Genomic DNA, 72089 nt, shown 5'->3' on the forward strand with positions numbered 1-72089 from the left:
TTCTATTCTATTCTGTAATTGTGATCAACATTTGTTAGATTAAGTTCGTGTTGGCCAGCAGAGTGTTGTTAATTTTGATTTAGATTATAGAAGTGTTCTTATTTCGATTAATTTATACAAATAAATCATTGTTCAAGATTGATTGGCGATTCCTCTTCAGCGATTAGTCTCCGTGTGGTCGTACGTCTTTATTACTCTCTTTAAATGGAGGCGCTCTTTTCCCTCACGAACTTGCTAGTTGCTTCAGATTTCAGTCTGCCACTGGCTTCCGTGCTGTGTGGTGGTGGGTGTGCACTGCATCCTCGAAGGTGCCGCTCCTCTCGTGACGAAATTTTTTACAACATCGTTTTAAGGGACTAAAACCTAATTTTTAGTCCAGTTATATTAGTTAAACATCTCGACGAAATTAGCTTTACCTACACACAACATGATGACGGAGGTGAGTTTTGTCTGGCGTGAGATATCGATTTTTTGGAGTTAGTTTTGGTGTTGGTAGTTAGGTTGCATCAGTGAAGGTTTAGTCAAGACTCGTCCTGTGTGCTTTATTAGCGGTGACTTGTTCTGTAGTCACTATGTCGGTTACAATGTGTGCGATCATATGTCGGCTACTAGCCTTCCTTCCCGATGCTTCATACCAACACGGCTTCATACCTAGGTACTAAGCATAAAGCAAAATACTAGGCTAGTCGATGGTTCTTGAAATGTCGGATTTTAGTCAAGTAATCAATGGCCTAACCGCCCTAACGCTAACGCCAGTCTCGGTACCGTACTACGTAGCTTCCAACCGGACCAACGGTCGCAGTCAATCACTTTGTAGCCATGTAGCCGTTCATCAATAGGTTAATTGCTGAAATACTATGACCTTGTCATTCATTGATTGACCATCTTTGTGGCAAGTTAAATTTGACATTTTAAAAGCGAGGACTTTGCAAAATCATTATGCCGGTCTCATCATTACGTGGAGTAATGGCGACGTCGGATTACTTTTCTTATCTGCAAATTTTTCACCTAGGTTAGGGATTTTAAATTTTATTTACTGATGCCCGTGTTGGCGGCATGCTTCCCGTTATCACAGATTCTAAATGCCTTTCAAGAATGCATTTTGCGGGTAAAAAATATTGTTTTATGACGAATCGCTTAGTAATTTGAAAAGGAGCAATCCTAGGCGTTTGACCATAGTCTTACCCTGACTGCCACCAGAGTTGCTAGAAGTTAGGAACTTTTGCGAACAGGGTAATGTTGACTAAAACGTTCCGTATGTAGTCAAATTCGAAATATAAAGGCACGTAAATTTCCTGACTTGTATACGAAAGCTATTTTGCCAGTGCAAATATTTTCTAACATTGAAATGCTGTAGTTAGTCGCAGATCGTGTCGAGTGTATCCCAGTAAATCCGTAATGACGCCTGAGAAAAGAGCCGTTGTCATCACTGCTTGTGCTTGATCACTAACTCTTTCTCTGCTTGATAAAACCAAGTAATATCAAGCGAAACATCGTTAGTGCGCGAATTTTGCTGGTGTTATTGTGATGGTGCAATAACACTTGCTACTAGTGCGGCAGTGCCTACCCATGCCCAGTGACATCATGGGTTCCGGTATTTTCAGAACGGCTTCTCTCAACCGAAGAACCCTTGAGCTGTTCGTTGCGTCACTCGATCGGGCGATTTTGCAGTTCGTCTACATTAATAGGCAATAGAACATACCTCGTCCGACTTCACTCTTTGTTAATGATGGTGATGGGCTGCCTTAGCCTGCCTACGTTATTGGTGCCTGTGTTGATAAGGGCCCTTCGTTATTAATACGGGTGCTTGAGACGATTATTTTGGTGAATGAAGTTCAGTGTTCACTTTGTGATGCACGTTTTGCACGATGTGCAGCGTACAGCATCAGTCGTGTAGCGTGGTTGTGTGTACGTGTTTCATTTGTGTTCATGTATTGTGTGGTGTAGTTTACTGTACATTTGTACAAACACCAGTCGTGCAGTGTACAAGCACCATTCATGCAGTGCACTACCAGCATCTGTTGTGATGAGTTGGAGTGGCCAGGCTGCCAGCCACTACAGAGGATCGTGGTACAGTGCGTCAACATTAGTCGTGTACCGCTTAGGACATTGTCGTCTCCGATTTGATCGCATTATCCCTTACAACAGCTCTTCGTCATGTCACGATAGGATATCAGAGCTAGACGCCAAGGCTGAATCTTTTCATTTCGGTGGTTCAAATCTTATTCACATCTTCCGGTATTATAGATTAGGCATTCAATAACTCGTCTGATTTCATTATAACGTCTCAAACTTTTTGCGCATCAATTTAAATCTCATTCGGTCTCTTATACGCGCAAATACTCTACGAAACCAAAAAAGTAAAGTTTCTTTTTGTGGTATTTCCATAACGATACATATTCGAGAACAAGGTAAGGAATTATGTCTCCATCTGCAAGACAACCTTGAGCCTCTTGCTTGAGTATTCATCACTTGAACGTCACTATATAAGCATACGCATCACGTGCGGTTACATCGCCCTCTCTCTCTCTCTGACGTCAGAGTAGATTTAAGCGTCGTAAGCATCATTACTGCACACACGTTGTGCATACAAAACACGCTCGTCGTCAAACATGACAACTTGATCTGTTGCCAGCGTCTTTCACGTTCGTACGTCCGACTTTCTGTTTACTAATTGGTTGGCGTCCTGGGGTTGAGGATCTTTAAACCAATCATGGCGCAGCGTTCGTTTGTCCACGCGGTGCCTTCTAGTTTCCGTGCGTACCACTACTGAAAATTTATCCTGATACCTACTATGTATGATACCTAAACTCCGATAAGCTCCGTGTATGTGTGAGGGTTCGGTTTCATCAGTGCCTTGCTGGCGACTATTGAGAGAGGTGGTGGCGTAACATGGTGTTAGTAAAGCTGTGATTGTTTATTGAATTACAGTTAAAGTGTTATCCACATTTTTATTCTTATGCTCTTTAAAAATCAAGGAATGATTTGTGTGCATTGTTATGGTATGTGCTTTACATTAGAGTAAATTTGTAACCTGGCTAAGTTTACAATTCTAAACAAGCGACCCTCTTTCTTGTAACTTACGAGGGTTGAGCTTTTTATTTTCCCCACACCGTTCCTATGTTCGAATGAAGAAAGGAAACGTCGTTTGGTGCACAATTGTTCTTATAGCCTGGCAGGGATAAGTACAAAGTTGTGCTTATAATTAAAAATTAAAAGCGATAGCGTGTGAAAATAGTTCAAGCCTCTCGCGTTTTGCGATTTCCATCATTCGTATTGGTTTCGATTCTTATGCTTGTGAAATGAAAACACTTGTTTAAAATACATTTTGAGATATAAAAATTGAGCAGCTATTAAATGAAACTAGTACTTATATCCGAGGTGATTTTAACAGGATTAAGACGAAGATTGCTGATTAGTGTTTGATCGCAAGATCCAGAAAAAACTGAGACAAAACACATTGCTAGGTGATTAAACGACGCAAATCATCTAGCGAGGTATGTATGAAGGCTACATGGCTGGTACTTTCCTCTGTGTAAACATTCTGCTCTTACATGCATTAAATGCATTCAATGGCAGATTGAGTATTAGCTTGGTTCAAAGACATCACACAACAAATGAGTATATAACACTTGATTTGTTGTACACTTTTCTTTCATATGTTGTGTTGCATATAGGTTATGTTGTATAATATAGGTCATGAGCTGGTCTCAGGTTAGCACGCGATTTTAGGTATGCGTTGCAGCATGCATGAGTGAGCCTCTTCCTGAACATCGAATAGCTACCAGGCCACATATTCATTGCTCATTGCGCTGACATCGTCATCAGCTTCATGGCTTGACGCCAGAGATCTGTCACTCACTCATCCATAATTATAATGTTGCAGAATTCAGTTGTTTCATGTGCTTTCAAATTGCAACGTAGCGGACGGAATTTCCCAGTCGAAATAGAATTTCGTTCAATTTAGAAGAAGCATGTCTTATTGTTTCCATTATTTTAATCAATGCCGCGGTGGACTATACAAACCTGCGTAGCATACATTAAAAAACGAGAGTTATGTCGTGGTGGTAAGTTTCAGCGACACACGTCTTACTCATAGGAACCGATACTTTTAGGTAGGAAAACCAATTGCTAAGTATTTTGAGAAACAAATGTTTTTATGATGTGGTGTATTACGGTACCTAGCCTTTATCTGACTCAGCGATAACGATTGATCCCTTGAGTAACTCGGTGATAACAACTGTTGAGTTGTCGACGTCGTACGACGTACAAGTGCGAGTTGTGACCATGTTGTCGTACACGACATTGCGTGCCCAGATTCACTCGTTCGACAGAACGCGCGCTTTTATACTATAATTTAGAGTGACTAATTCTCAAATCGCACGTTTAAATTACATGCAGTCAAGCCTATGAGTTAGGACTTGATTGTTTTCAATAATTTAGTTATAAGACTGAAATATTTCTCAAGATATGAATATATATGTTATTCAGTTGTTTTCTTAGATATGAATTGAAATCTGTCATGCAATCAAGATGCATGCATCATTGGCCGACGGTAGCTGAGCATTGATCGGTAGCTGACAGAACTTTCAGCTCAAACGTGTAGCACTGGTACAAGTAATAGCATTTTCAAATGTTGAAAGGTTCTACAGATTTCCATAGAAGGCGACGTATATATACAGTAGCTATATCTCACACTATTACAAATGGGATATTCAATGCGGTACAGTAAGTTCGTATTCCTCAATCAATAGTCTCTCGCGACTGTGGCGGGCTACGAGTTGGAGCAAGAGACCAGAGTGTCTGCTGCTCCCTTAAATAGTACGACAGCGTTCAGAATTTAAATTAAAATGTTACACAACACAATTAAGATTAAACAGAAATTAGTCTGAACCTTTGAGACTCGGCTTGAGAGTATACAGTAATCTCTAGCTATGTCGTGCTTCTCGTACTGCGTCTTCACGTCATCACCGGTTTTCACGAAATATTAATGGAAAGAATCTGAGGGCTATTGGGGAAGTTAATCGGAACTCGATGGGTTAGAGTGCGTGACAGGTTTGTTGACATTTACATTTCAATAGAAAACTACCGAACAATTCCGATATACTTTAATATGTACAATCAGTCGAACAATTTCGAACGCGGATTTCATCTATCACTGCTGAAATCTGGAACGTAAAACTTGCAATAGGTGCACTAGGAACTAATGTAATCGATTAATAGAATCTGCCTGAGGCTGTGCTAAATTCAGCCACACGATTCATCACAAATCACGAAGTTTGTGTGTAGCAGATGTGAGGCATCATCAAGGCACCTGTTGACAGATATTCGTGCACTGTCTTGCTGTATGCGGGACAAGGTTTAAATCTCCCACACGTTTTCCAACAACAATTAAGGTGACAAATTGAGGATACACCACATGACGAATGTTTTGATTAGGTATGCAGATCGAACTTCATGGAGTGCGTGCTTATTGATGCTCCAAATGCATCGCTGATGTTGCTGTTCTAGTTTCTGTTTGTGCTACACTTATTGCTTTTATTGTTTCTGAAGCTGCCGTTGTTCCTTGGCTTGTTGTTTCTACCGTTGTTTATTCTGCTGGCGTAGCAGTCTTTATCGCTGCAATTACACAGGCGACGATACTACTGAACTATCCGTCCTGTATTCCTGTTGCGAACGTTATTGTCTTCCGCGACCTTCAGCAGGTAGCTTATCAGCACGCATGCGTCTCTCTCAGCCTCATATAACACGTGTGCAAGGCTAAAAGCTTGTTAGTACGCTTCTCGTTTTCGCGAACGTGCACATCCTTTGAATGTGTCTATTCGCGGTGCACCTCACGCCCCTGACAACCTCTCAGCTCTATTGCTTGTTTTTTTTTTTTGTTTGTACATTGATACTTGAGGTCTCTGGTAAATAATTTGTTTCTACGCTCTGGAAAGTGAATGCAAATTTTCCGTTTAATATTTATATTTAATGCAATTTCCGCCGGATGGAACGGCAGTTTTTATTTTTTGCTCTACATTTTAGGCCGAACGCCGTCACCGATTCCAAAAGATATCAGTTGCATTATAATCGCCGCCCATGTCAGTCACATTCTTATTTTCATCTATCATGCTTGCCTCAATTTCCGTCTACTTCGAAAAAAAAATAAATATATTTAATTTCGCCTTTCCTCTATTGTATATTTTTCGAATATTTAATAAATGTACAAGTTTAACCAAGTTTAACCTGTTAACTCTTGATTGCAACTATTCTGCATGAGCTACATGAGTAGCACGTTTTGCGCGGCCAGCAGTACTAATTCATAATTAAATTCTTTTCTTGCGATACTTTCATTCAAGTGAATGAGTGTTTAATTTTATGCTGTCACTCATCGGCATTGAAGGTTCCGCACCAGGACCTATACTTTCAAAAAAAGTTAAGAGATCGTAAGTTCATCAGCCAATCATTGACGGCCTTTCAAGCAAAATCCACCAATCATAGACAAGAAAATAGAGCGTATAAGTACTTACGTTCACTTAGCGAGTTCTGAAAGTATGGCCCCAGGACCTTCACACCGCTGATCGCATGCGGGGTTTGTTGGCACGCAAACGTGCCGCATGCAGGTGCATTTTGCGTGACTGTGTTATATTGCTATCACCTTGACCTTGCTTGTTACGATTTTAACCTCTGAGTCTTCTTCCGGTTTGGTTAAATTGAAACTGATTATTTCATAAGAAAAATACCACACGTAAAGCAGGTACTTATAAATTACGAAACGTTTGATGCAGCCGTGAAACGGCTTAGTGGGAGAATTTGTCTGAGATTTGGACTTTGTCACTCATTTCTCGATACAAGTATCTATTATTTTCTTTCTCAGTTTGGCAATCTCTTGATATATTATAATAAAATTGACAACTGACCCCAGAGTGACTCGAACACCCAACCTTCTGATCTGGAGTCAGACGCGCTACCATTGCGCCATAGGGCCTTGTGAGTTGCGTTGTCGTTTCGATGATTATGCATGATGTCTTGGCGATACTCTAGGTACCGTCGGCACCATAACTTGAGATTTTTTTTGCTGGTAGCATGATTTTAGTACAATTTTCAGGCCAGGTTCAGAATAATATTGTATGTTACATAGTTGATAAATTTATCAATATGTGTGTTAAATGATGTTTTTTAAAATAGTTTTCATATAAAAATAGACTATAATTGTTACTCTAGGTTTAGTCTCAGGAAAATTATTATTCGGAAAATGTGGGTAAAGTATTCCTAGCTCTACCTTTCTATGGCACAAACACTACCTCTCCAAATTAGACGTGCGTTTGTAGAGCATCAAGTTGATATAAAATAGATTAGTCAGACGATTCACTGGTGACTCATTTGCTGTGATTCTGTCACTTTACATACCTACTATTTAATTATTCAGTTCAGGTTCACTTCAAAAACATACGAGCTCATGAAGCGATACTTGAGGAATAACAACGCAAATTACAATTTAGTTAGAAAGCTAAGAGCAGTCAACTCCGTCACTGGTAATTAAGTTTTAAGATGTCACCCCAGATCAGTCAACACCATAAGAATAACTTACTAGGCCTCTTCACTCACACGTGTATCCTATATAACTGACCGGTGTAGTTTGTGACGAACAGCTACGATGGGTGTGCACTGCATGTTTGTTGTGCATCAAACTTTGCTTTCAAATGGTAAGATATATTGAATAAGGTGGTTCATTTATATAATTTGCTAACATGTGTTTCAGACATATTTTCTGTAAAATGTGTTATGCAGGTCATATGTATTATGTGTATCACGTATATCGTGCGTATTAAGTCATTCGTGGCGTATCGACACATTTCTTTTAATTGGTGCATGTAGTACGACAGAAGTTTCTCTTTACTGCAGGTTTCACTAACAAAGAGTATTTCTTGTGGACAATTTTCTTGTTGTTTTTCTTTATTTGGCGAATTAGGTTATTGACAGGACTTGAAATTCAAATGTCAGGTTTCCAAGGGACATTTTATTATAATTTAATTTAATTTATTTATTTCTTGCAACACTTGAATTTGAAATTTTTGAAATGACGTTAGCTCAAACATCTTAGGGTGTTATGGAGAAGCACAAACGCAACCGACCTAATAAAACTCTTGATTTACTACAAAAACAAGAAATTCAAGAATTTATTAATGAAAAATAACCCACGCAAAAGGTCCGGGACCATTACAAGAAACTAATGTTATTTACAAATATTCCTGCCACAAAGAAGGTTGTAGACTTCTCCAGAACGTAAATTACATTGGTTTGACCAGCACGACTTTGAGTCGCCGCCTAACATGCCATGATGCCACCTCCAGACCGGAGGACCGAAGAACCACATACCCTCACTCGCGCGACGTTGGAGACCCACACCAGAATCATCATGAGATGCCCAGACGCCACGAGACTGGCCATAGCTGAGGCTCTCATCATCAAGCATGAGTCTCCAGCAGCTATTCATTTACAAACTACCGGATTTGTCAGGACGTTGAATTTGTTCTCGTAATTTAAGCTTTGATTTTCAATCTGTATTCAAAACACCCTGTGTTTGTAGTAAAGTAATTTCTCAAAATTTCAAACTCAAGTGTTGCAAAACTCTTCCCGTACTTGATAATGAATGAAGTTACATTCGAAATGTCGTAAAGTATAATAAAATGTCCCTTTAAAACCTGATATTTGAATTTTCAAATCCTATCGCAAGCCAAATTCTCCGAAAAGAGAAACACACTGAGAAAATTGTCAATTAGCAATACTCTCTGGTCTTCAATGATTTCTTTGATCATAGACGCGCGTATTGTGTTCCGCGGCCAGACTTTACTATATAGGTTCTGATCAAACGTATGCTAGGATATGACAGGATAACTTAGGCGTGATTTGCACATACGGTGCGTATATGCGGAAGTCTTAAGTTTTGATGAAAGTATGGTACGGTAGATGACCGTTGCTGATGCGGCTGGACAACTAATCGGTTTTAAATGTTGAACTAATCTATAAATTCAATAAAACAATCTAAACATTAAATTAATTACTTTCATGTGAATTTGTAGCAACATTACTTCAAAAAAATTAAGATTCTTTCTAAAATGTTCGAAATTAAAACAGGTTCAATACTTCACCCGTTGCATGTGAGTGATGGCACAGCAACTGAATTGAAAATAGGATAATTGTCGTCATTACTATGCCGAAGCACATATTTTGGAGTATCCCAAAAAGTGCCGCAAATCGTGCTATATTTCAGCAGATATTTTAAGAGCCTAACACTTTTATTAACCCTATAGTATCATAACAGACTAAGCAGGGGGTCAATTAAAAACTGGAAAAGCATCCTGAATTATTAATATTTATTAAAATAAAAGCCCATATCCTCATTTACTGAATATATATTAACCTGCAATTATTTCGCTATTCTTGACATCCACCGCTACTCTCTCTCCCTGCATACACGGTCTCAAAATATCGTTGTGCGCCCCTTTAAACCCCAGTCTCAGTTGCTCCCTCTGATCCAAGCACAATTACTGCAGATCATTCATCGCCTATTCCCGAATACCCCGTACTATTTTATTTAAAATAACGTCTATCTTAAATTTTTCCTTCGTATACGTCTCACATTAAATATCAGGTGGAAACACTCATCCTGTACATCCTCCTTCCCTTTATATATGTACGATCATTTCCACGCAGCGCCCCTTCCCTCACCCCAAGAAGTCCCCATGCACCTCTGCTATCATCATATACATGCATTCCTACCCAGCGCCCTTGCTAGTGTAAATACCAGGTGTATATACATTCAAAATTCGTTAAGTGAACGTAAGTACTTACGCTCTATTTTCATGTCTATGATTGGTGGATTTTGCTTGAAAGGCCGTCAATGATTGGCCGATGAACTTACGATCTCTAATTTTTTTTAAAAGTATAGGCCCAAGTGTATATACATTAGCAAGGGTGCTGCTAGTGTATATACACTAGCAATGTTGGTACGAATTACATTACATAGCAATGTTACATAGCAATGTTGGTACGTAAATGAAGGTTTTGATGCCGTCTTGAAGAGCAAGGAAGAGATTCCTCTAATTTGTCAAGGTTTTTGCGGGAACATCGTCTCTTCATAATTTTGCTCCGAGCTTCCTGATGGATGCTTGTACCATACTTTGGTCGGCAGGCCCCGACGCGATAATGATAGCTTCATGAGTTGAACAAAGTGGAATTTCTGTTGCGTGCGAGCTGTACGCTTACCATACTGGTCCATAGCACACAGATCTAGGGGGTAAGGGGTAATATTTGTTCAGTTGTACATTTGATTCCAGACTTTTCCTAGTGTGCTCAAACGACCACAATATTCTTGATGTGCCCGAACGCCCCCACAATATCCTTGATGTGCCCGAGCGCCCCCACAATATTCTTGATGTGCCCGAGCGCCCCCACAATATTCTTGATGTGCCCGAGCGCCCCCTCAATATTCTTGATGTGCCCGAGCGCCCCCACAATATTCTTGATGTGCCCGAGCGCCTCTAGTTTCTTGTAGCCTCGGTAGCGCAGTAGGCAGCGCGTCAGTCTCATAATCTGAAGGTCGTGAGTTCGATCCTCACCCGGGGCATTGCTTTTGTTCAAACATCTTCAGAGTCACAATTTATATGGAAACCATGTTTGTAGCATAAATTCTACATTGCCATTGCGAATCCTTTAATCTAAGCGTTGCTTTTGTACAGACATCCACAAAAACAATGAATTTTTATGTCAGGTAGGTATGTATGTTGTATAGATTCTTTCTTGTCATTCATTGTTTGCACGACCGTTTCTTTATAACGCTAAGCTGTTAAAAATTCAGGTGCTCGCTGGCAAAATTAATCTCGAAATGTCAATCGATGGACCTTGGCTCCAGCTCGATAATAATTTTCGATAAATTTACTCGAACGATGATAGTGGTATAGCTTCTCCTAAGTCAATAAAAAATAACTAGTAAAATAGGTATTCATTTGTAGCTGTGTTGGTTGCTTAGGGTTGAAGGTCGTAAAAGCATGACTGGAGTAAAAAAAACAGTACAGCATGAACAGAGTAAAATTATACGAAAAATGTCTTCAGCGTATGTCTCAATATCGTGCGTGCAGCTGCAGCGTATGTCTTAGTATCGTGCGTGCAGCTGCAGCGTATGTCTTAGTACCGTGCGTGCAGCTGCAGCGTATGTCTTAGTACCGTGCGTGCAGCTGCAGCGTATGTCTTAGTATCGTGCGTGCAGCTGCAGCGTATGTATTAGTATCGTGCGTGCAGCTGCAGCGTATGTCTTAGTATCGTGCGTGCCGCTAATGTCCTACTGTCTTGTGTTGTGCTGCTGCATAGAAAAAAAATATATTTGGAGCTGCGGGGTATCGATCCCCGTACTTCTCGCATGCTAAGCGAGCGCTCTACCATTTGAGCTACAGCCCCTTCCTTTTTAAGGTAGTACTAATTTTCTTGCAATAATAATTTAAATTTCATACTCTTACGCTCTACATTGACATTTCTCACTGCAGTAGAATTGATTTGTAGTCGCATTTCCCCAGCGCAACTCTGCTCGAGAATGGCGAGTTTGGTACTATTATTAGTCGCATTTCCCCAGCGCAACTCTGCTCGATGGCGAGTTTGGTACTATTACTAAGTTCTTTATATCACCTCATCATGCTGCAAACTCCTTTGGTGGATTAAAGCATGGTTTAAATCCAGGGATAATTTCAGTAGTCATTAGACGTTGAACAAATTATTATCGTTCAGTGTTCATGAACCTTCTGCAGTATAGTAACTCCATTCTGTATAGTAACTCCATTTTGAAGTTCTTAACACATCGCTCACGGAACACAACATCCCGCAAATTAACATATTTCAATCATTGGCGACTCTTACCATGCTTGAATGGTAGAAATGCTACAAATGAAATCATTTTTTTCAGTGATACCTACTTTTCTTATTTGTCAGATAATGCCATGGAAAATCATCAATTGTATCATGCGGGGCTGTAGCTCAAATGGTAGAGCGCTCGCTTAGCATGCGAGAAGTACGGGGATCGATACCCCGCAGCTCCAAATTTTGAAATAGTGAAAAACTGCCATCAAAAATGAACGAAATAAAAATTGCCAACAAATTGTTCATTTAGTCTGCGCAAAAAATATATATCTTGGGAGTCTAATTACTTGTAAAACGCCAGAATTGAACAATCAGTATCAAGTAGGAAAGGAAAAGAAAACAAGGATTTGGAATTTAAGTAATTTAGCCCGAAGTGCGAGCTATCGATTTTCTTGTTTCCCGCCCCGCAGCGAGCGCACCACCATCTGAGCTACAGCGCCACTAATCTCGAGAATGTTGACTCAGCCACAATTCGCCTCAAGACTTTGTGTGCCATACAGTGTCGTGCGGTATATCTTGAACAAGAAGAAGTTTATCCAACGGTACAGTACGTTCTATAAATATAGCTTCACGGAGATACCCTGTAATGCTTTGTTCGAAGAATGTAAAGGCTCGAAATTTATCATGATTGAATCATGATTGAGATCGAACGTGTGAATCTGATGGGTTTCACATTATTTTGTTCTAATGTTGAATCAGCGTTCTATATTATGTAAAAATATATAATATATTTTAACAAGATAGCTCCCAGATATTTTAAATATATTATTCATTAAAAATATCTTACCATTACGGCGGAAAGTTTAAATGACGAATTCAATACTTGTAGCTAACGTATTGCTAAATAGTACGCGAACACACAGGCCCTTGTGTATAGGTAGCGTGGCCGAGCGGTCTAAGGCGCTGGTTTAAGGCACCAGTCTCTTCGGAGGCGTGGGTTCGAATCCCACCGCTGCCATGATTTTTTAGTAGATTATTTGTATCTTAGGAGAAAATACATCTCATAATCAATTAATAAAAATACACGTAGATGAATGAGGTGGTAAGAATATTCTATAAGTGGAGGCTCGTTAATGATGGCGTTTGTAGTTGTGCCGAAACATTGCAAAGCCAAACCGCAGTTTGTATTAAATAATTTATCAATAAGACAACGATATGTTACATGCAATTATATATATGTATTAATATACATAGAAGAACTGTAACACTTGAAAGGCGGGGCTCTAGCTCAAATGTTAGAGCGCTCGATCACTAGCTTTGCTTTCGAAAATTACGGCGACTTGCCCCGACGCTTTCATGAAGTTCTGGCGCTGCAGTGGCGCTGTCCTGACGTTGCTCTGGTGCTGCCCAGACTTTACTCTGACACAATTCTGGCACTATACTCTGACGCTGCCTTGCATGGCACTGCCGTGTTGCTGCCCTGACGCTGCTGTGGTGCTGCCCTGACGCTGCTGTGGTGCTGCCCTGACGCTGCCCTGACGCTGCTGTAGTGCGGCTTTGGCACTGCTGTGGCGATGCCCTGACGTTGCTGTGGCAATGCATTTTTCTGTTTTGATGCTGCTCTGGAGCTCTGCCGCACCTATATCACTTCTCTGATGCTGTGCTAACGCTGCCCTGACGTGTTTCGTGGGTTCGAATCCCACCGCTGCCATGATTTTTTAGTAGATTATTTGTATCTTAGGAGAAAATACATCTCATAATCAATTAATAAAAATACACGAACATGAATGAGGTGGTATGAATATTCCAGAAGTGGAGGTTCGATAATGATGGCGGTTGTAGTTGTGCCGTGCCGAAACATTGCACAGCCAAACCACAGTTTGTGTTAAATTATTTATCAATAATTACAACGATATCTTACATGCAATTATATATGCGAACTAGGATAATTACATAGAAGAACTGTAACACTAAAATGCGTGGCTCGCTGTAGCTCAAATTTTAGAGCGCTCAATCACTATCTTTGCTTGCGAACATTATGGCGACCTGCCCCGACGCTTTAAAATGAAGTTCTGGCGCTCCCCAGACGTTGCTCTGGCACTATTCCGGCACTATATTCTGACACTGCATTGGCACTGCTGTGGCGATGTTGAGACGCTGCTGTGGCAATGCCTTTTTGCTGTTTTGGTGCTCCTCTGGAGCTCTGTCGTACCTTTATCACTTCTCTGATGCTGTGCTAACGCTGCCCTGACGTGTTGCAGATGACGAGGTACAAGCAACAGATGGACGTGGAAGACGACCTCAGCAGCCTGGGCTCGGCTCGCACCGAGGACCTCTCGTCTGGCCCCACCAGAGTGAGATATCACATGGTGGGTTGGCGCTCTGGATACCTCATATTGAGTTGGCCCACTGGGTACCACATGTTGGGTTGAATTTCTAAATATCACGTTTCAGATTGACACTCCTGCGTGTAGTATACAAGTGGTATGAGTGTTGTGGGTGTGTTGGTCGTGTCGGTAGCGCGCCACGCGGTTGCCGACGGATGACGCGCGCTTGTCGAGCTCGTCGCACCCTTAGCTTACTCGTTGCATAGCGCATGGCATCCGTCACTACCTCTAGCACTATCACCACTAGTATTGCAACCACAGCACGGTCATCACTTACACTGTCACCACCTGCCCAATCAATTACCATCTGCCCAATCACCACCTGCCCAATCACCACCCGCCCCATCACCCACCACCAGCCCTCACCTTACCCCCTCTGCCCAGGGCTCGCACTGGTGGCGGGCGCGGACGCCCCTGGAGAAGCTGCTGCTGGTGGGCTTCGTGCTGCTGCTGGTGACGGTTGTGATCCTGGCGGTGTCGGTGCATATGCACAACCACGCGGTGCTGCTGCAGAGCTCCTCCTTCGGGGGCAGCGGGCCCTTCATCGCCCACGTGGGCGACACGCAGAGGGTGTGCCTCACCAGCGAGTGTGCCATCGTCGCGGGGCGCCTGCTGGCCAACATGGACCCTTCGGCAGACCCTTGTGAGGACTTCTACAGGTGGGTCCTGTGAGGACTTCTACAGGTGGGTCCTGTGAGGACTTCTACAGGTGGGTCCTGTGAGGACTTCTACAGGTGAGTCCTGTGAAGACTTCTAAAGGTGGGTCGTGTGAGGACTTCTACAGGTGAATCCTGTGAGGACTTCTACAGGTGGGGCCTGTGAGGACTTCTACAGGTGGGTCCTGTGAGGACTTCTACAGGTAGGTCCAGTGAGGACTTCTACAGGTGGGTCCTGTGAGGACTTGTATAGGTGGGTCCTGTGAGGACTTCTACAGGTGGGTCCTGTGAGGACTTCTACAGGTGGGTCCTGTGAGGACTTCTACAGGTGGGTCGTGTGACGCCTTCTTGTGGGCCAGGAGTCGTTTATTTGTGACTCGTATTGTACCTGATTAAAGTGATTATCGTTATCGCAGTGCCATGAACCCCTCGCAGGTGCTCGGGGTTATTGTTGTTACTAAAGCCCCTTGATCTGCAGGTACGCGTGCGGGGGTTGGGTGTTGGCGAACCCCGCGCCCGACGGCAAGGCCTCGTGGGGCGCCCTTAGCAAACTCGCCGGCGACGCCCAGACCGTCCTGCGTGCCGCCCTCGGTACGTGGGGGTCAGGAAGGTGATTGTCACCCACGATATGTTGGTAACTGACGGGGAAACATCGCGCGATAAATCCCTAACAAAATTTAGAGTCGCCCCAGCTTCTGGTAATCTCAATCAGAAGCTGCCACGACTGTAAATTTTCATTTGGATGGGGTCTGGCTGGGAAGGGTTAAGAGCGACGCCCGCGGTATGTGAGGGTCTGGCGAGGTGATGCGTGTGTAAGTAGGACGAGTGCGTGGAATTGAACGAGTTGCGCTTGTGTGAAGAGATTCGTGCATGTATGGAAGGTGGTACGTGTGTGGGGTAAGGTTGTCTGAAGAGTGAGTGCGTGTGTAGAGGGGTGAAGAGGTGGGTGGTGGTGGTGAGACGCGGATGACGTTTGCTGCACCGAAAGCAAGTCGTTTCGCCAGCGCAATTGCTGGCACTACAACCAAATGCATGCATCCTTATACCCTTCTGTCGTATCGCACCTTCCTCACCCTTCCCTCAAATCGCAGCCTCCTCACCCTTCCCTCATATCGCAGCCCTCATAATTCCTGTTCCGCAGAGGCGGACGAGAAGCCGCGCAGTGAGGCGGAGGCGAAGGCGCGTGTTTTCTACCGCTCCTGCCTGGACAAGAACAACACAGTCCAGGACCGCGGCGCTAAACCCCTACTCCTTAAGATGAAGGTTCGTGGGCCCTAGCGTGGGACAGACACAAGTCTGTATAGCACAAGTCTGTATAGCACAAGTCTGCTGGGGCTGCGTCTAAATTTATTTGCTGTTTATATTATGCCTTGTACGATTTTAAATGCATCACCCTCTGAATAACTTCTAGTTTTGCGGCAGCACGCATTGGGTAGTCGCTCAATATACATCGCGTTTGGACCATTGAGCTACACGACTACAGCTCTTCGTGATTGGAGGTAGCGGCAGCAGCAGCAGTTAGTTGATTGTTCGCTGTCAGCCTGAACGATCTAGTTCAGAGAGCTGTCTGTACCTGAGTAGTACCGTTTTAAACTAGTCTGCCTGTAGCTTCCGTGACTTTTTGCTGACAGTTACCGTATGCAATACTTCATGCAATACGAAGTGCCTTACTGTGCTTGCCCTTTTAACTGGTAAATATTTAACTGGTAGACTATTTTAACTGGTGTCAATTAAGATTTCAATAACAATTTCAATAAACTATTTCAGGTGGGAATTTAATGATTTCAATCCATTGCTATTGAACCGGCATTCTACTAACAGATGACACTAGAGTATACCTATAGAAGGCATTAAAGGGTGGAAATGAAAGAGCACAGTCACCTGGAATTACTTTATATATTGTCTCAGCTTACATTCATCCCTGACAGTTGATGAAAATGTTCTGTTAGCTACAAGCAGCGCGGGCCGGTGGCACAAGAATTAAATGACCCTTATAAACCTGGCTAGAAAGTTCCCTATCTATATTGAAAACTGAATGGAAGACAGTGGCGTGCGTAGAAACAAAAAACAATTTCTAAGCACTAACGGACATGAAACTGATCAGGAAACGCAACGAGCGACATTATAAGGCAAATTGCGTCGCTTGCTGTTCCTCGCTTGCTTGTGGTACAATATTTCTAAGACGTATTATATAGTCTAATGGTGGCGGACGCCGGTCTGTGCTCGTCTGTGGCAAGTCTTGGGTTACTGAACTAGCAGTGTATGTTCCGCTGTTCCGCTTTGTTCCGCTTTTGTTCCGCTTCGTTGTCCGCTTTGTTCCGTTCCGCTTTTTCTCTTTCGTTAGTTGTCAACTTCTTTGTGTTGTTTCTCCATTCCTCACGCCCGAGAAGAATTAGAAGGAAGTGTCCCACGCAGGGACTTTGGGGCCTGTATGGACACAATTGACACCTCTTGTCCCTACACAGGAGCTGGGGTACAAGGAGTGGGGGGAGGACGTGGGGACGAAGTACGACATCGAGAAGGATGTCGTCAACAGCAAGATCAACATGAACTCCATGGCGCTATTCACGTGGGGCGTGGCCGAGGACGACAAGCATTCATCCAATAACATCATCCAGGTGCGCCCTCCTCCATAACATTCATCCAACAGCATCTTCCTGGTGCGTCATAAATGATAACACTCATCCAGCACCATCATCCAGGTGCTCCGTAGCACTCATCCAGCACCATCATCTAGGTGCGCCTTACACTCGTCCAACACCATCATCCAGGTGCGCCATAACACTCATCCAGCACCATCATCCTGGTGCGCCATAACACTCATCCAGCACCATCATCCTCAACAGCAAGATCAACATGAACTCCATGGCGCTCTTCACGTGGGGCGTGGCTGAGGACGACAAACATTCATCCAATAACATCATCCAGGTGCGCCATAACACTCATCCAGCACCATCATCCAGGTGCACCATAACACTCATCCAACACCCTCATCCACGTGCGCCATTATACTTCAGGTTGGTTTAGTGTCTCTTACGCTGCAAGAGCGTATGACCTCCCACACTTGAGTGTTTTAGCATTGCGTGTCGACACGGTTCAACATTTCATACCACACCTGTTAGTGTTATGACCTTCACATCACTACCTCACATTACTGTTATGACATTCACATCACTACCTTATATTACTGTCACATGATCCCTCATCACAGTCACGATTGTTACAGTTCGAGCAGGGTGGGCTGACGCTGACGTCGCGCGAGCTCTACCTCAACGCTTCCGAGAAGACGGTGGCCAAGGCCTACCTCGAGTACATCACCAAGGTGTGTATGGTGCAGCATAATGATTTGTGTGGTGCAGCATCCTGGTGCATTCGGTGCAATAGCATGGTGCTTTTGGTGCAGTTTCAAGGTCCATGTGGTGCAGCACCAAGGAGAATGTTGTACCGCACCAAGGTGGACGGGGTGCAGCAGCTAGGTGCTTGTGGTGAAGTATAATTGTGCGTATGGTGCAGAATCATTTTGCGTGTGGTGCAGCACAATGTAGCCAAGGTGTACGAACGTTGCCCTAGCCTCTACGGACTAACACATCGCCCCATCTAAAGCTTCTCACTCCCGCAGATCGGCGTGCTGCTGGGGGCTACGCCGAGCAAGGCAAAGTCGGTTGCCGAGAACATCGTCGACGTGGAGACGCGCATTGCTAACTTCACGGAGCCTCCCGAGCAGCGGCGCGACGTCAAGAAGCTCTACCGCAACATGACGCTCGACAAGCTCTCGGACGTGGCCCCCTTCGTAAGCGCACTTTCGTGTCTGTGTTCATTCTTCTTCTAACGGCTCCAGCTGTTTTGTGCATCTCATCAGCCCCCAGCTGATTGAGTTACTGCCATCAGCTCCAGCTGTTTGATTCTTCGTCTATCTGCTTCTGTTGTGTATCTGTTTAGCTTCAGTTACCCTTACAGCAGCTAAATTTTAGGAGTGGTGTGCTGAAACCTTCATTCTGTGCCCCGATCAGGGATTCTCTCTTCAGTTGAGTTGAAATATGATGCAAAAAGAATAATTTTTCTAGCCTCATTTTTTGCCTTTATTTAGAAGGAATGTCCAAATCTGGACACAGGTAAAACGTAATTTTCAAATCACACTCCTCAAACGGATCTACTGAAATGGGAACTGAACGTAAACAAAAACATGGAAGTTTTTCTTGTTTCCCTGCACCCAGCGTGTGAAGCTGTGCACAGTTTCGTATAGGATGCATTTGTTTTCATTTACATCGTTATTTTGGGACATGTGTTTAATCTGTCGGCTGCAGTAATAGGTAAAGGATGAGTTTTATTCGAATATTGGAGTGAGACTCTCCTCGTTTGATCTGTATAAGTACCTAACCCCTTATTTAATACTTACTTGAAATTTGAAAGTTTAGAAAATTTCATAGAAATACACCATATCATTTTAGAAAACTCTTTGGAGTCTAGCTCCATCATCAGTTCGAAATCAGCTTTTATCTAACGGAAATTTTTACCATTTTCTTCGAAAAATGATTTTTTTTTATCATTTTTCATTAAATTTTTAACATTTTTTCATTTAAATTTTATTTATAAATTTGAGTTTAAACTTCTGCTTTTTTTTATTTTGACTGTTCAATCAACTGATTGTACCTGCACTCTAAAATTTGCGAAGTGATAATGCAGCTGGAGTTCGAAACTTTTTCTATATAGATATGAAAAACCATTCAGAATTTTTTTTTTCGCTTCTAATTTTTTTTTGTGAATTAGCGACTCAAGTAATCTTGAGATACTTGTTTAATCTTTAGACGCACTCCTTGCATGATCTTTGTAAGTATTCAAAATTGAGAAATGAACCTCGCCAAACGACGGTGGCTACGTTCTTAACGCATTGATAACGACTTTTATTGAAAGGTGCCTGTGAAGAGTGCGTGATGAAAGACGCTTTATTTAGGCTGATATATAACCAGAGTTTGATGACAAGGAAGAAACGTCATCAAATAATGCTTGTGTTTGCAGATGAACTGGACGAAGTTCATCAACAAGGCGTTTGTTGAGATCGGGGAGAAGGTTTCCGGGGACACGCAAGTGGTGGTGTACGCGGAGGACTTCCTCAAGTCTATCAACAACATGATCGTTGACCTCAACGCTAACGAGGCTGGCCGCAGGTAAGATCTTATACCTCAACGCTAACGAGGCAGGCCGCAGGTAAGATCGTTGACCTCAACGCTAACGAGGCAGGCCGCAGGTAAGATCTACGACTTCACCGCTACTGACGCAGGCAGGTAAGATCTAATATCTCAATACAACTGACGCAGGCCGCAGGTAAGATCTAATATCTCAATACAACTGACGCAGGCCGCAGGTAAGATCTAATATCTCAATACAACTGACGCAGGCCGCAGGTAAGATCTACGACCTCGCCGCTACTGACGCAGGCCGCAGGTAAGATCTACCATCTCGGGTATGCACTTGAGTTTTTTTGAGCTATCTCGGAACATGTGAAAAAAAAAATCAAAACCTCTTTTTTTAAATGTTTGAAAATTTTTTTTCTCAGCCATGCAAAAAGCAACAAGTCCCAAACTCGGTACACATGTCGACCATGATGAGTAGTATGTCCCTTTAAAGTTACCGAGCATAACAACCATGTCTCGGGCAGGAAGCTGCACCACTATCTCACGTGGCAGTACGTGCAGCGCTTCGTCAGCCTTCTGTCTGACGAGTTCAGGAACGCAGCGAAGGCGCTGACGGAGGCGCTGGAGGGCGTCTCGGGCGAGGAAGAGACATGGCGTCAGTGCATCGCTGCCACCGACGCTGCTATGGGCCCCGCCCTGGGAGCGATGTACGTCAGGAAGGCCCTTGACAACTCGTCCAAGAAGCAGGTCAGTCTTTACCTATTACCGCTATAGAATGAAATTTCCAACGCGTACTTCGTACTTTATCAAAACAAATATTTGAACGGCTCACAGCAACAAGAGGGAACAATAGCTCCTTAGAACGAGGGCATACCCTTTTCTGTGGCTAGTACGCCACATATACGCCAGCATCGGCTGACTCATCCCCAATTTCCACCACGAAAATCTCTTCTCTGCCAATTCCATCCACAAGCTGCCAATTGAACCTTATACTGCCGAATCAACCTTCACACTTCCAGGTAAACTTCAAGAGTGGGTGATGCTCAAACTGCCTCATTACATCACTTCTATTTTTTCCCTCGTCATAACTGTTGCGAGTGATGGAGTGATACCATCAAATTTGTGAAAGAAGTTAAAACAGGGACATCTGAAATCTAGCCCGCAGTTTTCATTACGTCTAATATCCTATTTAGTCAGCCTATACCTACTTTTGATGGCTTTCAACACAAGCTTGTCGTATCTTTATTATCAAACACAAACATTCAACAAACGTACATTAGCAAGCACGTCCATTATTGGAACCAAGGCAATCTTTATTTGTAAGGACCCCCTCTCGATCAAGATTTTGGATTTTAATGAGCGGTTGTTCCTCAAGCTAAAAAGTGGCGGCGGCCAGAACTTCTATTAGGCTTAGTTAACGGTTAATCACAATAAGCTGAGTTACCTGTAAGAAAACTCAACTATAAGACAGAGGTGATGAACGATTACGATCAGTCAAGGTTGACATGAACAAGTATTGTAATTGTTGTATAAGTGTTCACCAAACTTGTCGCCGGTTCTAGAAACTGCAGAATTCTCATAGCTTGCTGGGCTTTGAACCAGAAACTCACTGCTGCAATCTTGATGTTCTCAACCACCCAGCCGCCATGACTATTCTGACCAAAATTGCTACGTAGGAAGCTGGGCTCAAACCCACAACTCACTGCTCCAATTCTGATACTCTAAAGTTGAAGTATCAGAATTAGTTAGTTTAGAGTCTAAACTTTAACCACTCGATCAGCCTGTCGCAATACGTCGAGTTTGTTGATCTCCCGTTGTCATGACGTGACCTGCGTGCAGGTGGAGGACATGCTGTCCCGCATCAGGAAGGCCTTCACCCGCAGCCTGCAGCGCGTCTCCTGGATGGACGATGTCACCCGCAAGGCCGCCCTCGAGAAGGCCAACGCCATCCAGCAGATGATTGGTGAGTGGCACACGCCATCCAGCTGATGATTGGTGAGTGGCACACGCCATCCAGCAGATGATTGGTGAGTGGCACACGTCATCCAGCAGATGATTGGTGATTGGCACACGCCATCCAGCAGATGATTGGTGAGTGGCACACGCCATCCAGCAGATGATTTGTGAGTGGCACACGCCATCCAGCAGATGATTGGTGAATTTGGCGCATATCATTGGTGATTTTTTTAAAGGCTCATCACTATCTTATTGTATCCCGCATTATTGTGTACACTGACCCGCATTACCAAGTAACTTGCACAATGCATCATCTAGTAACGCTGCCATGACCTAGTCACCTAGTAGTAACATCATCACCTAGTTACATGAGTTACTAGTAGTAACATCATCACCTAGTAACGCTGCCATGACCCACAGGTTACCCGGATTACTTGCTTAACCCGAAGGAGCTGGACAAGAAGTTCGTTGATCTCAACCTCACCGAGGACGACTTCTTCGGCAACAACGTCCGCGTCGTCGCCCTCCACACCCGCGACAACCTCAGGAAACTCTTCAAGCCCGTCAACAAAACCCAGTGGGACATGACTCCCCCCACCGTCAACGCCTATTACTCCCCCACCAGGTGAGGAACATGACCCCACTCCCCCCACCGTCAACGCCTACTACTCCCCCACCAGGTGAGGAACATGACCCCACTCCCCCACCAGGTGAGGAACATGACCCCACTCCCCCACCAGGTGAGGAACATGACTGGCTGCGATGGAAGGGACGTCGTCATATTTCTTACGTCTGCTTTTAGTAACAACTTGGCTCGTGATCGGTTCGCTCCGGCTTGTATTTTTTTTATGTTTAGTGCAAATAAATTGAAATGTTCCTTTATTTGTTCTCAATAGAGGCTTGATGGACATTGAACAAAAGGAATTCAATTATACATACGGCCCTCAAAACTAGCCAGAAGTGACCACGTAAGTGAGCGACAGTCATTGGTAGCTTATTTCCATTGATCAGCTATTCAACCATTGAGGTGAATTCAGTCGGTAGCTTGTATACTAGGGAGACTTGTAGGTTTAGAGAGTTGTTAAAAATTACGGAATATTTACTGAAGGTTCAACAGTAAAATCACAACGCCTTTCAAGTAACTAATGTTGATGATGCATTTACTCGAAGATTGTCAGTAGAAATCATGTATACAAAAATGACTTATTCCGATGAAAGTACATGTACGGGTTTGCTCGTCAACAAGAGCTCTTTTAGAACCCGACCGCAAAAGCCATCGTTCACATAATCTAAGAGCAGGTAGCGTATGTGCTAGAGTACAAAAGCTCCAATTATATCACTGCGGGAGTGTGAAAAAAATTAAATGCTTGATTTGTCTGCAGGAACGACATCGTATTCCCAGCTGGCATCTTACAGCCGCCGCTCTTCTGGAGCAAAAATCCCGAGTCGCTGAACTACGGCGCTGTGGGCGTCGTCATGGGGCACGAGCTTGGGCACGCCTTTGATGATCAGGGTACGTGTCAGTGCTGGTACGTGTGAGGCGGACTGGTACGTTTATGGCACCGTCTGCCCTAACTTTTATTTGATGTAATTAACATCAAATTTTTTTATTCGCGCTTATGCCCGGGTAGTTCGATCACAGTACTCCGGCTCGCCAACTTGTGGTGTTGATGTAGGCTGAGGCATAAGAAAGACGACCCTGTGCACACCTGTTATCAGAAAGCATATGTATATAATTTAGTTAGTCTTACTGAAACAATCCGCTGAGAGTTTGAGTTTGTAAAATCATAGGATTTGCAACATGGTTGCGTGTGCCACCAGGTCGAGATTATGACAAAGATGGAAACCTGGCCCCGTGGTGGCAGCCGACCACCACCAGGCTCTTCCAGACGCAAATGCAGTGCCTGGTGGACCAATACTCGGCCTACGTCATGTCGGAGGAACACCTCAACGGCAACCTCACTCTGGGTGCGTTGGACTTGTCTTCTCATGCTGAGCGTGTTGAATTCTAATATTCTCAATTAAATTGCCTTGACATAACATAATGATCTCGGCGCTGAAGAGCAGGCCTGATGTGGCCTGTCGCCGATTCTTTTCCTTTTCGTGCCTTGTTCCCAGAAGATCTAAAATCGTGTCATTTGACCGGATCTTTTCATGACTGACGATAGTTTGAAGTAACATAACATAGTGAAGAATATTGAATTTTGCCTTAATAGCGTCGGAAAATATTCTGCCATAGCACCATCTTCTACTTTAGTCATGCAACGACCTTCATTATCCTCCGTATTGCATCAATGACAATGGTTGTCCATTAATCACGACCCATCATCGTCCCTCGCAACACTACCACCCATCACCACCACCCATCCCCACGACCCATCACTACCACCCATCACTACGTACCACCCATCCCCATCACCACCACCCATCACCACCACCCATCACCACCACCCATCACCACCACCATGTGAGGACTTCTACAGGTGGGTCCTGTGAGGACTTCTACAGGTGGGTCCTGTGAGGACTTCTACAGGTGGGTTGTGTGAGAACTTCTACAGGTGGGTCCTGTGAGGACTTCTGCAGGTGGGTCCTGTGAGGACTTCTGCAGGTGGGGCCTGTGAGGACTTCTATGGGTGGGTGCTGTGAGGACTTCTACGGGTGGTCCTGTGAGGACTTCTAGAGGTGGGTCCTGTGAGGACTTCTACAGGTGGGTCCTGTGAGGACTTCTACAGGTGGGTCGTGTGAGGACTTCTACAGGTGGGTCCTGTGAGGACTTCTACAAGTGGGTCGTGTGAGGACTTATACAGGTGGGTCCTGTGAGGACTTCTACAGGTGGGTCCTGTGAGGACTTCTACAGGTGGGTCCTGTGAGGACTTCTACAGGTGGGTCGTGTGAGGACTTCTTCAGGTGGGTCGTGTGACGACTTCTACAGGTGAGTCCTGTGAGGACTTCTTCAGGTGGGTCCTGTGAGGACTTCTACAGGTGGGTCCTGTGAGGACTTCTACAGGTGGGTCCTGTGAGGACTTCTACAGGTGGGTCCTGTGAGGACNAGCGAGGCATATCAAAAAGAGAAATTTGATAGGACTAAAGTAGGACAGTTGAAGGCATTACGAAATACTAGGAATATTAAATAAGAAAATTGGCACTAATACTGTGCGCCTGGAAGGAAAGAGTTTTGAGTAATAATGAAATTCTACGAGAAGGAATAATAATGAATAACTAGCAACAAAATAGAGATCACATGCGTGGGTGGGCGGATCTAGTGGAGCAGTTCGTTCCGACCTGCGACGTCGCTCCTGCGTCGTGAGGGAGGAGGGCTAGTTGACAATAGGCAGACCAGGGTCTGTACGCGGCATGACAAAAAATGAACTGTTAAAGATGATCATGTTAGAGAACATAAGGAACAGCCTACAAATTGCCATAAATGAGGTGCCCAAAAATCTAGTCAGTTGCAGCTAGTAAGTTAAGGATTTCTTTTGGTTCTATAAACTTTTATGTCAAAGTGTGCAAGATTGAAATGCGATTTCTCCTGCTCGTAAGCATACAATTAACAATATGAGGTTAATGTATAAATCAATTGTTCAGGTTTTTTTAAATTAAGTATAAGTATGCCTTCTGACGCGATGGATGGATGCACTTTCCTTCAATGTTATCGCTCCGCTGCATGCGAGTTTCATCATCTGCCACTGTTAGCTTATATAACATAAAATATTATTTGTTGTACATATTATTTATCATGGAAGCTTCACTTTTGAACTCTATTTATTTTAAGGTATGAATATTTGTCATATAATTTTTGTTATTCTCACTTTCATGATAAATTGCGTTTACATGTCGAAGCTGTTGCTCTCTTGTGTTATCTGTGATACGTGAGTTCTGTATTAGTTACCGCTGATATGCAGCTCTAGTTACGGTAGACAGGGAAGTCGATTGACTAAACTAAGTTTGTCTACACTAATCAGTGCTAAATTGCGCTGCTAGTTATTCAACAATTGCTGAATACGTGCCAAGCATCCAGGTAGTCTCGCTGGTCCACTACTGCCATTGGTGAATTGTGCTCAGACACGACGTTGTGTTGGTGTACTACCACGGAGAACGCGACCTTCCTTACGTGGCTGAGACGTGGTATTGTGCAAAGTGTCATCCTGTATGGTATGGATGATATTATAATTGAGTAATTACAGTGTCTTGTGACTGCGCAACATGGCATCAAAGTACACGGCAGTATTAGATGACCAAGAGGGTGTATGATTCTTTAATCCAGTTCAGTATGATGCGGTGACGCTATGTCATTAGGTTTGCACCAATGAAACCCAACGTTTTCCGATTATGATTTATTTGCAAGCTTGTTGTCTGTTCTCTCAAGTCCAAATCTTTGCTTACAGAGAGGGAAGGAACTAGAGTAGATGTTTAACAATGTATATGGTAAGAAGACGAAAAATGAATTCGTGGATGTCCAATTTATGGATGCCCGTTTATTTGTTTGAAAGATAAGTCAAAGTCATCTCCTCGCATCAACGCAACAAATGTCATCGTCAAAGGTAAAGGTCGCTCAGTTTTTACAATAGAACTTTTTTTTACTGAAAGAAGGAAAGAGCGACTCGACGATCCATTGCACAGCGGGGAGTTGTTTGTTGTGCTTGAATCTCCGCTGGCTGTGCTCCCCCGTTCCAAATTACCATCTTCAGTAAAATTAGTTCTTAGCAATATGCTACGATCGTTTGCAATACCTACATGTCATTCTTAATTCTGTATTGACGAGTGGGATTAGTTATACTTGAACATATTTCAGGACTGTGCCAAAATAGGAGCTATTCAGGACCATAGCCAAGCCTAGCGTTGTTCAGAGTCCGTGTGCAGCTAGTAGAATGTTGAGCCCGCTTCCCTCGGGATGTCAAGTTTTGAACTTTTTTATCTATAGATCCCTGGTCGGCAATGCCCAGAGCAAAAATTTGACTGCCTAGTTCCTTTTAGACCTTGACTAAAACCTAAATTAAAAAGTGTAAGATAGAAGAAATATTCTAACACGATTTATAATGTTGACATAGCCTGGAAGATCCTCTGTGTATATTCACCTCACTGCGTTTCAAACAAGCTCTCACTAATATATATATAATAGGTTAAACTGATAACATTATGCCGGTATGGGATACATCTCGCTTATCGCTGATTATCGTTTGTGATTGGACATTGTTCGCAGCTTTGCACTCCTTGTATTTTTGCTTCAAGTTACTGGAATTAATTCACAAGCCACTCACGGAAATTGGGGTTGCAACACAAGGGCTTAAGAACGTTGAAATTTAGATAGCTTTCGTCAATTACCAGGCCGTTGAACAGCAGGCTTCGGACCAGCTTCCTCCTACGTGTCGATAATCGCGGTCACGAACTCGACGAATAATGCTCTCCGTTAATAGTCTAGCTGTCGACAAGCGGCGCATCTACCTGTTCAGATGGCATAGACAGATAAAGAGTTCTTCGCGGTTGCATTAGCACATATTGTATTATGGTACGGCGAAATATATTGCGTAAGGTACTACGCAAGAAAATGTTGACAGGCAAAATCCGCAAATTGTGAGAGCAAAGCAAGCGAGCAAAATAATGTTGCCAACAGCACAGGGTCGGGAGAGGGATCACCTTGGGCGTGACATAGCTCGTATAAGACAAGATTTGTAGTTATACTTGGCGTGCAGCTCGTCTTGCTTTTAACATATGAAACTACATTCATTCATTCATTTATATCTCGCACAGATGAAAGAAGTCTTAATCCATGTGTATTAAAGTATTTATTTAATAAAACTTCTATAATTTACTGTTGTTTACATACCTTCCTTTCTCGCTTTCTGACAATGCACAGGAATAAAGAGATTCATCACAAGAAGGTTTGCTGAAAAGATTTAAATCGTCAGCTTTACCTCAACGAACGAAACGCATGAACACTCGTTCTAATAAAGATGGACGAGCTGAAAAAATTAATAAAAATAAGATCTGTAATAATAAAAATTATGACTATTAGCAGCAAACCATATTGAACTATTAGACTGCAAAAAATTTAGAATACAACGTGCAGGTTCCATCCGATACAATCCATCACTTTCCCATTGAATTAAACCCATGTCAAACAAGTTTTCAATATACTTTTCTATAACTGTTACAACAAGCTCGAATGATTTTCACATCTGCAAGGAACGCGCGAATGATTGCCACATTGGAAGCCTTATTGTAGTTTATGACCAACAAAAATATTGAAAACGATGTTAGACACGTGTCTCCAATTGAATAGTACAAAGTAATGATTATGTACACAGGTAGCAAATGATGCTAAATTGCATAAATAGAGCGCAAGTACTTTTACGTTCACTTGGCGAGTTTTGATGCTGACAAGTGTAAAGTACTTCACCTCGGGAAGAACAATATGAACAGCAAGATTACACTACGAGAAGACAACAGATGAAAATGCAGCCATGCTCTTTTGTTACACATACGCATCGCACATCAAACATGGGCGAGCAAATCAAAAAAATTATTAAGTATTGTCCTAACAAATTGGACAATTTTAAACAAGTCATGGAAGAACGCTGACAAGGATTTAAACCTGAAGAATACAGGCGTCAACAGCTCTAGCTGTAAACTTCGAATTTCATATTTAGAGCCTTGAGCTAATATGCGAGGCTTGGTGAAACATTCGAATCATTCAATACTTTTCTTGTCCCATTACTTAGGTCAAAATAATAGATCCATAGGTATGAGAAGCTCTTGATTATGAATGCTGAGACAATACTCAGTTTTATCAATGATCTTTCTTGCTCATGTTTAATCGATCGCAAGCTTCGAGCTTCAGCATAAGAAAGCTTCTGTCCTGCAAAGATGGTTTCACCCAGACAAAAATTATTCGCAAAAAGCTGCCATTATAATCAATACTAGTTTACAAACTAAAGAGCACACAGATTTCCCTAAGGACAGCAATGTACAGACGAATATTTTATAAATAATAATGAGGCTTCTTCACGGTGACGCCGTACTCGGCCAGCACAGGGGCTAGGTCGTCCATGGTGAATATAGAACATGTTTACTTTCCCTAAGGACAGCAATATACAGACGAATATTTTATAAATAATAATGAGGCTTCTTGACGGTGACGCCGTACTCAGCCAGCACAGGGGCTAGGTCGTCCATGGTGAGGGTGTAGCGTTTGTCTTTGCCTGCAACTTTACCAGCACCGGCCGCTCCACCGCCGGCGCTGCCTTGCTTGCCTAGGTTATAACCGTGGAGGTAGGAGTGAGGAATGAAGGTTATAACCGTGGAGGTAGGAGTGAGGAATGAAGGTTATAACCGTGGAGGTAGGAGTGAAAAATGAAGGTTATACTCGTGGAGGTAGGAGTGAAAAATGAAGGTTATACTCGTGGAGGTAGGAGTGAGGAATGTAGGTTATACTCGTGGAGGTAGGAGTGAGGAATGTAGGTTATACTCGTGGAGGTAGGAGTGAGGAATGAAGGTTATAATCGTGGAGGAGGAGAGTGGAGGGAGGGGGCCTTTTTATGCGGGGAGTGAACAGAAATATTATATATTATATTAACAGTGAACAGATATATTATATCAACTCTTACTAATCATCCAATCATCAGGCTGCAAGCTTGTACACTTGAGAATAGATTTCAGTTGTGCTGTGGATGGTAGAGTGATTTGAGGAGTCAGTGGGAGTATGATGATGTGAGGTGTGAATAGTAGTACATGAGGAGATAGTTAGCCTTGGCATACTGCCGAATGCCAAGGCTGTTCAATGCCCTACCAAGGGATCTAAGAGAGGGGGAGTTCACCCTGGAGACCTTCAAGAGACAACTAGACATGTTCCTGAGCACAATCCCAGATCGACCTCCCCTGCAACACTACCAGCGGCGAGAAGCAAGCAACAGCATCGTGCATCAGGTGGCCCAAATGAGGGCGGATGAACGATAATCAGAGGCGGCGATCCATCGTGGCCTGGGACTGCTACGTCCCAAACAAATACTGAGGATACTACTAAGGATAGTGGGATCATAGTGGCGCAGAGTGACGGAAGGTTGAGGTAATATTCTTGTGAAAAGTTAATTAGAGGTAGTATTTGTGATGGTAAATACATTGACTTAACATGTTCAGAAGGGACATGAATGACTTTGGTTAGACAAAGCTTTGATGGTTATAAATAAAAACATTAAACATTACTGTATGTAAAGGCTAATTTTTAAAAGTTATTTCTGTAGGTGGAAACTAAGTTGGAAACATTCATTGTAAAATTATAGAAGGTACAAAAAATGAACAAAAATTTGTGCTCTAGATATGGAACAGTAGTACACAGCAAAGAGATTGTAGACCAGGAGAGACACTCACAGTCTGGCATCACTAGCTTCAAAGCCAGCAGTGTTGAGGTAGTAGGAGGTCACCGCATCAGGGATCTGGGAGACCAACAATGACTTCTCAATATGTTCTTTACACTAAGGTGATTGCATCTTAATTCTATTCTTTAAGACGAAAAATGAAACCTATTACCGAACATCCATTTCTAAGCTACTTAAACACATTGAACATTTGTCTGCACCATTATTTTTAATTCAACTGAAGCAGATGGATTGGGCATCCACTAACATATAGGTAGTATTTGAGAAACGCTATTTGCCATTACAATATGATCCAAAACTCATTGATATCAAAATTGGTTCTCAGATTTTGTGGGACAAAAACTAAATGAACAAATGAAAAAATGTCTAGAACTGACAAATTTACTTTATTCAGAAGGTACATGAAGCAGGGTTTTTGAATGGAGTTTCTTCACAGAACCTGGCTAACAAAAAATTTGAAAACAATTTTATAGGACCTTGCCATAAAATTATTAGGACCTTGATGCAAAGTCCCATCCTGGTTAGCTATTGTTTTTATAAGTTGTTCAAACTCATTGAAAACTCTTCTTTTGACTAATGCATGTTACCTGAACAACATAATTTCTCTGCAGAGATCATTTAACTCTTGCTAATCATCCAATCATAAGGCGGCAAGCTGGTGCACTTGTGAATAGATTTCAGTTGCATCACCAAGTCATTTGACGACTTATAACACAAAAGACTAACCGTTGGATTGTAGTCCTCCAGCTGCATGAGAAGATCAGAGAGGGGAGCAGCAGAGCCACGTGTGCCTTGTGCCATCTGTGAAGTTAAGTGATGCTCTTGACTCATACAATCTTAATTGGTGCAAGAATTATGAGTTTCAAAGTAGAGATATAATTCAGTAAATTTTTGATGACACTAAAGGCTATCATTTCTGCCAGCCAAAATAACAGACACCAAATGCCCTGATGCTGGCTAAGTGTGTTTATGATGTCTAGGTACAATGCATGCAAGACATAAGCTGGCAATAACTATAAATAGATACCGTAATTCATTGATAATTTCTTTTTGATATCAATAACAATCTTTGGTTCTAATATGTATGTTAGTGAAGTGTTATGTTAACCCATATTATTTTATGTGTGATACATATAGGTATAATGAATTGAAAATCACCTAAAAAATAATCCAAAGAAAAAAGTCTTGACAGTCACTATCCTCAGGACTCTCACAAATAACTAACACATAAGTAAAATAGACAAAACCTATTTAGGTTTGATGCAAGAAAGTAATTATGTGTCCATGCTTGATTGTTGTATGACAATTAACATTCTATCTACTGACATAATGTGCATGCAAAGGAAACTCATTCCATTATGTTAAAGATGGGTAAATTAAATGCAGACTATGCAGTTGATTCAAATGTATGCAATCAGCAAAATTTGGGGGTAGACTTAAAACGTGCATTGGCAATTGTCATGTTGATTATCACATCACATACTTATAGTTACATCATAGTGGAATCACGGGCACTAGTTCATGCTAATATGAGATTTTGCTGATGTTGAATGATTGATATGGACTTTGTGAACATTATAATAAAATTTACATGACCTAGTGATTCTTGTGGTGTTGATAGATTAATCAATTGCAATTGTTTGTGATTGGATCTGCAACTAAATATGGACAACAATTGAAGATGACTAGATGGATTGTTTGAAAATTTGCCAAATTTTCAACCTAAAGGCCTTATTTCACAGTCTTACTGGGTTTTTACCCCTTTAGCAATCAGATGTACTGTACAGAATACAGATGCATTTCAAACATGCTCTACAATATTATTGTTGTGATTAAGAATCATCTCCAGAGGTTATTACTGCATTTGATACAAAAAGGCACTATTGTGCTCATCATGTCCGTATGTCCGTCCGTGATTTCATGTTTATGTCAACAAGGAAATGCGCTCTCGGTCACTCACTGCAGCGAATACCGAGTTACATTTTTCTTGGTTTGGATGTGCATCACTGCATCAACACTTGAACTTGGCACTTGCTATCATAGTGCAAATGGTAAACCATGCAGTAATAAAGGTACAATAATAGTACATGCTATTTAGAGATTTCGAAACGATCAATGATTCTTCCGGACCATTCCATCTGTTCCACAGCACACTACTCACACTAGCACCTTTCCTCACAAGATCCACAAGCTGTCAAGCATACTGATTATAAACAAGAGGACAGTGTCAGCCAACGGCCCAACAACAACAACAACAACAACAGTTCAACGGACAAAAATTTTAATGTTGTCAAAACAAATCAACTCACTGAAGATGAAGTCAGGTTTTGAGTCATTAAATCATAAATGCCTAAAAAATATTAAAATCTAATGTTTCTGCATGGATTTCAATGCTTTAAAATTGAGAGACTTTGAAGTATCTCTCTTATTATACATAGTCCATAGGGTAAACGCGGTATATTCCAACATCATGGGTAATTCCAACACCTCTCTAGTTTTTCCATTATATTAAGCTTTGTCTTAGTTCCACGCATTCGTTGATGGTTGAAATAGTGACGTCATACCTTTGCACGCCAAACTATTGCCAAAACACTAGGTTTGGGCGGAAATTGGGCCGTCTGGTGGGAAAATGTCTAGAGATCCAAAGAGAGACAGTGCATGCCACCCAGTGAGATCATCGAAAAATGTGTCAAAGTTGATAGTTGACCTTGCTCTACCAAATAGTGATAAACTGTGTAGAAAGAACATTATGATTTGAGACTTTTAAATACGTCTGTGAATATATTAGAAATCCTTCAAGTATACTTGTATTTGCTGATTTCAAGTGGTAAATAAATTGTAGATGATTAAGTTAAGAAACGGATTTAGACATACAAAAACTAATTCCAACACAGCTTGAATTAAACACACACAGCTCGTTCCAATTAATTAAAAAATTAAAATTTTCTTAATTAAAAGCTTAATAGCTGTTAATTAAAAGCAGAGTTGGTGATTTTTTTGATTAAAAAAAAAATAAAAAAAAATAAAAAATCAATGATTTTTTTTATTTTTTCATGATTTTTTTTATTTTTTCAACTTTTCTGTCTTTTGAAAGTTTTTTTTTTTTATGTTGCAATTAGCCTACTAACAATAACAGTATATGGATCATAATGGATCACTAAAAAGGGCACTTATTGCCTTCAATAATGGCCAACAGGCCAAGGTGGTGTTTACCACTTAGGGATTTTTGGGTAAACAATTATTGGTAAGTCTATTCATTAGCTTTGTAAAGTTTGTATGGAGCGAGTCACATAACAGATAGGAAGCTGATAGCACAGTGCACAACACTATCATTAGATCTACTAGTTTTATGTCCTATAAATCTACCAGTCTTTACCCTCTATACCAGTGGTTCCCAAAGTGGGCGATATCGCCCCCCTAGGGGCGATGGAAAGATTTTGGGGGGCGGTAAAGAAGAAGAGGGCAATAGGGGGGCGATAAGGGGGGCGGCAGTTCGAAGCCAAAGTCAGAAGTGCGAACATTTGCTTGACGATTTGTAGACAACACGTGCAGCACATGACGCCCAGCGATGGTTTTTTCACCCAGATCTGTTTTTTATGAATGTTTAGATAATGCTGAATGAATGTTTAGATAATGCTGAATGAATGTTTAGGTAATGCTGAATGAATGTTTAGATAATGCTGAATGAATGCTTAGATAATGCTGAATGAATGTTTGGATAATGCTGAATGAACGCTGAAGAATGTGTTGACAATGTTCATCAAGGAAGATTCCGTATTTAACATTGTTGTTGTGGTGGCAGGTTTGGTGTTCGACAATCACCAAGGAGCGAGCACACCTTGAGATCAGGAAGGACCCGCACGTGCCTCCAAAGTTCAGGGTACTCGGTTCACTCTCCAACTTCCCAGAGTTCGCAAAAACTTTCAACTGCCCTGCGAACTCCCGTATGAACCCCTCCAAGAAGTGCCCAGTGTGGTAAAAGCTGTTGTATCGTCTTCAGTTTCTATACGATGATATTTTAATGGATACTTGTAGGCTAGTTCCAAAAAAATTTTACTATGGATAGCGTTTATTTTCAACAGTCTAGTCCCTAATTTTTTTTCTTGACAGGAGGCTGAATAATGTATGGTAACAGTGCCAATAATGTCATTCTCTGCCTTGGAATATAGTTTCCTCTGGAATGCGCAATGATATTTTTTAAATTTAGGACGTTGCTTGACGGGCAATATTATTTAAAGGCTAGTTACTTGAAGTTACATGAATTTTTAGGTCGAGTGGTCATTCCTCAGGTCGAGTGTCGGAGGGCGAACATTTTTTCTCTGAAAATTTGACTTTTCCGGTACTGAATGTTGTAATTACCTGCACTTGAAAAACACTCGCATAATTTTAACCCTGTTGTGACACTATGCTAGCGTGAAATGATTAACTAAGCAGATTTTGTAGTTTATTGACAGAACTATAGGTGCCACGACTCGGCGCATGAGCGATTGGCTGCTGGGCGTGCAGGGGGCGATTGGCTGCTGGGCGTGCAAGGGGCGATTGGCTGCTGGGCGTGCAGGGGGCGATTGGCTGCTGGGCGTGCAGGAAGTGATTGGCTGCTGGGTGTGCAGGGGGCGATTGGCTACCAGTGTTCCGAGTCGTGAGATCAAAAAGTTGAAGTTGATTTTTTTCATGAACGCGACGCTGTTTGTTTCTTTGTATTGCCTATTCTTTTTAGATCGCAATGAATTATGAATTTATAATTTTAAAGATTTAATATGTAGGTAACATCTCAATCCAGAGTACGCTGCGACAGGTGGCATTCCGTGACGGTCTGGCTGGTGCGTGTCACTCCGTGACGGTCTGGTGCGTGTCACTCCGTGACTGTCTGGTGCGTGTCACTCCGTGATGGTCTAGTGCGTGTCACTCCGTGACGGTCTGGTGCGTGTCACTCCGTGTCGGTCTGGTGCGTGTCACTCCGTGACGGTTTGGTGCGTGTCACTCCATGACGGTCTAGTGCGTGTCACTCCGTGACGGTTTGGTGCCTGTCACTCCGTGATGGTCTGGTGCGTGTCACTCCGTGACTGTGCGTGTGATGTGATGACAGACGGTAAACCATGAGGCCTGACGGTAATCTAGCGCCGAGGTTTCGTTGCTATAAATCATATCTACTTATATTCCTGAATTAGATTTTAATATCAACTTATTCTAGTCGCTGAATTGGCCTTTATTCCTATGTTAGGTTATTGCTGTGTAGGCTTTTACTCCATGTTCATGTGGCGTTCACATCAACGTTTGTTGCCATAAATTTCCTTCATGCCCATGTGAACTTAAATTTTTCTGCATCGTAGAAAAATTACTCTTTTTCACAAATTTTCTCCTTTTTTGGTTTGCAAAAATAAGCAACGGCTCCTCGATCGATGCGCCAACATTTATTATCGTCTATGCCATTCTCTTTGGAGATTCTAACGATAAAGAATGTTTGAACAATCCATGCCGAGACTAATTTATTGATAGACATAATTCGAAGGCCATTTGTCAGCGGGCACGGAACTGTGAAGACGGTACGCTAGCTCGCATTCGAACATCATTTTATTTATGTTGATATCATTGATATTTAATTACTGTACTTACATTTTTTTATTTTGTAAGTGGTTTTGGACATTGAATAACCAAATGTTTGTCGTAATTTCAATGTCATCTGGTTTTAAAGGGCTTTATATTGACCAGGTGTGAGCGGAGTTTGTTACTTAGCTCGTCTACATTTATCATAACGTAAGTTCATGACTTAGTGCGCCCAATAATTGAGTCAGTAAAAATTGGCTTGAAATATGTTTAAATGTCGAATGGGGTTTTTGAAATAGAATGTTTATAAATGTTCAGTGTAGATCAGTATAAAGATCTAAATATCCCGCTATGTAACTTAGGCCTTTCGTTCGGTGTTGAAGGTACTACTGTAATCTTGGACAGATTTTATGCCCGCTGTGCTGATGATTAGTGTTAGACTTTCATTTGTAACCTATGTTAAAAAGTTACTCGTGTGTATATCATTCACGGACTTGCCAGGTCTCTATTCTTATTTTTTAGCGCATTTTTGACCAGTGGCAAGGTTGCCCTCTTTGACCAGGCGTAGCTTTGGCCGGTTACGTTATAACCATAACTATCGAGTAATGTATGCGTTATGCATCATAACCCTCTCTCTCGGGTGGAGTTAGCTGGTTACGAACTAGTATTACAATTATCATCAGCCGGTAAGTGTTCGTAAGTTGAATTTAGCATGCAATGAACTGGGCAGGTCCCAGTCTGGAGCTTAACTGGCGATCTGACAATAATTTTCGATTTGCTCTCTGCTGCCTCGGAACATCTGCCCCGGTGTAGTTGTTGGTTAAGTTGTTCATCCACTCGTGTCCTGAGAATCTTTGTAGCGGCCCATAGCAGCAATCGAAGTGACTGTTCTGGGAATATCATTCGTTTATTGTTCTTTACTGATAATCTGTCGATGTTTCTTTTTGCACGAATCTTCGTTCATGTCGCATGAACAAAGTTTGTTCGTTTTCATAAATCGCTATAGTATTATTGTCGATAACATTAATCAAGATTGTTTATTTGAGGCTGATGCTAGTTGGTAAGTTATGAGTTATTTATTGACTTTAAAATTAGATCGCTATAGTGAAATGCATTAAAAATATTATTGGGTAATTCACAATTTTACCTGTTGCATTTTGCAACAATGCCTGTAAAGATCATTGATCCATTGATATTAATCTTCTAGCATAGCATAGCAAGGCATAACAAGGCTGCCCAAAATGTTCAAACATGATCTCCTTATGGCGGGTAAAGCCTTTTTGCTGTAAAAGCGCCTTAAGTTGCAACTTAAGCTGAACTTTTTAAAGCGCCTTAAGCTGCAGTTCAGGCTATTTCTTTGGTTGAAGATGACGCGAGGGAGCGAGGCATATCAAAAACAGAAATTGGATGGGACTAAAGCAAGACAGTTAAAGGCACAACGAAATACTAGGAATATTTAATAAGAACATTGGCACTAATACGGTGCGCGTGGGTGGAAAGAGTTTTGAGTATTGATGATATTCTACGAGAAGGAATAATGAATAACTAGCAACAGAATAGAGATCACCTGCGTGGGCGGGAGGTCTAGTGGAGCAGTTCGTCCCGACCTGCGACGTCGCTCGGGCGTCGTAGGGAGGAGGGCTAGTTGACAATAGGCAGACCAGGGTCTGTACGCGGCATGACAAAAAATGAACTGTTAAAGATGATCATGTTAGAGAACATAAGGAACAGCCTACAAATTGCCATAAATGAGGTGCCCAAAAATCTAGTCAGTTGCAGCTAGTAAGTTAAGGATTTCTTTTGGTTCTATAAACTTTTATGTCAAAGTGTGCAAGATTGAAATGCGATTTCTCCTGCTCGTAAGCATACAATTAACAATATGAGGTTAATGTATAAATCAATTGTTCAGGTTTTTTTAAATTAAGTATAAGTATGCCTTCTGACGCGATGGATGGATGCACTTTCCTTCAATGTTATCGCTCCGCTGCATGCGAGTTTCATCATCTGCCACTGTTAGCTTATATAACATAAAATATTATTTGTTGTACATATTATTTATCATGGAAGCTTCACTTTTGAACTCTATTTATTTTAAGGTATGAATATTTGTCGTATAATTTTTGTTATTGTCACTTTCATGATCAATTGCGTTTACATGTCGAAGCTGTTGCTCTCTTGTGTTATCTGTGATACGAGAGTTCGTTATTAGTTTTCCCTGATATGCAGCTCTAGTTACGATGGACAGGGAAGTCGATTGACTAAACTATAAGTTTGCCTACACTAATCAGTGCTAAATTGCGCTGCTAGTTATTCAGCAATTGCTGAATACGTGCCAAGCATCCAGGTAGTCTCGCTGGTCCACTACTGCCATTGGTGAATTGTGCTCAGACACGACGTTGTGTTGGTGTACTACCACGGAGAACGCGACCTTCCTTACGTGGCTGAGACGTGGTATTGTGCAAAGTGTCATCCTGTATGGTATGGATGATATTATAATTGAGTAATTACAGTGTCTTGTGACTGCGCAACATGGCATCAAAGTACACGGCAATATTATATGACTGTAGTATGTACTTGTTTCGTGTAATCAAGAGGATGCACGATTGCGTTGACGCTATGTCATTAGGTTTGCACCAATGATACCCAATGTGTTACAATTACGATTTATTTTCAAGCTTGTTGTCAGTTCTCTCAAGTCCAAATCTTTGCTTACAGAGAAGGAAGGAACAAGAGTAGATGTTTATCAATGTATAAGGTAAGAAAAAGACGAAATTCGTGAATGTCCAATTTATGGAAGCCCATTTATTTGTTTGAAAGATAAGTCAACTCCTCGCATCAACGCAACAAATGTCACCGTCAAAGGTAAAGGTCGCTAAGTTTTTACAATAGAACTTTTTTTTGGCTGAAAGAAGGAAAGAGCCACTCGACGTTCCAGTGTACAGCGAGGAGTTGTTTGTTGTGCTTGGGTCTCCGCTTGCCGTGCTCCCCCGTTCCAAATTACCATCTTCAGTAAAATTACTTCTTAGCAATTTACTACGATCGTTTGCAATACATACCTGCATGTCATTCTTAATTCTGTAATAATGACGAGTGGGATTAGTTATACTTGAACATGTTTCAGGACTGTGCCAAACTAGGAGCTATTCAGGACCATAGCTGAGCCTAGCGTTGTTCAGAGTCCGTGTGTAGCTAGTAGAATGTTGCGCCCGCTTCCCTCGGGATGTCAAGTTTTGAACTTTTTATCCATAGATCCCTGGTCGGCAATGCGGGAGCAAAAATTGACGGCCTAGTTCCTTCTAGACCTTGACTAAAACCTAAATTAAAAAGTGTAAGATAGAAGTAATATTCTAACACGATTTATAATTTTGACATAGCCTGGAAGATCCTCTGTGTATATTCACCCCCACTATGTTTCAAACAAGCTCTCACTAATACATATAATAGGTTAAAATGATAACATTAGGCCGGTATGGGATACATTTCGCCTATCGCTGATTATCGTTTGTGATTGGGCATTGTTTGCGGCTTCGCACTCATTGTATTTTTGCTTCAAGTTACTGGAATTAATTCACAAGCCACTCACGGAAAATGGGGTTGCGACACAAGGGCTTAAGAACGTTGAAATTTAGATAGTTAGTCAATTTCGTCGCCGTTGAACAGCAGGCTTCGGACCACCGTCCTCCTAGGCGTCGCTAACTGCGGTCACGGACTTGACGAATAATGCGTCCCGTTTATGGTCTAGTAGGCGACTAGTGGCGCATCAAACCTGTTCAGATGGCATAGACAGATAAAGAGTTCTTCGCGGTTGCAGTAGCACATACTGTAGTATGGTATGGCGAGAATGACAATATATTGCGTACTACAGGCAATATGTGTAATAATGGTGAGAGCAAAGCAAGCAAACAAAATTATGTTGCCAACAGCACAGTCGGGGGAGTGATCACCTTGGCCGAGACAGGGCTCGTAAACGACTCGCTTTTCTTTTAACATATAATTTAAATTACATTTACTCATTTTTATCTCGCATATATAGGAGGACAGTCTTAATCCATGTGTATTAAAGTATTTATTTAATAAAACTTCTATAATTTATTGTTGTTTACATACCTTTCTGTTTTGCTTTCTGACAATGCACAGGAATGAAGAGATTCAACATCACATGAAGGTTTGCTAAAACGATCTAAATCGTCGAGTTTACTTCAACGAGAAAAAAAGGCATGAATACTTGTTCTAATAAAGATGGATGAGCTGAAAATGTTAATAAAAGTAATGTTTGTGATAATAAGAACAACGCTTAGTTGCAACAAAACATATTGTACTATTAAACTAAGAATAATTGTGAATACAATGTGCAGGTTCCATCCGACACAATCCATCACTTTCCCAGTGAATTAAACCCATGTCACCAAGTTTACAATATATTTTTTTTTCTTTAACACAACAAACTCAAACGATTTTCACATCTGCAAGAAACGCGCGAATGTTTGCCACATTGGAAGCCTTATTGTACTTTATGACCAACAAAAATATTGAAAACGATGTTACTCGTGTCTCCAATTGAAAAGTTAAAATATTAATAGAGAATTGTAGTCCTAACAAATTCGACGATTTTAAACAAGTCGTGGAAGAACACGGACAAGGATTTAAACTGCAGAATACAGGCGTCAACAGCTCCAGCTGCAAAATTCGAATTTTACATATAGAGCCTTGAGCTAAAATGCTAGACTTGGTGCAACATTCGAATCATGCGATACCTTTCTCGTCCCATTACTTAGGTCAAAATAATAGATCCATAGGCATGAGAAGCTTTGATTATGAATGCTGAGACAATACTCAGTTTCATCAGTGATCTTTCTTGCTCATGTTCAATCGATCGCAAGCTTCGAGCTTCAGCATAAGAAAGTTTCTGTCCTGCATAGATGGTTTCACCCAGACAAAAATTATTCGCAAAAAGCTGCCATTATAACCAATACTAGTTTACAAACTAAAGAACACATATATTTCCCTAAGGACAGCAATATACAGACCAATGTTTTATAAATAATAATGAGGCTTCTCGACTGTGACGCCGTACTTGGCCAGCACAGGGGGCTAGGTCGTCCATGGTGAATATAGAACATGTTTACTTCCCCTAAGGAACTTATTTCCCTAAGGGCAGCAATGTACAGACCAATGTTTTATAAATAATAATGAGGCTTCTTGACGGTGACGCCGTACTCAGCAAGCACGGGGGCTAGGTCGTCCATGGTGAGGGTGTAGCCTTTGTCTTTGCCGGCAACTTTACCAGCACCGGCCGCTCCACCGCCGGCGCTGCCTTGCTTGCCGCCGCCCTGCTGGTGGCTGCGCATCCGGCAGTGCTGCAGCGCGTCGTTCGCGATGTCCGAGATGAACTTCTGCGCCGCTAGAGAGATGAGACGCACTCTGCCAGGGGAGCGGGAGGTGTGAGGAATGAAGGTTATACTCGTGGAGGAGGTGAGTGTTGAGGGGGCCTATTTATGCGGGGAGTGAACAGAAATATGATGACAGCAGAGGAAGTATGGTGAGGTGCGGGTAGTAGTGAGTTGAGGAGTTAGTGGGAGTATGATGTGAGGTGTGAGTAGTACTGCTGTGACATGAGTTAGTGGGATCATAGTGGCGCATAGTGACGTGAGGTTGAGGTTATATTTTTGTGAAAAGTTAATTAGTGGTAGGTAGTATTTGCGATGGTTAATACATTGACTTAACATGTTCAGATGAGACAGGAATGACTTCGATTAGAGAAAGCTATGTTAGCTATATAACAGAACACAGATAAAAACATTAAACATTGTTTAAAGGCTAATTCTTGAAATTTATTTTCTTAGGCAAAAACTTAATTTGAAAATTTATTGTAAAATTGTAGAAGGTATAAAAAATTAATACACATTTTTGCTCTAGATACAGAATAGTAGGACACTGCAAAAAAATTGTAAGCAGGAGAAGCACTCACAGTCTGGCATCACTAGCTTCAAAGCCAGCAGTGTTGAGGTAGTAGGAGGTCACCGCATCAGGGATCTGGGAGACCAACAATGACTTCTCAATATGTTCTTTACACTAAGGTGATTGCATCTTAATTCTATTCTTTAAGACGAAAAATGAAACCTATTACCGAACATCCATTTCTAAGCTACTTAAACACATTGAACATTTGTCTGCACCATTATTTTTAATTCAACTGAAGCAGATGGATTGGGCATCCACTAACATATAGGTAGTATTTGAGAAACGCTATTTGCCATTACAATATGATCCAAAACTCATTGATATCAAAATTGGTTCTCAGATTTTGTGGGACAAAAACTAAATGAACAAATGAAAAAATGTCTAGAACTGACAAATTTACTTTATTCAGAAGGTACATGAAGCAGGGTTTTTGAATGGAGTTTCTTCACAGAACCTGGCTAACAAAAAATTTGAAAACAATTTTATAGGACCTTGCCATAAAATTATTAGGACCTTGATGCAAAGTCCCATCCTGGTTAGCTATTGTTTTTTATAAGTTGTTCAAACTCATTGAAAACTCTTCTTTTGACTAATGCATGTTACCTGAACAACATAATTTCTCTGCAGAGATCATTTAACTCTTGCTAATCATCCAATCATCAGGCTGCAAGCTTGTGCACTTGTGAATAGATTTCAGTCATCAGTCATTCGACGACTTATAATACAAAAGACTCACCGTTGGGTTGTAGTCCTCCAGCTGCATGAGAAGATCAGAGAGGGGAGCTGCAGAGCCACGTGTGCCTCGCGTTGCGAGGCACACGTGACTGGTATAATCAATCGTGGCACACGTGACTGGTATAATCAATCATCAGGCGAATGAATGATTGATTGATCATTTAAACAAGGGATAATTGTAATAAAATTGAGAAGGTTAAACCTGTATACAGGAAACATCGTAAAGTCATTTAAGAGTCTGACATGTTCCTGAGCACAATCCCAGATCGACCTCCCCTGCAACACTACCAGCGGCGAGAAGCAAGCAACAGCATCGTGCATCAGGTGGCCCAAATGAGGGCGGATGAACGATAATCAGAGGCGGCGATCCATCGTGGCCTGGGACTGCTACGTCCCAAACAAATACTGAGGATACTACTAAGGATAGTGGGATCATAGTGGCGCAGAGTGACGGAAGGTTGAGGTAATATTCTTGTGAAAAGTTAATTAGAGGTAGTATTTGTGATGGTAAATACATTGACTTAACATGTTCAGAAGGGACATGAATGACTTTGGTTAGACAAAGCTTTGATGGTTATAAATAAAAACATTAAACATTACTGTATGTAAAGGCTAATTTTTAAAAGTTATTTCTGTAGGTGGAAACTAAGTTGGAAACATTCATTGTAAAATTATAGAAGGTACAAAAAATGAACAAAAATTTGTGCTCTAGATATGGAACAGTAGTACACAGCAAAGAGATTGTAGACTAGGAGAGACACTCACAGTCTGGCATCACTAGCTTCGAAGCCAGCAGTGTTGAGGTAGTAGGAGGTCACTGCATCAGGGATCTGCAAGAACAATAATATAGATTCTAAATATATTTTTAGCGCATTTTCTCATTAATGGAAAAAGGCGCTACTGTGCTCGTCATGTCTGTCCGTCCGTCTGTTTGCAACTTCACGTTTTTGTCAATTTTGAGAAAATGCACTCTCTGTCACTCACAGCAGTGAGTACTGAGTTATGATTTTTTACACTAACGTGATTACATCCTAATTTTTTTGTTTATGGTGAAAAGAGAAACTTATTACTGAACATCCATTTTTTCTGCTACGTGAACACATTGAACATTCCTCTGAACTTTTATTCATAATTCAACAGAAGCAGAGTAATGTGTTGGGGGCATCCATTAACATATAGCATTTGTGAAGCACTGTTTGCCCTTGTAATGTGATCCGAAACTAGTGGCCATAAAATTGGCTTTCAGATTTTGTGGACAATAACTAAATGAACAAATTAAAAAATGCCAGAACTGATTTATTTATGATATCCAGAAGCTTATTGAAGCAGGGTTTTTGAATAGAGATTCTTCACAGAACCTGGCCAATACAAATTTGAGAACAATTTTATAAGACCTTGCCATGAAATTATTAGGGCCTTGATGCAAAGTCTTGTCCTCTAGGTATAATGATCTTTATTTATTTACATTGTACTTGAAGATCAATTTATGATCTCTAGGTAATAATGCATGCAAGACATGAGCTGGCAATAACTAGAAATAAATAATTCATTGCTAATTTCTATTTAAAAGCAGCATAATTGGATTTTATAACTCATTCAATATAATTGAAAACACTCTTCTTTTGACTATGTTACATGAACAGCATAATTTGTCTGCAGAGACCATTCAAATCTTACTAATCATCAGGCTCCATGTTTGTGCACTTGTAAATAGATTTCAGTTGCAGCACCAAGTCATTTGACGACTTATAATACTAAAGACTAACCGTTGGGTTATAGTCCTCCAGCTGCATGAGAAGATCAGAGAGGGGAGCTGCAGAGCCACGTGTGCCTTGGGCCATCTGTGAAGTTAAGTGATGCTCTTGACTCATACAATCTTAATTAGTCAAGCATACTGATTATAAACAAGAGGACAGTGTCAGCCAACGGCCCAACAACAACAACAACAGTTCAACAGACAAAAATTGTAATGTTGTCAAAACAAATCAACTCACTGAAGATGAAGTCAGGTTTCGAGTCATTAAATCATAAATGCCTAAAAAATATTAAAACCTAATGTTTCTGCATGGATTTCAATGCTTTAAAATTGAGAGACTTTGAAGTATCTCTCTTATTATACATAGTCCATAGAGTAAACGCGGTATATTCCAACATTGTGGGTAATTCCAACACCTCTTTAGTTTTTCCATTATATTAAGGGGAGTGTCTGGTCAAAATTTTTTAATTTTGGCTTTTCCGGTTTTTAATCTCGTCTTAAAGCTGACATTCTGCTCTATTCAACGGTACCAAAATCATTTCTGTAAGTTGATTTATGCATTCACGACAGATCACAAAAGGGTGGGGGGTGGTGGAGTTCTTTCACATTTAGGATAGGCGAAAATTCCTGGTAGCATACTTAAATAGCTAGTCCACATATGATGTGCTTCAGTTACCCGCCTGCAGTTGTACGGGAGGGTTTGCGTGTCGTCGTTCACACCATCCTTGACAGGAATTGAGCTCCAGTATTGCCTAGTCTTGCATTCTTGCCACCTTGAACGCTTATTTTGAGGCGCCTGGGACTTTGTCAGGCTCTACTAAACAATTAATTTATTGTTACTGCAAACCTATCTCCTCCTACAGTTTTGAAGCTACAGCAATGAGACATATACCATTCGATTCGCAATTGAATTATCTAGAGATTCGTTGCAGCTTTTTTCCAATTTTGTCATAGTTTTGAAAATATTTTGAAAAAGGGGTTAGAAAAAGGGGGAAATGGAAAAATTTTCGGAAATTTTGCGTAAAATACTCCCCCATCCACAAAAGTTTGAAATTCGAAAAAAGCTACGACGAATCGATAGATATGGTCTTTACGCATCGAATGATATGCGTCTCAATGTTGTTACTGTAGCTTCGAAATCCTAGGAGGAGATAGTTTTCTACGGTACCTCCTTTTTTACGTTTTCTAAGAATTTCACGTTTTCTTTCATTTTTTGAAAAATTCACACGAACAAAAAAGTCTTAAAATTCTGTTTTACTTATGAGTACCAAGTTTCAAAACGATCCGTCTGTAAACAAAAAAGTTTTTTCAGCACCCAGACGCTCCCCTTAAGCTTTGTCTTAGTTCCACGCATTCGTTGATGGTTGAAATAGTGACGTCATACCTTTGTGCGCCAAACTATTGCCAAAACACTAGGTTTGGGTGGAAATTGGGCCGTGTGGGTGCCCGTGGGGCTGTGAGCCCAGTGAGATCATCGAAATTGGGCCGTGGGCCCAGTGAGATCATCGAAAAATGTGTCAAAGTTGATAGTTGACCTTGCTCTACCAAATAGTGATAAACTGTGTAGAAAGAATATTATAGTTTGAGACTTTTAAATACGTCTGCGAATATATTAGAAATCCTTTAAGTATACTTGTATTTGCTGATTTCAAGTGGTACCGTAAAATGGGGTAACTTAGACTGGAGGGGTAACTTAGACCACTTTTCGTTTTTTTAACAAAAACCCCCACAACTCAAAAACTATTTGACAATTTTGTCAATGGGCATTAAAGGCCTAATACTGAGGCTACATAACACAATAGAAAGATTTAAAAAGTTGCATATCTAATAGGTTAAAAAATTAAAAATGTGACCCACAAAAAAAAAGCTATTATTTAAAGAATTAAAAGCCTAATTAAGTAGTGTTCAATATTCAATAGTGTTCTTATTCAAATCAAAGCCGTGTTGTATTCCAATACAGCTCAAACAGCGATAGGAATTCGAAAACAAGGATGTCGGAATGACGTATTAGTAGAGTTTGAAGCGCGGCCGGAATTTGTCTCACAACGTGCCGAATTTAGTCACACAGCGTCAGAATATAGGGATTTGGTAGGTTTGCATTCTAAAGACTTTTAAATAAATATGGCAACACTTTGTGACGTTTCATTGTTTCTGGCGCGTAGTGCAGTGTTTTGAGAGTCAAGTAAAGCAAACAGAACTTGAGTAACGCATACAGTTATTTTTTTATAGTTTTTCATTTCTTGATGCGTCCTTAATGTGTCAGAATATACCACGTTTACCCTACCTGTTAAAATTAATTTTATTTTGGTTATTTTTTATTTGGTTGAAAGAAGTTAATTGTTCATAGTATTGTCCTCGATTCTGCATGTAGCATTTCCTTTATTGATCTGTCCGCCATTTGATTGATCCCTAGTTTAAATGTAAAGTCACACTCACAGGCACAGCTTGCCGCAATGCCGCTTGGACATGAAGCAGCTAGCCTACCAGTTTTCTCTAAAGAATTGGTGTATTTTTGTGGTATTGTCTTTGCTTTCAAATACCTAACTGACTAAATGCAGTATAGACTTAAGACTACAGAGTAGGCCTACACTGAGACTGAGTTCAGAACTTCAGTTAGTTCCGTTAACTTCCCTACAAGTCAAGTCCACATTCCTATAAATTATATTATTATAATAATAAAAAACTACTTTTGTGATTTACATGCTTAAACGTGTTAATTTCAGCATTTATTCAAATTAAAGCTCACCTTAGAAACGCAGGCGATTGTAGACCAATGATGATAATTCGTTACTCGTTAGTGTTTTGTCAGAGACTCAGAGTGCGTCAGTGCGTCGTACCTCGAAAACCAATCATGAAAGACGAGAACACCAGCGGAGCCGCCGGAACGATACAAGGAACCTGAAGCCGAATTCACGGATAACGGACGAGAAATAAGCAGCTAAAATAAATTGTGAAAATCAAGAATTTGATTGATACTGCAACCTTAATTGATTCTCGATGCAATTTGCATATAAAAAGTGGGGTGAGCTTCGATTAAATCACGATTTTCAACCACCGTCCACTTTTTAAATTTTGACCAAATCTGATGCGGGTCTCACACTCCCAACTTGCTTCCAGGGTTTCCAGGAATTTAAAAGCAAAGACAGTAACCATAAAAATTCACTTTCAAAGGAGAAAACGTTTTCTCCTTTAAAGATATGATGAATTTTATGGTATTGTCTTTGCTTTTAAATTCCTGGTTAGCTTGCGTTTCAAGCAAACAAGTGATTTTAATACTTCTTGCTTGTATTTGGGGCGTGTTGACCCTGAAAGAGACTTACACGATATAGGCTATCTGTCACGCATCTCGTATTACTTTTTGTTAGCAGTAGAAGAAGAAGAAAACGAGGTCAGGTAGAGACGTAATTATTGCAAAGTTTAGAGGGGTGCGAATGTTAGTGTTATGAGTAAGATGAAAGTTACAGAGGAAAGAAGTTCAAGAAGAATGTTATTTGGCCTATTGACGCTATGTCCTACTTACTGCAGTTTAGTTTCAAGGTTCATATTAGATATTGATATCTCCCAGGTCCCAAATATTTATTTGTTCCCATTACATTATTATAGTTATTATTAGTTTTTATTATTACTTGTTTCTCTATGCCCCTCTGGCTTCCATTCTCAACAGCCCCATCTCCCTCTCCAGCTGCTACAATTTCAAGGATCTTAATCACTCTGCCATTGTGAGCGATAGATTGCACAAAAATTTGGAGAACTTAATCGTGCATCTGAATACAATTGTACTTCTGCTCATGAAACCGAGCTCATTCGTTTTGTCAACATTTCACAAAACAATGATATCATTAAATGAAATTTTTATTTCAAATGACTATATATAAAACTTTTTACTATTGTTTTATCAATTTTATATTGTAATATTCTAAATTCGTTTTGTCAATATTTCACAAAACAATGATATCATTAAATGAATTTTTTTTTATTTCAAATGACTAAATATATAAAAATTTTTACTATTGCTTTATCAATTTTATATTCTAATATTCTAGTTAACAATGAAGATTATCGCTGGAGAGCATCTCAATCGCAGCTATCTTATTCAGTGATAAAAATTATCGAGATAGCCTTTCTGATCAAGATCTTCATGGAATCTAGATCACTAATATGGTCAGTGATTATGCAATAGTGATGTGAATGTGCCACTAAAGTTTCCTCTAAAACGGTTTCTACCAAATATTTCTTCTGGAGTTTTTATATGAAAACGGTTGCAAAAAAAAAAAAATGCACTATTGAATTTCATTAAAAAATAATCTTTTATTCTCATCATGCACGCGCTACTACAGTTCTTCCAAGGTTTCAATATATGCGGATGAATTGTTTAAAAAATTATGTGTTTCAGTTTAGTATGATGTGACCGCATATTTTGGACTCCATCGTTACCGGGAACGTGACTTTACCAAGACCACAAACGTGTCGATTTGTTTACAAAACAAACACTTAAGGTTAGCCTGGTTCATTATAATTATTCGTACATGCACATGATGCATTCAACACTAAAAAGAAACAAAACATAACGGCATAAATGCCGTAAAGAAATACAACACGATCAGGCATGATTGTGAATTTTCTGCATGAAAATTCACCAAGCCACTCCTTCATTATTGTAAATTAGTACTATAGAGATTTATTTCAAGTAATTGTCTAAGATTGATTCAATTTATTTGATAAGAAAGAAGGTTTGTCAACTACTTTTTAAGTACATAAGAACATTACATCGTATTACATTCGTGTTGGCAGGGTGGCCCAGTGGTTACAGTTCAGAGTACCAGGATTGGCGCAGAGAGGCGCGGGTTCGATCCCAGCTCTGTGCGCCAGTTTCTGTTCAGAATCGGCAAGGAGGCCGGGCGGTTAAGCACAGCAGAATTGTAGCAGTGAGTTGCGAGTTCGAGACCGCAAAATGCTGTGATTGTTCTGCGATGTTAAGAATCGGCGACAGGCCTACGGCCTAATAACGCTGAAACCGCTATTATTATTATTATTATTATTATTACATTGACTAGTAACTGACGATGTTCATTTGCTTGCTGTATGTTTTTATATCACTCCAAAAGACATTTTGGTGATTTCGAAAAATTTCAAATGATTTTCAAAGGAATGTTGCTAAGCGCCAGTGTTAGAACGAACTTGATTGGCGTCACGTCGTATCTCTATACAGTGGTTGGTTATCAGGGGCCATACTTTCAAAATTCGCTAACTGATCGTAAGTACTTACGCACTATTTTCTTGTCTATGGTTGGTGGATTTTGCTTGAAAGGCCGTCAATGATTGGCTGATGAACTTACGATCTCTTAACTTTTTTTGAAAGTATGGGCCCAGGCGGTTAGTTATCATATCGTAGTTAGGGACGTGACAATTTTTTCAACAGGGGCAAATGCTTATAAACCCTCGTGATCAAAGCGTATTCAACATCTACTTCAAAATAATTATTAACGAATTGGGTAAATTAATTAATTAAAGAATTATTCAATTTAATTAATTGTATTTACTATTGAGGTTTATTAAACAATTAACTATTGAGGTTTATTAAATTTAATTAATTATTATTATTATAATTAATTAAATTATTTAAGTAAATGAATTAACCCAAGAAGCTTGGGTTAAAATTAAAAAGTGATAAACAGTTTTGGAGGCACGAGCTCCAACTACATGGATATTATACGGTCAATCTATAGGCTCTATATAGAGCTGTCCCGCAATGTTTTTTCCTTTCGTTATCAGGCCGGAAATTGAGTAGAATTGACAAATTAATAGTATTGTTTAAACATTAGAAGAGCGCGGCGGTGAATATTGACTAGCGAAGGAAATTCGTTAGTCAATTCTTTCCTTGCTGCATCTTGGCGGCTGATCTGTCCAAAAAAGGTTTCTTTGAAAGGTCTTCATGTATTTTCCATTACGAAGTCGCAATCAAAATTGTCCATCATCATAAAATCCTAATCATATCTGACTTTTTCTATTACTTTTTTCATTCTGATCAACTAACGCCGGTTTTGCGCCATTCCAATCAACGAAAGCCGAATGTGTGAAGAAAACCTAATGGTTCCCTCAAGTTTAAAAGTATGTCATATCTCATCTCCTTACGGATCTAATTTTCCCTAAAAGATTACACATCCAAAACAGCCTAAGCTAACGAGTTTTCTTAATGACTTTAATTGCTTCGAAATGAATGGGAATGAAAGCTAGTATCGTTCAGACAGATAATAATTTGAAATTCACTCAGGCTATTAGCATTGAAACTTTCTGCTAGCATGATTATCCTGTCAGTTACTATTTTTCTTGTGTAACGCACAAGAAAATGATTAAACGATAATAACAATACTAATTAAGAAAAGATATTAACGAACGATATTAAATAATATCGTCCATGGTTTGTTGGTGCAAGTTCCCTATTAAACAAATCCGGCATTTATACGTGAAGACAACCCGACCCTGCTAAGTCTTCTGCAACACACCTCGATCGTCCTTGTTTGGGACGGAAGAACGAGTCGAGATAGGCGCTGTCCGCGTTCTGTCTACGGAATCAACATCAACAACATGAAGGTGTTCACAATTCCCGTATTACTCGCGCTGATGTTTACGACGAGCGTTAACTCAGGTGAGTAACTGCGTTGAACCGTTAAATTTAGTTATAAAAATTTAAATTTATTCATAAAAATTTGCTACTTTATGCGCTCTCTGCTAATCACCTTCTATAATGGCAATATTTTAACAAAAATAAATGTTAGTGGTTTGTTGTTGTTGTCCGACCCTGCTAAGTCTTCTGCAACACACCTCGTCCTTGGATGGGACGGTTAAGAACGTGTCAAGATAGTTGCTGTCATCGTTCTGTCTACGGAATCAACATCAACAACATGAAGGTGTTCACAATTCCCGTATTACTCGCGTTGATGTTTACGACGAGCGTTGACTCAGGTGAGTAACTGCGTTGAACCGTTAATTTGAAATATAACAATTTGCTTTTTTATGCGCCTTCTTCTGCTAATCACCTTCTATAATGACAATATTTTAACAAAAATAAATGTTAGTGGTTTGTTGTTGTTATTGGCGAAAAATTTCGTGAAAGAAGGGAATTCCTTGTTCACCTTGAATATTTTAGCAGGGAAAAAGTTCCACGCTGCCCAGTTTATGCTGGTTGGGTTGCGAGCTTTACTGTTGCTACATAGCTTACAAAGAATTGAGTGAGTAAATACGATTTAATTGAACGCGTCCAAAAAGAAACGGACTGGTGGGCGGTAAATCAAGCCGACTCACTCTAGCAGTTTAACTATTCCTCAATTCTGGTAAATGAAAAAAATCTGGAAACAAAGAGTTATAGAAGTAGCTATTTATTGGTAGAAGACTTCAGTTGTAGAAGTATTCAACACTGAACAAACAGAGAAAGCAAAGACGAAAAAGCGCCTTCTCCTAATATCAAAATCAAGTAAACTATCATAAACATTGAACGAAGTATTTGACACTATAACCATGACCTGGGCGTATCACTTCACCCGAAGTCATAGAGAAGCAATATATTACGCTTGATACGCTAGCGCTGATATAGCGATGCAGGCGAGAGGCAGCTGATGCCTGGGGCCATACTTTCAAAACTCGCTAAATTAACTTAAGTACTTACGCACCATTTTCTTCTCCATGATTGGTGGATTTTGCTTGAAAGGCCGTCAATGATTGGCTGATGAACTTACGATCTCTTTATTTTTTTTTGAAAGTATGGCCCCAGGACAATGACTTCTGCTCATGTGAAGCGCAGCGTCAAGACCCGCGCACTTATCGTATGTATCGACTCCTGTTGATACGAGGTACAAGGAAAAGCTGTACAGCGAGTACTGCATGCCGATGACATTGTGCAAATACGATCGGTCGTTTGCCTAGGCTTCGTGTACACGAGCGTTATCTCGCTTTACTTATGTTCACAAACGTATAGTTCCTCAATCGATATTATTACTCAAATATATTAATAATATGAGTGATAATTTATTAGTTGATAAAGAATGGGGTTCTGAAACTTGGTGGTAGAATTAATGGTGATGAGTTGAAGGGTTTATACGGGAGGGACACTCTGGGGTAAATCGGAAGTAGAATAAGGCTCAATGAGAGGGTCAGGTCAGACATTCCTGGTGATAAACAGTCTACTGAATGGTAGATAGAGGTTTGCTTGAGAGGCCTTAGAAATAGGCGAAAAAATACAGAACGAGGAATGAACTATTGCGCTTCTGGATGAAAATTATATTAGTTTTCTACTTTTTCCTCTGGTCTAAGTAAAATTCGACACTAATTCCATTTAAGTCGCACTACACTACATAAACCAAATTTCCTTCACTTCCTTGGAATATAGTAGAACTTTTAATGTTCGATGTACCCGCAGATGAAGTTATAAGTCCCATAGTCGCGGACGGCTGGTCTGCTACCTACCTCCACGAGGTCCGCCTGCAAGTTGAAGGCCCAGCAAGCCTCAGCTCTATAGCACCTCAGCAGCATAGCAGAAAGTCCGATGAAGATGCTCCCGAACAGCCGCCATCTACGCTCGGTCGCCTGCTGAGTTCCACTACAGTCGAGATATCGAGACTCGACAGGAACAAGATGCTGCTGGTCGCAAGGACATCGACCAATCATAACGTGTCTCTTGTGAGTTGCTTTCCTGAGAAAAATTTGCAAGCATCGGTGATTCGTCTTCCTCCCGAACTCGTTCATCGTCCGTCAGTAATTTTAAAGTAATTGTTGAAGCCAGTCCAGCGAAAACGGCTGCAACGTGGTCATTATTCGTGGTCATTATATTATTATCGTGCTCGCTTGTGACCCCCTTGGATTTAGCAGCCTCCTCGCTGTGAGTGCGCGTCACTAGGAACTAGTCACTACTTTTTTGTCTCTGTTTCTACTGTTCTTTTGTACATCCGAGTGCACTCCCATCATATACCTGTGTTTTCGCTCTCCCCCTCCCATACCCTCAGGTACTTCTGCCACGAACCCGATGGGCATGTCCCTAAGGGGAGAGGCAGTGATCCCCCACCATCATCATCACGACCTAGTCTCCAATTTCCCTCATTACGTCACCCTCCGTCATCAAAATTATCAAGACGCTCGAAACCCCAGACCTACCGCATCAACTGAAAGAAATTAACCCAAGAATGTCAACGGGCCGACCCAAAATATTCCAGACAACCTTCAAAGAACTCGACTCTCCACTCATCCGACTGCATGACCCACACTGATACCATCTTTTACGCTGTCATGGACGACGCTACTGCGATTGACAAATTGACATAACAAAAGCGTCAAAAGCACTTAAAGAAATCAACTTGACCCCATGATACCCCCCGCTTTTAGAGCCAAACGGACCATTTTCGTACGAAAATTCGACCGAGACGTAGCGAGCCACATCGTCGTCGAAATTAAACATGAAATTACGACTCAACAGACTTGCATGGTTACACATACAGGGCGTTATTAAAATCAAACATTACACCCACGTCATCAAAATAATAACCACAGAAACAACAATAGCCCAACGCATACTCACAAATGGATCTTACATGTACAAAACCCAAATCACCCCATCACAATGCGAACAAGAATAATGTACATACTTACTCATACGCTACAAATGTTACCAAATAGAAGACCACCCAACAAACCAATGCACATCCATCACTCCCTTTTGTTCCGATTGCGCTGAAAAAGGCCACAAATACACCCAATGGGCCAATGCACTATAACACCAATAAGAAATGTCTCAACTGCCACAACGATCAGAGCAATCTAACCGCCAACTGACCGTATGGCAAGCAGAAAATACAAAACAAACAAGAAGCACAAGAAACTAACATACATAAAACCAACCAAATATATTTCGGCAAAGCAATTTCGACAAGCATAAAAAAACAATCCACAACACAACTTTACATTGATAGACATGACGCAACTTAAACTGACCGCAATTATTCTTGAAGTCCAAAATCGCCAGCCTTTCCCGACAGGAGGGGTTCCACAGCATACCATCAAAATCGTTGAAGACCATCTAAGACATTGACGCGACTTTTTCTGGCAGAGACTCCGCGAATATTCAACTTTTTTATAACCAGCCTGAAACCAAAACTTCAGACACCGACTTCAACCTCCCAACGGAATTTATTGACGATGATGACATGAGACAGTCCTTACTAAACTTGACAGAAAGGCAGACAGCTGACGAGATCCTTCGAAACATCCCTCTCCCCCGACAACCAAAATCCATTAAGAAGAGTGCAACCCCAGAAAACAAAGAATTAGTAACGAACAATACGGAATATCACCCATTTCAATGCCAAGACTGGATGAATCAATAGCTGTTAGACTATTTAAAAGCAACAGAGACCCAAACCCAATCTCTGCTAACCCTCACAACTGCTGGTACCTCGGTGACAGACATTGACTCCTCAAAAATAATTGGCTATTTGAGACGAGACAAATTTAAATGCGCGTCACTTCTTCGGCCAATTATTGTCTATAGGGTTCAACTCTCGTCACGAAACTCTTAAATTGTGTTCAGCTGACGCGGCCCAGTGTGAGGGCCTTAGTGGTCACCGCCCCTACAGGAGACGTGAGTCTCCATGTCACTCCCCGTCCCTTGCTGGAAACTACCGACCTCAACTACCTGAGGTCTCTGGCGTCACTNATGAGTGGCATGTTATTGTGGTGTGATTGGTATGTTATTGTGGCGTAAGTGGCACGTTACTGTGGCGTGATTGGGATGTTGTTGTGGCATGAGTGGCACGTTACTGTGGTGTGATTGGAATGTTATTGTGGCATGAGTGGCACGTTACTGTGGCGTGATTGGGATGTTGTAGCATGAGTGGAACGTTACTGTGGCGTGATTGGTATGTTATTGTGGCATGAGTGGCACGTTACTGTGGCGTGATTGGGATGTTGTTGTGGCATGAGTGGAACGATACTGTGGCGTGATTGTATGTTATTGTGGCATGAGTGGCACGTTACTGTGGCGTGATTGGTGTGTTATTGTGGCATGAGTGGTACGTTACTGTGGCGTGATTGTATGTTAATGTGGCATGAGTGGCACGTTACTGTGGCGTAATTGGTATGTTATTGTGGCACGAGTGGTACGTTACTGAGGAATGAGTGATGATTGGCTACCTGATTGGTGGTGCCGTACTTAATTTGGTATAACACGCAAATGGGTGATTTTGTATTTTTACTACACAGGACGATATACTTGACCTGGCGCACAATGGCTGCCATTGCTTTATAGCAACCGATGCTCAGAGATGTAAAAAATGTAACTCAGTACTCACTGCAGTGAGTGACAGAGGGCGCATTTTCTCGTCGACAAAAACTTGAAGTCACGGACGGACGGACGGACGGACGGACATGACGAACACAATAGCGCCTTTTTTCCGTAAATGAGAAAATGCGCTAAAAAGACAATGAAGGCACATAATCGACAAGCATGTCGGTGATATGCTTTCATGCTAATCCTCAATTTCATAAGTACTTGCACTTCTTGGCCCATCAGGGCTTGGACGTGGTAGGAAGCAGCTCGAAGTGTCGCTACAGTTGGCAAGAAGACTCAGGACCTGGTGAAGGAGGCCACGAAGGTCTGCTTGCCCAGGCAACGTGCTGGGACTCACATGTGATGTCGGTAGTAATGGCTTCAGCAGCTGAGTCCCTCAACGTGACTACCGTGTCGTCCTTCAGGAGACTCAGCGTCGTGCCTCTGAGTCAGCGTCATCGCGATGGTCAGTGGAAATGGCTCTGCGGTTTTGCTTTATTTTCATAAGTATTTGTTGGGTTATTATTCTTCGATCGAATGTCTTATGCGTGACTATCCCCGGTGCTTGCAATGCACGATGTTAGTAAATATCATTCGTGAGTAAAAACGATTTATTTGAAATTTTAAATGTGTACGGTCAATCGCCATGTAGAGTCTGTAGTATAATCTTATTTTTAAATAATAAGCCTTCCTGAATGTTGAACTTGCTGTTGAATTTACACGATAAACTCTTCTATGAATATAGGGTAAAATTTTAAATTCTGAAATATTCGAATAAAGTAAAATAATGATAGAAGATTAAAAGGATGTGCAGATAGCGTATTTCGTTCAAATCGTTGTCTTAATTGGTCAGTCATACAGGTATAAAACCTCCCAGTTAAAAATTACCAAGGTGTAAAACATGAAAATGAAGGTGATTTATCAACGCTTAGTAAGTAACCAAAATTAGTATTATAATTGGCTGAAAAGTAAGGGAAAGTATGGTTGACGCGAGGAACAAAGTGGTGAGTAAATGAAGTTGCCAGGGTTCGATGTCGACGGTAAAGAGGAGAGGGAGGGGAGCGGTATTGTTGCCGTCGCATTACGTAATATTTTAGAACATTGCTCGTCGGTATTTTACTAGCATCCCCAGTGAATGATGTGACGCTGGATATTGAACATTTTTGTGTCACGTTTACAGTTGCCAGCCGCCACTACGAGAAGGTGCCCCTGTTGCTGCAGCCGCCTGTTCTTGAAATGAGAGGTGAGCTTTGCAAATATGATTTAAGTTTTAGATTCACGAACGCGGGTAGTTTTGCGTTCGACAAGTTTCGAAAGTCTCTGTTCAAGTTTCAGACACACAAGAACTGTCGAAATAGAGAGTAGAGCCAGTAATAGGAAAAAATTATATTCAATGTTGGGTGCGGCCAACAATCCTCCGGATGGACACTCATAAATGTATAGTAAGGTTTTATTGTAGGTTGAGCTCGCACAATAAATAAGCGTCGCAATAGTGAAATTCAACGATTATTGATATATAAGACGAAGTGACGAGGTTCCTATTTATTTACATATTATAATGAAAAATCACCATTGCAGCCAACCATCACAATAACTCGAGTAATTTTCAAGTTATTTGAGAACGCTTCTGATTGATGGAGCACTTAATATATCGTTAGTCGAATTAATTATTTAAAATTAATAAAAGCCTTTTTTGTAAGATTATATACATATCAGGAATTGTTATTTCTTTCGTGTTATATCAATTATTTAATATCATTATTAAAATATTAAATTGAATAATGCGTTAGCATTTCTGACACGCAGATTGCTCGGGCATCGCTGAGAAGTTGGAGCAGTTCTGTGCCTCCGTCAGCAGCGCTGAGCCTCGTCAGGAGCTGCTGGAGGCGCTGACGCTGGTCAGCAGCGTGGGCTGCTCCCCCGCCATCAGCGCCCTCCTCATGCCCACCCCCTGCAGTCCTCACAAAAGGTGCCAGAAAATGCAATTTTATGCGAGATGTTCGAGTCATTTTTTTCGTACATGTTTGTGTTTTTGAGCCTAAAATTAAAGCAACAAAAGGTGCCAGAAAATGCAATTTTATGCGAGATGTTCGAGTCATTTTTTTCGTACATGTTTGTGTTTTTGAGCCTTAAATTGAAGAAAAATTATACGTTAAAAATTATACGTTATAAATTATAATAATTATAAGAGGAGCATCCCGGCAAAAAAATGCTGTAATTACTGATCAGCTTTCTGAAACTTTATACACAAATGTAAACAATAGTGCATTTTTTCCATAAATGAGAAAATGCGCTAAAAACTAATAGATGAATTTTGTGTTCGGATGAATTTTTTGAGAAAATGAGAGAAAACGTTAAATTCATAGAAGCGGAGAAAAAAGAGGGACTTTCCCATTCTCCTCTATCTCCTCATTTGATTTACTTTACATGCTACAACATCGAGAGATGTACTGCAAATATCTTGCGACTCTAGAGGCAATTTTTCAATTTTTTGATGGGGACTTTTTTCCATTTCCACCCCCTTCCTTCCGACATTTCCTTATGTTTCACATTATATAATCTAAACAATAGTTAAATCAGAAAAAGGGTTTCTAGAGTCGCTAGATATTTTCTTTCTGAATCGAATAATGTCTCTCAAAAATGTAGTTCGAAAATCATAGGAGGCGAAAATCTTTTCAAGATGGCGTATTTTGGAAATTTCAATTGTTCAGGAGAACCGAATAGGTAAAATTAATTGAAAAAAATATAACTCAGTACTCACTGCAGAGAGTAATAGAGAGCGCATTTTCTCGTCGACGAAAACGTGGTCACGGACGGACGGACGGACAGACAGACGGACGGACATGACGAGCACAATAGCGCCTTTTTCTATAAATGAGAAAATGCGCTAAAAAGAATACATACTAAAGAATCGCTTGACACTGTAACCCCAGCTATCCCATCGTCTACTACTCGTATTGAGGGTACCATCATGCTTATTGTTGTCCAGTTTAACGTGAATAATAATCTATAAATTCAATTTTTATTAAATATTTTTTTTTTGTGAAATCTCTGAAATGGTCATTTTGTACAAATTATAAGCTGCCTCCCGTTCATCTAAAGTAGAAACCGTCCGTCTGACAGTTTCAAAAGGAATTCAACTTGAATCTTCCCTTGTCTTGGGTAGCGACTATTTCGGAGAACTTATTCAAACTTTATGGCAGTTTCTATACAATAGAATGCAACAGATGAAGGAACAACCAGCATTATTTCTGTCAAAACTACTGAAATGTTGTATTCTTTGATTAGTTGTATCAATTTTATGCCATTATACAGTATGAAGTTTCTTTTGAATAATCATGCCATAATGAGTTGAATATGAACAGTATTTTGAGCATTTGTGGCACTACGCCACCACTGTTGCCCTACTTGCAGGTTCGCAGATTTTAATAGAACTCCTTTTACAAGCTTCAATTACTGCTCATTTAATCATCTTACCGTGTTTTATGTAAACTAATTCGTTAATTATTCAATTTTTCTATATTAATAGCAATCTACTAGTTTGCACCAATTGTACTGCCCCAAGATCCAGCCTTCAACTGCCGACCATAAAACTTGGGTCCAAAACTGGAAGCAGGAAATTACTTTGCGACCACATGGATGGAAACAGGCGCTCCTCACTTGAGCTGCATCCATCTAATGCATTCGCTGCTTTTACTGATTTATTACGACCGCTTCCGAACAAGTCATATTCTAACCTCTTTTTTTTCTGATCGTTTCACAACCGGAAGAAAGAGGCTAGGTACTTATTGGAAAGAGGCTAGAAATATTGTTTTAAAGACTTGATATTAATGGGGAGGAAACAATTTGAAATTGGAATTGCTTCAGTGCCGCCGTTTTTCAACACTTTTAAAAATATTAATTGTTTTTCAGCATGATGGCATGAAAAAGTATCATTGAATTATGTCATAATTAATTTCCTATTCCAGCTCCGAAACGTGGAACTTCCAGGCTTCTGAACACTATTTTTCTTAATACTTTAACGCCGTTGCCTGAACCTAAAAATCAGTCATCACATAAAAATTAAATGTGCATTCGTCAAACGCACTAGAATGACTAGATGGAGCGCACCCGTTCCATTTGGGCAGCACATGAACTTATCATTAAACTTTTATGTACAAAGTTGAATATTTCTTTCATCGTTTCTGAAACCATCCGAGCTGATCATTGGTTCAGCTCCAAAGTTTGTTTCGTTCTCCACGTGGCCTTCCAAGCAACGATTCCTTAACTTGCCTGGCTCAAATCCTCCTATGATGGCCTAATGGTTTCAAAACCTTCATTTTATTGCGCTGGCATGTTGTGGATATACTGTATGAGGAGCCCGTCACCATCGCCTTTTCTATACACAATACCCATGACTCCGATCACTTTATTGTACTGTGGATTTTCTTCAATTGACATTCCATGATATACTTCACATTAGCCAAATCAGATTTATTTCTCCCGATTTTCGTGGGAGTATTAGCACCACAAAATAATATAGTGAATTGGAATTATTCTCAAGGAAAATATAGGTCAATTCTTATGGTGGATTTAGCTTCAAAATGTCTTCAGTGATTGGCTGCCGGGGCTACGAACACAGCAGTATATATTTATAATAGTACGGCCGTGGCAGGCATTCAGGAACGAATTCTATAGACAAAGGTTAATGCATCCGTAGAAAAAGGGTTAGGACAGCTTTTGGTAGTTAGAGACATCAATTACAGCAATTTTTAGTGTCTTTAGATGGCTCATCGTGGTAATTGTAAGATGGATAGTGTCTTTTTTCTAGATATTGCTGCGGTTATTGTAATCATAAGATGGCTTTTAACTTTTAGCTGGATATCACGGCGGTAATGGTGATCGTAAGATAGCAAATTCTGGCTGCTGGATATCACGGCGATAAGTGTAACCGTATAAGATATCCGTTGTTTGGCTACTGGACATCAAGGCGATAAGTGTAACCGTATAAGATATCCGTTGTTTGGCTACTGGACATCAAGGCGGTATTTGTAATCGTAAGATGGCCGTTGTCTGATAGCTGATTATCATGGCGGCTAATTAATTGAGTGGTTGTCGCAGGGCGGCGCTGGCGTTGGCCGCTGCCTTGGCTGGGGGACCGCGCGCCCTGGAGCTTTTCTCCCGCGCTCTGCCCGTGAGTTCGTCGGCCGCCCGGTCTAAGGGTACGCACACATGGAAGCAGGTTGCCAGCGTGCTGGTTACCTGCTCAGGCTGGCGCCTGAAACCATAGAATACAGAAGCCTATTCGTACAGGTTTTCACTGTGAACACTTACATTATTATCCTATGTTCATTCTTGTGGCAGGTTGGAGCAGGTTGCCAGCGTGCTGGTTACCTGCTCAGGCTGGCGCCTGAAACCATAGAATGCAGAAGCCTATTCGTACAGGTTTTCACTGTGAACACTTACATTATTATCCTATGTTCATTCTTGTGGCAGGTTGGAGCAGGTTGCCCGCGCGGGCAAACCAGCTTTCACTGTGTGCGTACCCTAAGGTTGCAGTCTTCACTTCCTCTGTCACCTCTAGTAGTGTTTTATTGTCCATACATTGCATTTAAGTAGGTAGATAAGTGAGCTCATCATCACAGTTTGCACAAACAAACAGCTAAACACTGAAGTTTGGCTACTAAAATCTCGGGACTTAGCCTAGCGTCACGACGGGAGACACTTCTTTGGAATATATAATTGATTTAAACTTTTTATATACTTCCCAGAACCTGGATGCTCATATTTATTAATCAACACAAAGCTATAAGGTACTTTATACGTTTCATTACACAGTTCTTGAAACTCTGCAATGGAAATATCGGAAGCAATGTAATCACTACGAATGTTCTTCATATCGATGAAAGTTAACCTGTATGGAATTAATAGATTTGCATTGGTTCTTCTGTTTATTTTTGGTTCTTCTGTTTATGGTTCTTCTGTTTATTTTTATTTTCGTTTTTCCACATATGGAGTATTTCTTAAAGTTTTATTTCTAAAATCCTTCTCAATGTCACGAGCGTTGTAAGCTGATTTATTTCGGTGGAGAGATGATTACTATTTCAATCTTCAGCTGATTACTATATCCAGGATTGAGCATTATTTCTCCTTGGACATCTGTTATCAAGTCTTCCATTTTTATAAGAGATTTTGGGAGAGTATTTTTCTCCGCACAGGCTGTGTCGGATGACAATAGCGCGTTAAGAGGAGTGTCTACCCTAAAATTTATCTCGGCTATTTACAGACGGATCACTCTGAAACTTGGTACACTCATGTAAAATGGAAAAAAACTCGAATTTTGTTCATGTGAATTTTTCGAAAAAAAAATGAAAGAAAACATGAAATTCTTAGAAAACGGCCAAAACGGGGGTGCCGTAGAAATCTATCTCCTCCTAGGATTTTCAGGCTACGAAATCGAAACACATATCATTCGATGCGTAAGAACCATATCTACAAAAATATGCAAGCGTTTTTTTGAATTATAATTTTTGTGGGTGGGGGGCCATTTTTCGTAAATTTTTCGATTTTTTTACTACTTTTTACTAAATAAAATCCAAACTATAACGAAATTAGAAAAAAACGCCTATACAATTTTGTAGATCTTTTATTTGCAAATCGAATGATATATGTCTCATTGTTATAGCTTCAAAACTCTAGGAGGAGACAAACTCTCTTCAAAACTATAGGAGACGTTTGCGGTGACAATAAGTTAACATTTCAGTAGAGCCCGTCAAAGTCCGGCGCGCATCGGGATAGGCACTCAATGTAGCAAGGATACGAAACTATAAACGTTACTGGAGCTTGATTCCAGTCAAGGATGGCGGGAGCGACTGCATACACCATCCTCATACGACGCCAGGCGGGTAACTAAGGTGCACCTTAAGCAGACACTTTATTTAAAGCGCTCGCAGCGAATTTCCTCACATTCTATTAGTTAAAGAACTCCCCTACCCCCTCCTTTTCATGATCTGTAGTGAACGCATAAATCAACGTACATAGATGGTTTTGGTACCGTTGGATAGGTCAGAATATCAGCTTTAAAATGAGACTAAAAACCGGAAAAACCAAAATCCAAAATTTGAGGGTAGATGCTCCTCTTGAACTACCCGCCACTAAGTTTAATTTATTTTAATCATAAATCACTATATATTTTCGAATATTTTTAATGGGCTAATCACACTTGACTAGATGGAATGACTTTTCTAAACCAAACCGTAAACACATTAAGTAGAGTGAATTGTTAATGTTTTGTTTCTTATAATTATTTCATACGGTACATTAGCTCTCATTTCTCTTAACAAATATTATTGATGCATTGGATGAATTTAAAAAACCTAGTTTAATATGGATATTTCCCCAAAATCACAGTAGAGTTTAGTAGCAAACGCTTATTCAATGAGTAATTTTTTTCTCAATTTTTGCAAGTCGTTCAGAGAACTCATCTTGCTTTCTCATTACTTCTACTACTTCATTTATCTTGACATCTACTCTTGGTTTAACACCATCAATATTTGCTTTTATTTCAACCTGAATTTCCTCTATTGTGACTCTTTTTGTAGAGGGATTTCAAATTATCAATTTGTTTTTGCAATTTTGATCTTCAGTCATTTCCCGAAATACTTTTATGCTAAGATTTTCCAATTTCGTGTGTTAACTATTTGTCAAGATTTTTAAATTTTTTCATTTTCCCAGTTACTTTTCCATCGGGAGTTCTACTACAGGCAATTCTTCCTCGAAAAAATTGATGTGCATCATAACATCCTTTCTCACATCTATTTTTGTATTGATCATTTCTGAAACCTTTACGTGAACATTTAAAACTTTTACGACTTCCTCGTCGACATAATAGTTACTTGCTATATCCTTTTTCTTAATTGGGCAGGAGATATTTGCAAGCCTTCGATTATTCAGATCAAAATTTTTTCAGCGACAAAGTATCGACAGCCGATACCTGGTGGACCTCTCAAGCTGTGAGATTGGTGTGCTGTTAATTCTTGTTCCAAATATATTAACACCAGTATTTATAATTAAGGCGATTTTTTGAAGCCAACAGACTCTCGAACTCGAGAAGTTCCAAAATTATTCATACTATAAGTTTATATTTTGTTTGGTTCTGTTTATATCAGTTTAATTTTCCAGCATCAATTCAAGTTGATTGATTTCATTTGGATTTGGTATGATATCTCCACATCGTCACCATTCAGTGCAACCTTATTTATCTCCTTTGTATACAATTTAATGTTATCACTTTGCATATTCTACATTGTTTTATATAGTCTCATTATTCGAAGCTCTCTTATATTTATTTTCATTGCATACTTTATACCTTTAGCTATTTTAGCTACAGAACATTTTGTTCGATAACAATACAGCTTTGGTTGAAAACCTGCAAATTCTTCTAGGGGCCGCTCCACAGTTTCATCCTACATTTTACCAATTACTTTTAAGTTCTGATTTACAGAGAGGAAATGATCTTTAGGATAATTCTATGTATCAAATAAGTTTTGATTACTTCTAATACCTTCATAGAAGTCATCGGTTTGGGTGTTATAGCAAAGTGAGTCAGTATCGGTGAACGAATGCTTAGCTTTGCTTTATCACCATATTTTTCTCTTTTGAAATTTAAATGTATTTGGTAAATCAATGTTTTGTTTATATCTAGTATGCTCATCCCAGCACGGACTTTCTACGAATTATGATATTCTTAGAATTTTAACTAGTTTCAATCAAAGTTCCGCATACAGTTTTAAATTACTATTATGGATGACATATTTTTCACGCTTACCAAGATGAGGTACTAACTTATGAACTTCCCTTTTTTGAATATTTTCAAGAGGTAAAAGTAAATTATTATGATTGTCATAAAATTTTTTGGATAACTAAAGTCAACTTCTATAATATAGCCTCTATTAACTTTGAATGTTTCATTTTCTTTCAACCATCTAAAGTTTCTTGTTGGTAGGCTCTGTAACATTGCCCAGCCATATAAATTATTTGAGTCCATGTATGATATAGAATTACTCGGTTTTTGAAGATCATAGCCTTCGGGAATATATATGTTATTTACTTTAGCATGTCTTGTGAAAATCATTGTAACCCCACCTCTAACACCTGTCTCAATGAATAGTATTATATCAGGATCATTCAGCAAGTCTTATTCTATCTCAGTAATCTTTAATAGAGCATAGAATGGTATACCCAAAACTGAAATAATGAACTGGATCTAATTTATGTGTTTCAAACTCTAAAGTTTAAAACATATAATAATGAACTCTAAAGTTTTCAAACATTTCACTTAATAACAAGGTATCAACTTAGAGGTAGAGATTACGACATTCTTTGAATGTTTTGAATTTCATATTATTATTTAGTTAAACATCTATCTGATAGTGTTCATATTATTTATCAGATACATGTTTATCATTCAATTTCTTATAGAATTCTTACCTCGAAGGTCAGCTTTCCAGGGCACTAAAATTATCGGTTTGAGATGCCTGCCTTAACTAATTTTTTTCATATACTAGTTAGCCTCCATTTACTAGTCCAAAAACTAAGAGAGAAAGTGCTCAAATTTTGATGGTCAAGATTCGAAATAAGATTGTTGTTAAATGATCGATAACATGTGATTTGAGCTGTTTATGCAAACTGTGATGATGAGTTCGCTTATCCACCTACTCATGCAATTACGGTAAACATATGCGAGATCATGAGAGTACCATGACTTCTGTATATCTATGATACCTGTTGATGCGTGACACTGCTTTATGCACGCCCAACTCTGGAAGATTCCCGACTATGGTAAATGCACGACCATGATCATGCCCATTCCCCCCTTCCTCTCGGCAGGAGGTTCTTCAGCGCGCTGCCTCCGTTGCGCGTCAGACTTTTACACTAAGTGGAAGTTAGTGAAGAGTGAAGTTAGTGAAGGAAATATGTGGACATGGTCTGCCGTCCAGTCATGATCACGTCTTCGGAATATTTATTTCGCCCTAATCATGCGTACGAAGTCATCGCTTGTTCAGCAAATAACTCACGATGATTATTTTTATATAAATAATCCTATGTGTTTTATATAAGACTAGCGGCGACGGAAGAGCGTTCATGAGTAGACGATAACACCACAGCCCGCCGTGCGCGTGATTTAGGAATGTGGCTACATCCGCATGCGTGAGGCTGTAGAGGCGACGCCCTTCCGGCGACCAGCAAGTTGTGATTTTCAGTGTGTGTGTGGCACGGTGAATCTGACTACGAGGAGCCCAGTTAGACTCACACCTGTTAGCGGAAGCTTCATTATCATCTCATCGTTTGGCTAATAAAACTTCAAATGCAACGGTCTTGTTTTGGTAAGCTAAACAACGAATTAGACGGCAGCATTGATGACCAGTAAAGCTTTCGGATAATAACTGCCACTATTTACCGTGCTATTGGCCTAATCTGTAGGCACTACTGGCCATGGAAGCCCCCCAACAACAATAAACACGAGGCTCTATGCATGATGATTAGTTGCAGGTAGCATTTGAAAGTCGTACCAGCTATTCTATCTCTGTGTATAAGCACCCAAATACTGCGATTTTTTATATTGTCCAATCAATTTTTATGTAGTAGTTATGGTCGAATGAACAGTTCCTTCAACGCTTCTGCTGTGCTGGCACGTCACAAGATTTAAGGCTTATGTTGCGCTCACAGATGACTCGGCTGCTGGGGCGGGAGGGGAAGAGAGGAGGACGAGCAGGTATGATGGGGATGCTGGGGTTGTCTTCGCTCATGGCCGCCCTCAGCAGCACCGCACCCGACATCTTCACGACTCTTCTACAGGAGCACAGCGCCCTTCTTCTCCCTGACGCCGCCTGCGCCGCTACCAACCATCTGCAGGTGCTGCGTCAGTTAAAGGGGTTACTTGCTGGAACGCTGTTGATAGGCAGAAGGGTTCATAGGCAGCGAAGGGTTCATAGGTAGCGCATGGTTCATAGGCAGCGAAGGGTTCATAGGCAGCGAAGGGTTCATAGGCAGCGAAGGGTTCATAGGCAGCGAAGGGTTCATAGGCAGCGAAGGGTTCATAGGTAGCGCAGGGTTCATAGGCAGCGAAGGGTTCACAAGCAGTGAAAGGTTCATAGGCTGCGAAGGGTTCACAGGCAGCGAAGGGTTCATAAGCAGCGAAGGGTTCATAAGCAGCGAAGGGTTCATAGGCAGCGAAGGGTTCATAGGCAGCGAAGGATTCATAGGCAGCGAAGGGTTCATAGGCAGCGAAGGGTTCATATGCAGCGAAGGGTTCATAGGCAGCGAAGGGTTCACAGGCAGCGAAGGGTTCATAGGCACGAAGGGTTGGTAGAAAACGAAGGGCTGACAAGAATCGAAGGATAGCAGCTTCCTTAAAAGACGCTGCGCTCTGAACGATTCAGCATCAGTTTCAACATCCAAGCATGATGAGCTCCAAGTGGACGAGGATGTTCAATAATTTATCAATAGGTTTACAAAGTACAGTAGGAATTTTTGAATAAATCTGCACAATAAACATAGAAAAATGATTACAAGCTAGAAACCCTCGCATGGTTTTAGTAAATAAATATGAGATACATTAATGAGATACACCAGTACACCAGAATTCACTGTAACTAATCTCAAACTAATTTTTGAGACCTACATCTGATGTTTCCGTTCTCTGTGGGAGTCGAGAAGTTAATGTTTCGGCCAAGAGCATGAGCAGCTGCTTTATAGCGAGTTGCTACTGGATCAACACATTCAATATTGTAACTCAAGATATTACATCAGTATGATCAACTTGTTGTACGAGTTGTGCCATAGCATGGAACAACTATAGCCGTGGATATTCAAATTACTAGTTGCGTAATCTCGAAAGTTCGGATGATCCTCTAGCCACGCCTACCAATGACTGAAAACTAAGACACTTTCCTGTTAGTTCAGTAAACAAAGCTTCGATTTGACGACATTTGAGTGCCAATGGCAGGATAAAGTTAATATATTAAGGATAAAGGTTAATTATTCCCGTAATTAATTAAAACGGGTAGTCAGACAAATGGATGCAAAACCGGAAACTATAAATAATCGGTAAATCTAATATTTGAAACAAATGCTTGCGAATCTGACATAAAACAAACTTAATGTCTAATCGGAATCTAATCGGACATAAGCTAAGATAAATCTAATGCGTGAAGAGAGAGCAGGAGATAGGAGTTATGAGATAAAGCGCGTGATCCTGAGAGCAGAAAACAAAGAATATACACCTAAGCCTGGGAAATCAATCCTATGTTCACTAATATCACGGTATTTCATAATGCATTAGAATTTCAACACAATCGCACGTAACAACTCACCCTGGCGTAGGAGTTAAAATCTTGTAAGAGAGGAACCAGAGTTCTCCAGTCGGGATTATAGCAGCTTAACTGACGGCTACCGAAAATGTAACGCCCATATCAGAGTTGGTCATGCTTGATCTTAGCAGTCTAATGGCAATTAGTAGAAAATGTTCAGCGCACTATATTGCAGATATGTCACACAAACGTTCACACTCTTTCCTCGAAGTTCTTCATATTCGGTTGAATAACATAAACAGGTGACTATATAGCCATGTCTTCAACGAGAGGGAATGTTCGAGCCTTTAGAACTGTCTCGCAAGTAGTTCAACAACGTACGATAGTTGGACCCTCACAGATCACTACCAATGAGTACTAATTCACAGTACCAATCTCACTACGAAAGAGTTGAGGAGATCAAGAGGTGGGGCAGAGTGGACAGAACGTAATATCTCTATTTACAAGCGTTTTCTCATTTTTTAAACGTTATTTGCTCATTTTTATTTACCAAAGATCGGCTAGTTTGGTTAGTGATTTGTATTCAGTTGCTTCTTTATTGTGCGTCACTTTCGGTGAGCAGTTATATAGTCACGCGAGGTGACCGACTCCCGAAGAGAATTGCACGGTATAAACACACATGGTGACATGACACATTATACATGAATGCGCATCCTAATTGCATACATTCAAGTTCAGGAGAGCAGTACGGTCACTGATGCGATTCATTTTGTCACGCGACAGCCACGATATATTCAGGAGTGTCACCGTGCGCACCACCACCACCACCGTAGTAGCTAACAGATTGCGTATTAATTGGTTGGATAATGTAACTCGGTGTATTGTATGATGTAAAGTGCGATGTATTGTATAGTATTTAACTGTGTATGCTTGCCTGGTGTGCAGGGCGATTGTTTAACTTTCATCCACATCCCTGCTCTGGAAAATATTAAAAAATTTAAATCAATTATAGATTCTAAAAACGAATCTTCCAACGAGTGTTGCCAACCATGGCCGTGGTAAGCTGTTTTGTGATTGGCCCAATTGTTTATGCTCGTCACAGCAACTGGGTAAAAGTCCTTATATAAATAGGAGCGTGCTTCAAAGTCCAGTTCAAACTAATCGAATATGTAGGTCAAGTCGGAATAACCCATTTATCTAAACTGTGATGAAAAGCTATGTACTACACATTCTCTAATAAATAGTCAACTAAGAGAAATTAACAGATATTTCAGAACGAATTATGGACTTCCAACTTTGACAACGATCACTTGAGTAGTTTCCGGCTAAGAGCGTACGTAATCTACTATATCCTCGAAGATGTTGCCGGAAGATATCTTACATGAAATATATAATCATTGAAGTTGATGAACTCTGGCTACAGAGCCGATGGGTTGATAGGCAGTGAAGGGCTGATAGGAAGCGATTGGCTAATAGGAAACGAAGGATTGAAAAGGAACGAAGAGCTAAGAGGAAGCTAAGGGCTTATAGGCAGAGAAGGGTTGATATAGGGAGCGAAGAGTTTGTGGACAATAAAAGAGTTGTTAAGCAAGGGGTTTTCGTGAGTAGCAGCAAGGGCTACAGCCGTTGTGGGGCAAGTTATGGTTACCGCCACGTTCTCCCAGACGGCTGAACTGCTGTTCGCGTTGGGAGCGCTGCCGCAGCGGCCCCCGGGCTTCGTTTGCCATCAGCAGGTGACGCCCCGGATACACGCTTAGGATGAAACGAGACTTGATTATGGGAAATGTATTGTTAATAAAAGAACACGTACCCTTCATAGAGGGCAATTTGACCTTAACAAAGGTCAAATTCCCCTCAAGAACCCTATTGGGAAATTGACCTTAACATCCCGGAAATACATCTTTGGGACACTTTTTCATGAGAATCACCATTAGGATAGATATCTTCAAGAGAATCAATTCGTTGTCAAGAGTTTAGAAATTTGTACTCAGGACTTGTAACTCATAGTGGTGGCAGCGTTGAAGAATTATGCCATGTCTGGCCTGTCACTGATTCCAGAAATTAATGGGTTTTTACAGCTAATTGGGTCTCGAAACCGTAACTCGTTGCTACATTGTTGCAATGTTAACCACTAGAGTTACTAGACCAACCCGTCGGGTGCAAAGAGGTGGTGAGCAGATGATGAAAAGCCATTTGATCTCAAGAAGACATTTATCGGACATTTATTTGATCTCATGAGCTTATATAGGTCCATCTTTTGGATATGTCTCATTGTCTTAAGGTTACAGATGCATTAATTAATAGGGTCTCTATCTAAGTGAATTAATTAATTGGATCCCTATCTATGTGTGAAGCCATTCCAGCATATTAAATTAAATAAAATTTTCGTTTGGCTCTACATAGCTCATATCTGAAACAGTCATCCAATATTTAGGAGTAGACCAATAGTTAGGAGTAAATATGACCAATATTTAGGAGTAGTCATATATATATACTCCTAAATATGACCAATATTTAGGAGTAGTCATCCTATAATACATAACTTCTGGGAGGTAAGCCCGCGGGTCATCCATTAACGCAGCTTTTGACCATTAGATTGACGTATTTCTTATGATGACCGAATTATAATATTAATATTATCTTCTCAGATGGCTGTGCCAACTCTAAATAGGCAATAGCAATTAAGTATTAATATATACATGGTAGCTGGTATGACAGTTACTATAGTTCCATTCTTGTGTGAACGCACGGTGATATAAGCAACTCAACGTCTTCTTATTACCAAATAATTAATAATAGAGAAGAATGCACCTGAATTGCGCGTCTAAAATACATAAGTTGGAGTGTTTTTCTCAAAGCTAATTTTTATTTATTCAAATTCACTGCAGGGGCCGTGAGGAGAAAATACGGCAATGGAGCATCGTCGTCAGTACTAGAGTCTGATGTTTTTTTTTTGAGCGTGATATTTTTTTTCTATAAATGTATGCATTTTTTTCATTCAGGACGTGGCTGAGCTGCAGAGACTCGTACTAGAATCTCCATCAGACCCTGAAATTCGTGTGGCAGCTTACAGAGGTCTTGCTGCATGTCTGCCTGCCAGACCACCCTTCTTGTCTGCAGTCTCCAATGCACTAGACCCCACACACGCCGCCTTCAGTCCACAAGGTTGGCTATATAGATACATTTTTTCAGCTACTCACGTCGCACGTTTCCGGTCTGATAACGTACTCCGCTCTTTAGCTCAGAGGCACAATTTCCTTGGATCATCAAATGTTGAAAAAAATAAATGTACACAATTTATTTTCGTGTGTTGACTAAAGTTTTTAGGGACTAAATGGTCCATGGAACAGTTGATCAAATAAAGTCTAGAGGTTCGCACCTAATACCGGCTTTAGTTCAACCGCAAGTTGCGTTGCTAGCCGGGATTGCAATTGTTTAATACTTGATTGCCTTGTATTTATCTCTATTTCTCACATAAAAGTATCACAAGATAGCTTAATATTTTACACTATTTTACCGGTAACAAAAGGCGAAAATTTACCGGTGTTAAAAATTGAATTTAAAAGGCGAATTGAGATAATATCTGTGCTCTAGTTACTGCAAAAATATAGAAAAAACGAAGGCAAATATACGGTTCACGAGAAGACAGGTACATAACATACTGGGAAAAATGCATCGAAATGAGTACTGCAATCGCAATTAAACATGGACGCCTGAAGTTTGTCTGGAAATTACTTTATCACTCGCAGTTCATAATTGTCTTAGTGGCGAAATATTGCGGTGAGTTGACTTAGCTCTGCAACTTATTAGTCGTTCATAATTAATTTGTCATGAAATTGTCATGGTTTATCTTTGAAACTTCTGGCGTACCAAAGACGCAAGAATTCCTTTTAAAATTCGAGACTGAGAGACTGGTTTACCTGGCAGTTGCGTCGTACGTGTGGAGCCACACTCGCGCGGTGCTGGCAGGGGACGACGTCAGCCAGTTGTCGCTCAGGGATCTGTTGCTGCAGGACCAGCAGATCGTCTCAGCTGCTGATCCTGTCAACTATGATCCACGGAGGCACAGCAGGTTCGAATGATCTGTCCAATTTCAGTGCACTTTAGAATAAATATATTGTTAACTTAATAATTTGCTCGCAAGTTGAGTTTTGCGC

The 72089-nt window shown here is 40.7% G+C and overlaps 2 protein-coding genes and 5 non-coding genes across 8 annotated transcripts; 4 read left to right on the forward strand and 3 right to left on the reverse strand.

The window, feature by feature from the left end:
- The first annotated feature begins 267 nt into the window (after positions 1-267).
- LOC108676844 (endothelin-converting enzyme homolog) lies at positions 268-23975 on the forward strand. The gene is made up of 14 exons (XM_018164998.2): positions 268-439; positions 14094-14201; positions 14604-14878; positions 15354-15466; positions 16017-16138; positions 17341-17493; positions 18102-18197; positions 18495-18665; positions 19892-20040; positions 20532-20754; positions 21847-21970; positions 22384-22588; positions 23346-23476; positions 23785-23975. Exons 1-14 carry the CDS (start codon positions 428-430, stop codon positions 23973-23975), a joined length of 2073 nt encoding a protein of 690 aa, XP_018020487.2. The 5' UTR covers positions 268-427.
- Trnaw-cca lies at positions 6899-6970 on the reverse strand. Its single transcript has one exon. It is a non-coding gene; the product is annotated as a tRNA-Trp (tRNA).
- Positions 10540-10612, forward strand: Trnam-cau. The gene has a single exon. It is a non-coding gene; the product is annotated as a tRNA-Met (tRNA).
- On the reverse strand, positions 11367-11439 carry Trnaa-agc. Its single transcript has one exon. It is a non-coding gene; the product is annotated as a tRNA-Ala (tRNA).
- Positions 11999-12071, forward strand: Trnaa-agc. The gene has a single exon. It is a non-coding gene; the product is annotated as a tRNA-Ala (tRNA).
- Positions 12769-12850, forward strand: Trnal-aag. Its single transcript has one exon. It is a non-coding gene; the product is annotated as a tRNA-Leu (tRNA).
- Positions 23976-28454: 4479 nt separating the features above from the next.
- On the reverse strand, positions 28455-47211 carry LOC108676852 (transcription initiation factor TFIID subunit 10-like). Of its 2 annotated transcripts, XM_047882269.1 has the most exons (6): positions 47078-47211; positions 44342-44416; positions 43341-43405; positions 41203-41300; positions 29067-29213; positions 28455-28941 (listed from the first exon to the last, which is right to left on the reverse strand). In XM_047882269.1, exons 2-5 carry the CDS (start codon positions 44414-44416, stop codon positions 29068-29070), a joined length of 384 nt encoding a protein of 127 aa, XP_047738225.1. In that variant the 5' UTR covers positions 47078-47211; the 3' UTR covers positions 28455-28941; position 29067. The 2 variants fall into 2 exon arrangements, with proteins under 2 accessions (XP_047738225.1, XP_018020493.2); XM_018165004.2 differs by having other exon boundaries at positions 28455-29213.
- Between the last annotated feature and the right edge of the window lie 24878 nt (positions 47212-72089).

The sequence above is a fragment of the Hyalella azteca genome, unplaced genomic scaffold, assembly GCF_000764305.2.
Source record: "Hyalella azteca isolate HAZT.00-mixed unplaced genomic scaffold, Hazt_2.0.2 contig10031, whole genome shotgun sequence".
Classification (NCBI taxonomy): domain Eukaryota; kingdom Metazoa; phylum Arthropoda; class Malacostraca; order Amphipoda; family Hyalellidae; genus Hyalella; species Hyalella azteca.

What these genes read in the sequence shown, in the direction of transcription:
- LOC108676852 (XM_047882269.1), bottom strand. Translation starts at nt 44,416, where the DNA reads ATGGCCCAAGGCACACGTGGCTCTGCAGCTCCCCTCTCTGATCTTCTC. An exon ending in GAAGCTAGTGATGCCAGACT is followed by an intron (nt 41,301 to 43,340) that starts GTGAGTGTCTCT and finishes CTCCCCTGGCAG; the next exon opens with AGTGCGTCTCATCTCTCTAG. An exon ending in CAGCCACCAGCAGGGCGGCG is followed by an intron (nt 29,214 to 41,202) that starts GCAAGCAAGGCA and finishes GTTATAACCTAG; the next exon opens with GCAAGCAAGGCAGCGCCGGC.
- LOC108676844 (XM_018164998.2), top strand. An exon ending in TCTCGGACGTGGCCCCCTTC is followed by an intron (nt 18,666 to 19,891) that starts GTAAGCGCACTT and finishes TTGTGTTTGCAG; the next exon opens with ATGAACTGGACGAAGTTCAT. An exon ending in GCTAACGAGGCTGGCCGCAG is followed by an intron (nt 20,041 to 20,531) that starts GTAAGATCTTAT and finishes TGTCTCGGGCAG; the next exon opens with GAAGCTGCACCACTATCTCA.